This window comes from Mixophyes fleayi, chromosome 4 (genome assembly GCF_038048845.1).
Source record: "Mixophyes fleayi isolate aMixFle1 chromosome 4, aMixFle1.hap1, whole genome shotgun sequence".
Classification (NCBI taxonomy): domain Eukaryota; kingdom Metazoa; phylum Chordata; class Amphibia; order Anura; family Limnodynastidae; genus Mixophyes; species Mixophyes fleayi.
Genome location: NC_134405.1, coordinates 27,809,463 through 27,881,551, shown reverse-complemented (window position 1 = coordinate 27,881,551; position 72,089 = coordinate 27,809,463). Strand labels below are relative to the sequence as shown.

Here is a 72,089-nt window from a genome sequence, read left to right as displayed (position 1 = left end):
GGCAAACAGCAGCGTCGGGGACCGATACGAAGAGGCCACAGGAACAGAGCAGCGGGAGACCAGCAGAAGATCGGCAGCCAGAGGACCCGTTACAGAGTGGCAGCAGGAGGATCCAAAGCCCAAGGACCAGTAACGGAGCAGCAGCAGCTGGAGACCACCGGCCAGGAGGAACAGCAACTAGACTTGAAGGAGAGCCGCGGCACAGGTCTGTGACGTGGAGGCAGGAAGCATCGTCGCAGAGGTCGGGAAGGCTGCAGGCGAGTAGAGCAGAGACGGAGCGGAGGCTGGAAGCGGCGTCGTGGAGGTCAGAAAGACTGCAGGCATCATCCACGGTGAGTATAGCTGAGGCGGAGCAGGATTCAGCGGGTGCTAGAAGGCGGCAGGCATTGCAGGCGAGTGGAGAGCAGTAGGTAAGCCCGCGCCAGGAGGCCGGAGAGTGAGGCCGAAGCCACGGCCGAGAGCAGGGGGATGCATCGTGGGAGTTAGTGTTCACCAGCGATCAGCATCGGTAGAGGAGTCGGGCATCTCCAAGCAGGAATGCAGGGCCCAGAAGTTTTCCAAGCTGTATAGCAACCAATCAGATTCTAGCTTTCATTTATTTAGTGCCTTCTACAAAATGATAGCTAGAATCTGATTGGTTGCTATAGGCAACATCCCCACTTTTTCAAACCCGCAGCTTAGTAAATCTAGCCCCAGGAGAGAGAGGGAGACATTTTGCATGGGAGAGACCCTGGAGTGACGGTTGCTGCAAGAGGCATGGTAGCTGAAGTGTCAGAGCCCAAAGGAGAAATCCTCCCCGCAGAGGAGGGGTGAGCTGCAGTTGAGAGTTACACAGTGTGTGTCAGAGCTGCACTGAGAAGCTGTCTCTCTGTTAGCATCCATGTGAGTGCCCTGCAGAGAAGGGGTGAACTGCAGTGAAGTATGGAGTACTGGAGTGTAATAGACATGTGAACTATGTTATATTACATCTAGATAACATTAAGAACTGTGCAGGAGGAGTAAGGAGATATATTTGCCACCATATTCATATTGCTCATTAAGAACTGTGCTGGAAAGAGAAAATATTTCTTTATTGCTGTAACCATTATGATTATCGTGCTGGAGGAAGAGGAGTGTAAATAAAGAGTTCAGTTTATCATAGAGATGGTCTGGCGCCCAAAATATTGTGACTTTTATTGCACTGCACCATACAGTGATATCACCTGTGTCCCACTCCACAAAGAAACACCTGTGCAGGGACCCCTTGGTTATTTACACCCATGCCCATCAGCAGAACCATAATGAGGGGGGTGCGGACGGTGCTGTCGCCCAGGGCGCAAGGCCAAGGGGGCGCAGCAGCCGCCCGCTACCTGCCTCCATAGCTTCAGCCCTTAAGTTACACTTAAGGGCGGAAGAGAGAGAGAGAGAGAGACTGACTGACAAGAGTTTGGTGCTTGTGCCCATAAGTTCTGCAGTGGAACGCATGTGCGTTCCACTGACAGGAAGTTCGGCATTTGTAACGCAAGTTTGCGTTCCAAATGCGTTCCACTGCGGAACTTATGGCCACAAGCACCAAACTCTTGTCAGTCAGTTTCTCTCTCTCTCTCTCTCTCTCTCTCTCTCAGATCATTTTACGATAATAACATTAGTACATGTGTCTCTTCTGCAAAAGTAATAAAAATTATGAAAAACTTTTAGGAACAGGTTAAAAGTGATGTGGGGAAGAATTTTTTAAGTGTATATTACCTATAAAACCAGACTTTGAAAATATTTGTTGTATTTTTTTGGGGGGGGGGAGGGGGTATTTTTGGAAACTGACAGATATTCAACCCTGCATCATCACCCATCTTTCAGAAACAAACTAACGGAAAGTATGTGTGTCTTCAAGGATTTAGATTATATATAAATTCACAGAATGTTTTTTTTAAGTGAGATAGCACTGATACGTGCTTCATTCTTTGGGTTCTACCCTGAAAAATGGGTCTGATTGTGTGGGGTGAAAATTTCTACATTGACTTGTGTAGAAGAACCTCATGTGATATAACTGCAGAGTCACCTTAAGGTTTATCTTCCTACTTTCATCTTGGTGAATTGAAGCTTCGCCAACTAACTGAAATAGTGGATCTATAAATAAATGTTGGTGACCCTTTGCCCAATGAAAAGAACATTCTAATAAAGAGCAACTGCAACATAAAAAGATGAAAAATAATCACTAAATAATGACAATTGTTGTCACAATATAGTAAAGTAACTTAAACCTACACATACTGCAGCATTTGAGTTACATTGAGGCATTATACGAATAAGACAGACAATTTAGTATCACAATTCGAATTAAGTATATGTGAACCCCCCTTAAATTCATGCCCAGTACAGTTTATGTAAAATAAATATATACTTTGCCCTATACATAAAACAACTAAACTTATGAATTTATTCCGCACTGCTGTACAGAGAACTCATTTACATCACTCCCTGCCCCATTGGGGCTTACACTCTAAATTAGCTAACACACAGTTTTGCTATTCTTATTTGAGTATTAAGTGCATAAAATATTAGAATACCTTTCGCTATATATTTTTTGCATACTTTAAATGGTCATTAGGGCAGAGAGCCGGTTGTCAATTTATTGGAATCCCACCACTGTGTGTATATGTATATATATATTATATGTATATATATATATATATATATATATATATAAGATATAGATGGTAAAGGGCGGCGCCTTCAGGTGTATACAATGTATATAAACATATAAGCACAAATGTACACAAAATAGTCCAGAGGAGTTAGAACAGGACGGTGTCTGTATATGCACCGCAGGTAGCTAAAAATCACTGTAGTACAGGATAAAGATATTCTAAAGTTGATCGTGCAGAATAAATAGAAGTGGTGTGCGTACCAGATATATAAAATCAAACCGCTTATCTGTATAGTAGCTCCTTAGAAATCCCGGAGTATGATCTGCAACCAATTCTCCTTAGCGATGGATAAAATGTATGTTCTAAAACAACTGCGACACCAAACTTATCCGCTCATCTGCACCCAGGTGCCAGCTCCCCGCTCAGCTTGTCCCCCTCCGGGTCAGCCTGTCACTTAGTGGAGGCTCCAACAAGTTTGTGCGGGCCGCCCTTTACCATCTATATCTTACTATGTTATCGGACTAACCATCCGTCTTTAAGGTTGGCTGCCACACGCACGTTGTGGAGGTGTTGCTTTTTGCTTTTACTACTATATATATTTATTTATTTATTTATTTATTGTCCTATTTCATCATACACGCATATGCAATTTTGTATTTGTGTTATCTTCCATATATTGGGTAAGCGCCACCTGTAGATATCTGGTTTGTTCTCTCTACCATATATATATATATAAATAAATAAATATATATATATATATATACACAATGTATGTGTATAAGTGTGTAACTCAATATATATATATATATATACATCCAGGGCCGCCATCAGGGGTGTACGGGGGGTACTGTTGTACCGGGCCCGGGCTCACAAGGGGGCCCGGTACAACAGCGCAGCAGAGACTTACCTGGGGGCCCGCTGGTCTCCGCTACTCTGTCTTCAGCCTGGCTGTCACCGTGACAGCCAGGCACCAGGATGCAATCGCAAGGGTGGAGGATTCATTCCCCCTGCGATCATGTGATCTGGCTGTCACAGGCAGAGTAGCGGAGACCAGCGGGGCCCCAGGTAAGTATGTGTTGCTGTTGCTCATGGGGGAGGCGCTCATGGTGGGGGGGCCCGGGGGACATGGGGGGGCCCGGGGGACATGGGGGGCCCGTACTGGGCCCCATGATTTCTGAAGGCGGCCCTGTATACATCTGACAAGTGGCCACACCCACTTGTCAGATGCCACTACCCCACTTAGATGGGGGGCGCTGGTGCCCTGTCTCGCTCAGGGCACTAAAATGTCTAGTTACGGCACTGCCCATCAGCTAGCCAGGCTGGAGAAGGAGGTGCACTGTGTAACCTTTGCACCCCACACTACACACAGTCACGGGGTTACATGCGCTTCGCCCTATCAGTAATATTATATGCCAGTTACGTCTTACACCCTAACACGCACCTGAGTTCAGGGATGGGGCTCTGTTTCATGATAAACCGGCATCACATGCTCTCCTTTACAAGCACAGTTATTTTCAGATAATATCTTGGGATCAATGTTCCTCATGTAATGGAATTCAGCCTCCATCCAGTTATCAGACTGTCACTGTCATATGCCTGATGTCTCACAAATTATATACAGCAAAGTCCGCCACAAAGGGAAACATACCGGATATATGTTTGCACTCAGCCATAACTCTGAGTATTGTAAAGAGTGGGGTTCTAGAGTTTCGTCATCTCTACTGTCTCACTTAGACTTAGAAGCAAAGCAAAAAAAATAGGGGGGGGGGGACAAATTGGCTCATGGACGGACCATGCAATGCAAGGGTTGCAAATACATTTATTTGTTTTGTATGCAGGGAAAACACTGTCTGCTTTTGCATGTAGCACAAAAATAGTGAGCTTTATTTTTACACTGCAATTTAGAGTTGAGCTAGGCCACTCCCCCTCCTGACTCTAAATCTGTCCGCATATTTTACAATTGATTTCTGCAGCGCAACACATGGTATTTCCAAGGAGCAAATCCTCTCTTTTTTTTGTTTTAATCTTTACCATAAATGAAGCCGTATATGTTAAAAATATTTTATCACGGTTTGTAAAATGCTGGAAACATGTATAACGACTGGCACAAGAGTCTGAAAACTAGGACACGCCAGGTCCAGTGAATTTATCATCAAGATAATAGTCTGTTCTTTTCTCAGTATTCTGATTCCTCAACTCCTTTCAGATTCTGGAGAAAGGAAGGAGAGAAGAATCTTTATAAATAACATAATGATATAGTGACTGCATATTCTGCTCTATTTATTATTGTGTGTTGATAATATAGATTTTCTATCGCCACAACTGAACAATAAAATATCACCAGAGAAGCTGAGTGATACTCTGGGTGAATTCAATTGACCGCAAGTTGTTTTTTTTTCCCCGCAGCGTTAAAAAAATAAAAATTCTGTGCAGGTTTTTAAATGCTATAGCGACCATTCTTACTTAACGCAGCGCTAAAACTCATGCAATTCAATAAGGGGCAACTCTGCCCTTGCGGGTTAATCATCATCATCAATTTATATAGCGCCACTAATTCCGCAGTGCTGTAGAGAGAACTCACTCACATCAGCCCGTGCCCCATTGGGGCTTACAGTCTAAATTCCCTAACAAACAAACAGACAGACTAGGATCTATTTTGATAGCAGCCTATTAACCTACTAGTATGTTTTTGGAGTGTGGGAGGAAACCGGAGCACCCGGAGGAAACCCATGCAAACACAGGGAGAACATACAAACTCCTCACAGATAAGGCCATGGTCAGGAATTGAACTCATGACCCCAGTGCTGGGAGGCAGAAGTGCTAACCACTTAGTCACTGTGCTGCCCAAATTATTGGTACTTGCAAATTTTTAGGGGAGTGAAGGGGAGGGTTTAACGTGGTCATGTAAGAAAAGAAAATGGACTGGCATACATTTGCATACATTAGATTGCATTATACAACCTTTCTATTGTATAATATCTACATTACAGTACTTTCTTTTAACATATTTTTTTATTTCACTATTTTTTACTATGGAATCATCTATACCATGTGAAAACACATTAGTACACACATATTAGTACATAAAACATACATAAATATAATTAATTAGTGATTTTTTATTTTTATTTTTATGGGTTTTATTTTTTTAAAATAAAATCAACTTTTTCACATTACGCATAACTGATAAACATAGTTTTTCTTATTTTTTTCATTATTACATGATTTCAAATAGTATTCTTAGGTTTTTTATTTTTAGCACACCCCAAGAGGTGCGAGATAAAACAGCATATTGGCCTGTTTAACACGCCGCATTAAAAAACAATTGAATAGCTTTGAACACAGCGGGCTCTCACCCACCCTATACTTTCAATAGACCTTCGAATGGAGCGCGATAGGACCGTTTGATGAAAAAAAAAAACGCTGCGTTAAAAATGGAATTGAATCGTTGGTAAAGTTAACACGCTCGAAAAATGATAAAAAAAATGCGTTAAAATGAATTAACACGGTGTTAAAAAAAGACTTGCGGTCAATTGAATTCCCCCCTTTGTCTGACGATACTGGCAGCAGCGGGAAGAGGAGGAGTTTTACTTTCCATCCAGCCAGTCCTGGATGGAAAGTGATCTAGAAATCTTGGGCTTCAAAAAATATTTTTAAAAAATAATTACACAGTAATGCGCATTGAGGAAATGCTTTATTTACATAAATAAAGCATCTGCTCAGTGAATATCCTGAGATGGTGAAAGTGGGAGCTGGTATTTGTTACAAGATTTTGCCAGAAAAACCTACCAAAATGTTTCTCTGGGTCTAACCCTTTGAGAACTACTAACTCTGTTTTTGCCGGAAAATGGGCTTTTCTCCTTTTCATAAATAGCCACCACTTTTGTTTTATATAACATCCATCCTAATCCTAATATTGGTGACCAAGCATCAAGAGGACTAGTTTTTAATCACTGCTTAGCACAGAGATAGAACACTTCCTATTAATGCAATTTAACTTAACATTTTCACAGGGACAGCTGAGCGATATTCAGTTCCCTGGCGAAACTGGCTAGCAGCGTTAAGAGATGTCTTAACTGGAAGCCTGGACTTGGACATCCAGTTCTACTTTGGCTAAAAGAAAAACGGCCCAGTGGCTTTGGTAAAGAGGCAGAAGGGCTTTCCTCCCTATCATTGATAGTCACCTATATGTGATAATGAGCTGATGTACTTTTTGAGTGAAACGCGTCTACTAATGGCAAAGTAAACTCTGACTGAAGAGTACAGACTAATGCACATACACATGCTCATACAAGCGACAGGGACTGTCTGCGTTGGTGGTCAGGGGCACCCGGCCGGTGCTGTAGTAGAGTAGGCTACGTTGGGCTGGGTCACTTTATTCAGGATAATTCAATTTAATAATTTCAGAAACTCTAACATAGTATAGGGATTTGCTGTCTGTGTATTAATTGGCAAATTGTTCCCAATTCAGAACAAATTCTGCAAATAATTTACATCCAGAGGTGATCAGGCCAGTCACACTGCATGGAATGTACAGCAGCCAATCAGAGAACACTAACAAATGTCACATGTCTACAGCCTTATAAAAGGAAGATACAGACCCTCACACACTCATTCTTCCTCCATTGCACTAGGACAGATCTGTCGACACGTGGCTCTCCAGCTGTTGTGAAACTACGTGCCCCAGCATGCTTTGCCAGTAGATAGCCAGCCGATTGCTGGCAGTGTAGGATGGGACTTGTAGTTTCACAACACCTGGAGAGCCAGGTCTGCAGAAGGAGAAAATATATGTGGATGCTCTCTGTGACACTTAGTAGCCCACATCACAAAGGACCTATATATTTTTTTAGGCTTAGCCTAACTTGCTAGAAACTAAAACTGGGTGAGGCAAATCGGTATTCACAAATTTTACAATGGTTTGCATAGCTGGAGAGTGAATTTCTGTGAATTGGTACAAATAGGTTTTTTGAGGTTCCCCACGTCACCAGTCCCAATATGTACTACATAACTTCATCTTGTGACACGGTATCGTAACTTGCATCTTCCATTATCTCATTCTTTACCTATCAGTGAAATATTGAGTCCAAACTCCAGTCTCTTTCCCCCGTGACTGCAATCAGTAAGGCTTGGTCTCATCTCGTGACTGCAACCGAGGAGGTTGGGACTAGACATAAAAGGAACGTCACTCTCCTCTCTGTTCCTGCTGTAGTCTACTGAGTTATCCATCTCTTGCCACTACTCTACCTCACCATGTGTACCGGCAAGTGTGCCAAATATATTGCGGGAACCCTGTACCCCTTGGCTTTCATCTGCATTACAGCAAACACAATCCTCTTCTTCCCAGGATGGAATGTAGAGGCATCACAGAATGCGCGGCTGAAACTCACCACAGAAGTTTCAACTTTCTTAGGAATTATCGGAGGCGGGTTACTGGTGAGGGCATACCCTAAGTCTTTTATTTCAGTTTGCATTTCATTGTTTTTATTAATTTCCACAAATTAACATAGTCTAGTTCACTTTTCCCCTAAGCGGAGGGATGTGGAAATGAGAGTGTTAAAAAACCAAGCTAGTTAGTAAAACGCCATTGTGCGGGGTTACCTGGAACAGCGGATTGGATTAAGTGTATGTGCACGGTACATCTCATTGGATTAAGTGTGTAACTCATTCATTTTCAGATTGCTTGATTTGGAGGGGAGATTGCTCCTATTGCTAGGATCAATAATCATTTTAAAATCATTATACTCCGGAATGTTTTTTCAAGATGCAATTCTTCATACAGTCTCTTAATATCTCTTAATACTAGGTCCTGATTCCAGCTATTCAGATTCATGCAACGGGGAGGAAAGGCTGCTGCGGGAACCGTTGTGGGGTGAGAAACTGACACCTTTTCTTAAGTTGCTTATTAGGAATTCATAATTATATCAGGGTTAACTCTCAGCTATACGTTATGTGTCTCAGCTGATAAGGCAATGTCTCACAGTTATAAGATCTGCATCTTATCTTTTATGATGGAGTCTCTTTTTTGCTGTGTTATATTACAGTGTATCCGAGTGACAGGCTGCCACCTTTACTGTGTTATATTAAAGTGTATCCGAGTGACAGGCTACTACCTTTACTGTGTTATATTAAAGTGTATCCGAGTGACAGGCTACCACCTTTACTGTGTTATATTAAAGTGTATCCGAGTGACAGGCTACCACCTTTACTGTGTTATATTAAAGTGTATCCGAGTGACAGGCTACCACCTTTACTGTGTTATATTAAAGTGTATCCGAGTGACAGGCTACTACCTTTACTGTCTTACATTACACTGTATGGGCAGCACAGTGGCTTAGTGGTTAGCACTTCTGCCTCACAGCACTGCGTTCATGAGTTTGATTCCCTACCATGGTCTTATATGTGTGGAATTTGTGTGTTCTCCCCGATGGGTTTCTTCCGGGTTCTCCAGTTTCCTCCCAGACTCCAAAAACATACTGGTAGGTTAATTGGCTGCTATTAAATTGACCTTAGTCTCTCTTAGTGTTTGTGTGTGTTAGGGAAGCTCCAATGGGGCAGGGACTGATGTGAATGAGTTCTCTGTACAGAGTTGTGGAATTAGTGGTGCTATATAAATATATGATGATGATGAGTGTATCCGAGTGACAGGCTTTACTTATATTACAGCGCAGCCTGAGGAATGCATGAGTGGGGTAATACTCACTGCCCTGTCCAGCGCTCCTGCCCTAGGTGGCATGTGGGTGTGGGCATAAGTGATTAGAAGGCCCTCCGCACATGCTGGTGTTATTACAACATATCTAGATAATGGACACAATTGTAGTAAGGGTGCCTGGGTTCAGTAGTTCCACACATACATAGTGTAGCTTATCTCCAACACACACATACAGCTGAGACACTTCTGTGTGCAGCTCTCCCCTCTTCTGTGGGAATAAGGTCACTCACTCAGCTCCGTCACTGTCTCTGATGCACGCTTAGCAGCAACACAACCCTCCTCTGCGGAGATAGAGTCACTCACTCAGTTCTGGCACTGTCTTTGGTGCACGCTCAACTGCAACACACCCCTCATCTGCGGGGATAACGTAACTCACTCAGCTCTGGTGCACGCTCAGCTGCAGTTCACTCTCCTCTGTGGGGGTGCTATCTCCATTTACTTGGGCTCTGACACGTTCTCCCTTGTGTAGCTTCAGCCCTCGAGCTCTGATATTTTCACCAGTTGAACCTTCTGCCCCTTCAATACACACAATGTTGCCTCTTAATGAGGTAAATATTTAATCTCGATTGGGGGAACAGAGCAGCTAGGATAAGTGTGAATGTGTTACTATCTACTCACCGGGTCCCTGTTCCAGCCAAGCTCAGATTGTGCCCGTTGTCAGTGTGGGCACACGGCACTTCCGCATGTTGTCACATGGCCACTGCTAGGAGTGGTCAATTCAAATCTCCTGCATATAAAAACTCTCTCAAACACAGCAGTAGTGTCAGAGCAACAGGTTTCAATACTAGTCTGACTCCCTCTATTTGCTGCAAATTTGCATTAGACCCTTAGATGCTATTCCTGTGACATCTCCTTTGGATTTTGACTTTGTACTGTGCTGACAGCCTGTGTACCATATTTCACGCTCGTTTTGACCTTCCTTTTTGGATCTGATTCTGTACTACACTGGCCTTCTGTGGACCAGTTCCCGGCTCGTTAACCTGCACTTGGATACACCTTATCTCCTGTAGGCTCATCCGCTACTGTGTTATGCCTAGTGGAATTCCAGAGGATCGTGACCTGAAAGGTCCCGGTAACAAAACCCATCCCACCTTGTGGTGGTTAGGGGTGAAGCACTTTAGACTCAGCATCCTTGGAAGGCCAGCACCAATCAAGGTTAACACTTGGAATCCATCTTCCCATGAAGTGCCCGTTACAGAATGAAGGTAAATAAGGGCACAAGAAAATGTAAAATTTTCTCAAATCTCATACTTACAGAAGTCATGTGTGGTATGTAAATGAATGGAAACGTACGACCTGTGGAGGTAAAATCATCTTTGCAGGACATTTTGGTAAGAAGTTAGGCCAAGGTAAATAAAACTTGCTTTGAAAGGTGATTGAACAGAGGTCATAACCAACTAATTTGCATTTATACAAGAAAATGAATAATCATTTCTGCCCCTCTACAACAAAAAACATGCTTCCATTGTGCCTCCTGTTATATTAACATTGACCAGATAGCTCAAACAAAATTATTTATTTCTGCTCAATCTCGGGCAAGTTTTAGTTTCTGTTGAAACTCGGGCTAGTTTGTGTTTAATCTCCGGGAAGTTTCATTATAACATAAGTGAGATAGGTGTTTTAAAATCGAATGAAACGCCAGAGATTGGAAAGTTAAAATCGCAGGCTAATACACATGCTGATTTTGCATTTAAAATCGCTGGTTATCTCTCGCGATTTGCAGTGATTTTAAATCGCTAAAATAAAATTGCAGCTTGAAACATTTACCCCCAGGTGGCTGTTTTTTATTAACCCTTTGTCACACACACGTCACGCAGGCTCAAGTGAGTGCTGGATCTTGACAATTTGGTGGCAAGCTTGTGGGATATGTATTTAATTTTTTAAGAACTTAAGTGAGCTAGGGTTGTGTGATTCATGAAAGAGGAAATACAGACTAGTTCACCAGAGACTGAACTCAATGCTTCAAACATTATAAGATATAGTAAATAGTTTATTTTCCTTCCTTTTCTTGTTTTCTTATCATTTTGATTTGGCATTATACTGAGATGGCTGATGCATATAAATGAATGCAAAGGGAGCACTTATTGCACAATGTGAGGAGAAAAGGAATTCCGAGCATTGGCAAATGCGAGGAGCAATGGACTGAACCCCTCTTGCAGAGGGATCAGAGATAAATATAGAGATTTGTCTCATGGAAGACACAGCCAGGATTCTGAGAAAGAAGTAGTTGTGGATATTGCACCAAATACTGGACTGTTGCTTCCCGATGACTATAATATTTTGGGCAAGAAGACATGGCAACCAATCGGCAGCTTACACAGCAGTACCAGGAGAACTCCAGGCTGCAGAGAGATAAGATGCAGCAGAGCAGAAAGAGAAGAATGAGAGGCAGAAAGGAGACACCAGCTGGAGCTTGCCAAAATCCAACACCAGCCAGAAGCCAGAGAGGCTGGTTTTATCAGACCCCATTCAGAGAATGTCCCTGTTCTTGAGAAAGATGGGGATTTGGATGCTTTTCTGCAGGGATTTGAAAAGGGTGTAGTACGATGTAATGATACTGACTACCCAGACAGATATTAGAATGACATTGGAAATGCAAACACTCATACCCAGACATGAAAGAAACATCGACTGACCATTACATAGATGTTCATTTCACGACCTGATGTGTTGCTGACTGTCAGAAATGACGTCACTTGAAAACGCAACTGTCAGATGTTCTGTTTTAAAGCGGCAAAACATGGACCCGGGTTCTAATGGTAAGGTTAACCCTAATTCCTAACCCTAACCCCTAACCCTTAACCCTAACCCCTAAGCCCTAACCATAACCCCTAACCCCTAAACATAACACCTAACCCTAATACTTACATGAGATGAATGTCTGCAGGGTCCGTGCATCGGTGCTTAAAGAGGAGTTGCGTTTTGAAGTGACGTGATTTTCAACAGTCAGCAACACATCGGGTCATGAAATTTATGCATCTGCGTAATGGTAAGTCAATGTTTCTTTCATGTCGGGGTATGAGTGTTCGGATTTGCAACGTCATTCTAATCACTGTCGTGGTAGTCATTATCGTTAAGCTGCATACCACCATTTGAAAAGACCTGCTGACAGTATGGACTTCCCCAAGTCCAAATTGTCCCCTGGTAAAGCCTTGGAGGCCTTTGCAGACCTCCCCCTGAAATGGACAGAGATTACGAGGCTATCCAAAAGTGCCCAGTTGCGACATTTTAACATGACCCCTGAGGCTCACAGACAAAAGTTCAGAGAGTAAAAGCACAGTGCCTCTGATACTTATTCATGACTTGTGACCCAACTGTCTGCTTCTTTCCAACAGTGGATTGGGGGGTTAAAGTCACCACCTTTGATGATTTGAATGAGTTAATGATCCATGTGCAGTTTCTCACTTTGTGCCCAGCTGACGTTAAAGAGAATGGGTAGTGGATTATGATCCTACATCACCGGAGGAGGCAGCAAGATTTGCTGAAAAGAACATTGTCGGGCACCTGTCTTCATCTCCTTCTTGTCTATGTCCTCAGCTTAGAGTTGTGCAGTAACCAATCAGATCATCAGAGTACTCACATCAGCAGAGATGATTTTAGGGAGGCATGGACTTGACAACATGCATGTTAGTGAGAACAGAGTTGAGTGTGTCAGAGAATGTATAATATTGTGAGGAGCGGATGGAGAAAATCGGAAAACCACAGACCGAGTTTTAAATAGTGGAAGGTAGTGATCCCCCCTCCAGGACAGTGGACGTTATGTTCACAGCCGCCAGTCACAAGATGAACTCGGAGCATCTCAGACTGGCCTGGGGTGGACTGTTTTACTAAACATACAACACAAATAACCCCTACTTTTCCCCAAGTATGTCATCCCTTTATATAGATGCATCCGTCTCCAGGACTTTGTCTGGGCTGCTCCCCAGCTGTGGAACGATCTTCCACGTTCCATCAGGTTAGCATCTACTCTCAAAGGCTTCAGGCGTGCCCGTAAAACTCACTTCTTTATTAAAGTCTATCAGTCCTCCTCCTAACTCCCTTGTCCTGGCTCTCTCCCACAGTTACTACCACCCTATTTGTGCCTCCCCCTTTCCTTTAGGATGTAAGCTCTCAGGAGCAGGGCCCTCTTTCCTTGTGTGCTCCTTCTACTATTCCATCACCCTCTGTACCTCTTGACCTGCTTCCCTAGCCATGTTTCATTAAGCTTCAGCCTACTTCTCGCTGATATCTACCATCACTTTCACTCATTGTCCCAGGAATAATTTGATTTGCATTACCATGTTACCTGTGTGTGTGTGTGTATATTTTTATTCTTGTTTTGTTCTTTCTGCATCATGTTGTGTCATCTACGGCTCTGCGGACCCTTCGTGGCGCCTTATAAATTAAAGATAGTAATAATAATAATAATAATGTATGTACCTCACTGTTTACATTGCTCAGAGCTACAGCTGGGCGTACACAGCCAGAGCATACAATATATCCTGTACGTTTCCCTTTACATTGGACTTTGCTATATATCAGTTGTGTGACACCCGGCATGTGACACTGACAGTCTGATAACTGGATGGAGGCTGAATTCCATTACAGGAGAAACACTGATCTCAAGATATTATCAGAAAATAACTTTATAGTGTTGTGTAAAGGAGAGCCTGTGATGCCGCTTTATCATGAAATAGAGCCCCGGACCTGGACGTATGTCCAAAGACGTAACTGGAATGTCATATCACTGCTAGGGCAACCCGCAGCTAGGAAACTGTATAAGCAACTGTTTTAGTTAGAGGAACGAATGTTACATCTTTATCTTTCTAAACAAAGATTCCACAACAACAACAAATAAACATTTTAGAACCCAAATCCTTCTCTGTGCGACTTTCATGTATATTGAATTTAAAATAAGATACCACTATCAATATAAGGGAAACACTTTCATTACACATTACATAAAATTACCAATCTGTCAGTAGAGACATTTTAGCCAAAAAGATAATGAAAAATGATAATATATATATATATAGATGCATCCTACATGATGACAACTTCCATGTAAAATATATGTCCATTTTCTATCATTGCAATAACAAGTAAACATATGATAGCAACCTCTACACAGCTAACACAAGACAACAACCCTCTGACCAACATTGCTGTGTGACTGATCACACAGCCCACTCAGTACTTTTACCTTTGCATTCTAGCTGGTCCATTGTGCAATATGATGTAGCACATGCCCTTGTGTTTCAAGCTTCCATTGTCCCATAGATTGTAAGTTTGCGAGCAGGGTTCTCTTACCTCTCTGTCTATATGTAATACCCAGTATTGCATTATTAATGTTTGTTCCCAATTGTAAAGCGCTACGGAATTTGCTGGTGCTATATAAATAAATGTTGATGATGATGACGATGATACCACGGATTATATATGAATTAACAGCAGGCAACACTGTAAGGAAGTGTAACACTGCCACCAAGTGTCAGAGAAAAATTATTGCCTCAAGGCTGGGTAATTATGCTGGGACTTCCAAAGCAATAAATATTTCAATTATTATTATCATTTATTTATATAGCGCCACTAATTCTGCAGCGCTGCACAGAGAACTCACTTGCATCAGTCCCTGCCCCATTTGGGCTTACAGTCTAAATTCCCTAACACACATACACAGACAGACAGACACACACACACAGACACAGACTAGGGTCAATTTTGAAAGCAGCCAATTAACCTACCAGTATGTTTTTCAGAGTGTGGGAGGAAACCAAAGCACCCCGAGGAATCCCACGTAAACACAGGGAGAACATAAAAACTCCTCACAAATAAGGCCATGGTCGGGAATTGAACTCATGACCCCAGTGCTGTAAGGCAGAAGTGCTAACCACTTAGCCACCATGCTGCCCTTATGTTATGTGACAGTCAGTCTCAGTGATAGTAACTCTGTTTCGCTGTGAGCGATATAATCTCTGCTTTTGCTGTGTTGTACAGTATTACCGTGTGTCTCCTTCTACCCAGATGTTCCTCTCCATCCTCTGCGCTGCTATCGGACTGACCGGATCTCTGTTCTGCCTTGTCATGTGTGTCACTGGAATACACCGCGGACCCGTCTGTGCCTATTACGCCTCTGACTACATGAATGACACCACTTCTGCTCCTACTGGAAACACCACACTTGTTTGGGGTCGTCCGTTTGAAAGCCCACTGCCAGAATACAAGTGAGAGCAGCAGATCATTTTCTCTTTAATGGCTTCCAAGACCAGTAATGGGCAACCTGATAAAATTCAGGGGCCTCATAGGTGGCCCACTAACCTTCAAAATTACCCTTAATCTCAGAGACGAAATAATGATTGTTCTTTCCCATTGTGTAGTCCTACCGATAAATTAGTTTTGCATCATCCGGCATTCTAAAGACCAAAGTATCAACCTTTACTTTGTCTGTGTGATTCAAGAAACCCATAGATCATTCCTACCTTCACATATGTTATGATGCACAGCAGCCGTTAGCATATAAAGAAGCAGAATATTACTTTATTAAAAGGGAAATCCATATTTAAAGAAAATTAAACCCCCCCTCCGCAACTTCTCCCCTCGATAATGAATGCATAATTTGCTATTTATTGACTGGTGGAATAATAATCACATATATAAGTTGTTGCTTACCTATCAATGAGTGTGCTGGAGATTACATATGACGTCTATCTAGTGGGTTTGAAAAGATAGTAGACTGGGTTCTCATACCCCCCACTCATTCTACAATAGAACCGGCTATTGTTTTCTGGGTTTTTTCACTGTGTTTAAACATTGTTGGTTCCCGAAATAAGTTGAAATATTGCTTTTAAACCGAAAGATAGCAGAAGAATTAATACTAATGTTTGCAATTCAACTACTAAGAATTGTTGAATATGGACTGAAAAAAAATTGAGTTGTCATCTCGGCATCCATATAGTAATAACCTAATAACCTCTCTAGTAAAGCTGAGCAGAGTGTTCAATATATATAAGTTCTCATCTACAAAAGACTTAACACCTTAACAAACCTTTATCCACTCTATCCTGCAGCAATGAAAGCTACATATTCCATAAGGAGTCATGGAGTATATGTGTTGAACCCAAAGATGTGGCAGAGTTCAATATAATCCTGTTCTCCATCCTGTTGGCTGCAAGCTCATTTGAAGTCATCCTGTGCGCCATCCAGCTATTCAATGGTCTATTTGGCTGCATCTGCGGCACGTGCCAGAAAAAGGACATTGACTATAAAGATATGAAGAAAGATATCATACGTAAGACCACAATACTGTCAATAAACATTATATTACACCCAAAACTCAACAAAGGCTGCATAGGATCTATATATCTTGTGTTGAACCATCAAAATGGGAAATTCATGGTGCACTAGTACAGTACTTACTGTGACCCATAACAACCAACAAACTCTGAACTGACATTGTTCTGGCTGTTATGGGTCACAGCACCTTGTCCCTGTGCGCAGTTTACATAAATAACCCCCAAAATGTGCTGTGAAAATGAAGGGGAACAAATAAGTACACTTCTGTGATTGTGTCTGTAATCTTGTAAAGTGATCTATTGTATAGCCCAAAGGCAAATATCTTATACTAAAAATGACCCACCATATATCAGCATGTTTGATGAAATACAGTGTGTCTAGCACAATTGCTAAATACAGTGAGCCTGGTGCCTGAGTTGATCTTAACGCCAGTTAATTGCGCAAATTCGCACTGCGTATTCTCAAAACGCATACGCGCCGTTGCAGACTTGTGTTTATCTGGCACCTGGTCCTCTTTATGGCTGGCGAGGCTGAACGGTGGAGGGGAGGGTTGATCTGACGTATTCTGAGTGCAATAAGGGTGTATTCATGCAAATGTGACGTATATATGCCTACAGAACAGGTACAAACACACACTAATGAAGTTCTTATAAACGTATTAACATTTCTTAATGTTGTCTCTACAGAGTGATACATCAGCACTCCCGGCTTTGGACAGCAGTAATCTCTACTACAAAGACTGGTTGCTTTAGAATGTCTAGTGGTCCACCACCTTCTACCTTCGGAGCACAGATTAACCCCCTGAATGCCATGAAGATGGGGTGGGATGGTAAACTACTTGAAAATAAGTGAAATAATGAATTCTCTCCCCCACACCAACCAATAAATATCTAATTCAGCAGAAAGGATTCTGGGAGTTTTTCTTGAAGTGTTTATAGCATGTATATATATTTTTTTATTTATAATTATTGTGGCTGGGTCACTTATAAATAACTTATTTGTGGCTGGATCACGTAGAAATAACTTCTTGTCAATATTTTTTTTAATTAGGTGTGCAGTGCACCTCTGTATATCATTGCAAATGTACTTATCCTTTTATATTGGTATGCATTTTGCATGGAAATGTATGGACTTCTGAGACAGTATGTCATATTTGGGTTTTGCAACTGTCTAGCAACAAGTTATCTCATGTCAATTAGAACTTTTCATCGTTCAGTGACTAAAACGTCTGTTGAGCCTGAAAGACAGGAGGAGGTAATTATACGTGCTGGTAGACTCCCTATGCAAGTGATCACAGATGAATGTGAATTTTGCAAGTTAAATTGCGTTCAAAGTAAGATTATAGAAATGTTATATCCTGATGGTAAACATTCAACAGAAAACCTCAAACATAGTGGCACCGCTAGTAACAATGTATAAATGTGTTAAACCCCTCCAGGCTGATTTATGTGCAGGCTGCATGAATCAGTCTGGATTGGGTAAAGGGGCAGCAGGCTGGATTACCTCCTGCCAAGTTAGTGTCTTAAAGAGCCCTGTTTTACACTGTAATATATTATTCCATCTGTACTTCTAGATATCACTAGTACCTTAAACTAGTGAGTGTTTACCTGTCTTTTTCAGGACTTCCTGAGCTAATAAATATCACTGCTTAAGGAACCTGCTTTGACACCTACGTACCTGCAGCAAATCATGTGACCTACAGATTAGACCAATCTAATCCGTTATCCGACTGTTTTGAGGTTGGGACCCAGTACAAATGCTCTGCCCATTACCTGCAACTCTGGCCAGTGTGATAGGCCAGTGGAAACTATCCACCCTGATCTGAAGGCAAGAGGTCAGGTGTACCAGCAAGGGGGTACACTAGCAGCGAGAGTTACCCAGAAGGACAAGGTTCTAGGTGTCGCTAAGGAGCCTAGTGGTAGCAGCAGCAAAAGCCCCTCCTACTGAGGTTAGATGGCGCATTTGGGATATAGAAAAGGGTACGGTGGCAAAGCAAGCCGAGCCGGTCCCCAGCAATACAACAGACGGTGGCATAGGAGGTCCATCTTGTCACAGTTATATATATGACTGTATGAATAAACAGAAATGTTGAGGCTCTTCTCGTGCTTTAAGCAAAGATGTTGTTCTGTATTATTCACTTTTCAATGAAAAATTCACGATACACAACTACTTTAGCCTGTGTGAGATCCATTTTCAGAGTTTATGTGGAGATTGTGTATTTAGTTGGAAACATTACCCACAAATAAAACTGTACATTTTCACACACACACATTCCTGCAAAGTGAAGACACATATAACATTAATACTCATGCTAACCTAGATGAGCCAGTTAGGGATAATGTGATACCGTAGCATTGACCATGTGAAAATGAGTAAACTATGTGGAAAGTAAACTATATTATTTTTCCGCTTTGAAAAATAACACATAGTTCAGACAGTGAATCTAATATGATTATATAATTATTATTATTATTTACATTGCACCAGCATACTCCACAGCATGTTACAATGGGGGGGAAGGGGGAAGGACATAGTAATAAAACACACACAGAGACGGATTTACACCTCATGGGGCCCTAGGCAAGATATTAGTTTGGGCCCCCCCCTTCACACACACAGTGGCCCCTCACACACACATAATACACACACACTGGCCCCTCACACACACACACGATACATACACACAGTGGCTCTCACATACACATAATACACACACACTAGCAATATATTACACACCCCCACCAAACTTACCTTTTTGCATCCACGAGCTGTGCACTTTTCCCTCTCTTCACACATGGGACGGCACCTGTCATGTGGTGCACGTCCCATGTGACACAGAGCAGGCCACACAGAGGAGGGAGGAGAGCAGCCACCACACTAGCCCCTCCCCCCTCTCGCGGCACCCGACCCCCCCTCCCCCGACTCGCAGCAAACCCCCCCTGCGAGTCGGGGGAGGGGACACAATTTTTATTTTCTCTTGCCCTCCCTTCTGGGCCCCCTGAGAGCCGCTAGGCCCTAGGTTGCCTAGGGGTAAATTCGGCCCTGCTAACAAACAGTGAGATGAGAATGACCTGCTCACAAGCTTACAATCTATAGGACAATAGGAGTTTTATGCATGAGGGTAAGTGCCACATAATGCGTATTGTTCCACCTAGATAGCAATAGGGAAAAAGTTTGTTGGCTATATGATTCAGTCACACAGCAATGTTGGTTTAATGGTCAGAGAATTGTTTGAATATAGAGAGAACACATGTGAATTTTGAGTGAACTGTGTAGAGGGTTAGAGTGGTGGTAATTGGATATCATAGCCTAGGCAGTTTAAGAAGATAGGTCGGTAATTTGATAATCTTGTGTAAAGAGGTGATTTTTCTTGCTTGAAGGTTCGGAGGCACGGGGAAAGTCTTGTTGTATCAAGGAGGAAGTGTCACAGTGTGGGTGCAGCTTGAAAAAAGTCCAGGCAGAAGGAAGAAGGCGCAGATCTTGGGCAGGGCAGAGGGGAGATATTTTCAGACAAGGGAGGAGAAGTAGGTTGGTGCAATGTTGCTTATGGCCTTTTATGCTAATAGGAGAATTTTACATTGGGTTCAGTAAAATTCAGGCAACCAATGTAGGGACAGAGAGAGCGGAGCAGCAGTAGCAGTACGTTTTGCAAGGAAAATTAGTCCAACTGGTGCATATACAATAGATTGTAGGGAAAGTCTGATTGGGGGAAGACCAATAATAGTTAATGTGGGAGGTAATGAGTACATGCATTAAAGTTATTTAAGTCTCTTGTCTGAGATATAGGCGGAGTTTGGAAAATGTTTCTTAGATGTATGACACAGGATTTGGATACAGATGTGTAGGAACACAGGTGACACCTATGCAGCCAGCCTGTGGGATAGAGTTTTTTTCTGTGTTTTCCACAAATATAAGCAGCTTCCGTTGGCTGGTGAGAATATTATTAGCTGCATTTGTGAAAGATTGAGTTGGAGCTGGCGAGAGGACATCCAAGATGAAATGGCAGAAAGACAGTCAGTAATGCGGTCCAACACAGATGGTATGTCACAACTTATGCTCAGGGTACCTGTTAATGTTGACGCAACTTAAGTAGAAGGTACGGAATCTAACGTGCCCCTGGTCTTCACCAAGAACCCCCGCAAGGAAGTATGGGCTCCGCTGCAGGAGACACGCAGGTCGCGATCCTTCACTGAGTCGTATAGCGAGGTACAGAATTAGAGTAGTCAGGTAAGCCAGTCTGGTAATGTGCTGGCAACGAGGTACACAAGGGAGAATCCAGAAGAGAGGTCAAACAATGCCGAATCGGTAACTACCAGGAGAGATATTACACGGGGGAAATCCAAAAGAGTAGTCAAGCAAGTCGGGTAAATAAGGACACTGGAGATCAGAAGAGTAGTCAGACAAAGTCAAAATACACTGGGACACTGGAGAAGGAAAATACCTAATACTCTGACAGTGACGTGATGATTGGAACTATAGATTGTAAGCTTGCGAGCAGGGTTCTCTTACCTCTCTGTCTGTATGTACTACCCAGTATTGTCTTATTAATGTTTGTTCCCAATTGTAAAGCGCTATGGAATTTGCTGGCGCTAAATAAATATATGTTGATGATAATGATGTTGATGAAACTGCCTTAGATAGTACTGGAGACCAATGAGGAGGGAGGGCAGCAGTGATGTCATCTGCCACCGCCAGAGACTCAGGTTGCCTAGCAACGGGACGGGCATGTGCAGGAGACCCGGCAGTCCGACCGGAAGTATTGCTTCTGTTTGCCTGGCAACCAAACGCGACAGGGGCACAAACAGGCACTCGTCCAACCGGAGTAGCAGGACAGCGCCTGACATGGTGAGAGATCCGGAGAGGATATATAAATGAGGGCATCATCTGTATATATAGATCATACTAATTTATATTATTATTAATAAAGCCCCAAAGTATTACACAATGCTGTACATTAATGGGTTCGTCACAAACAAATAACAAACAATGACAGGAAACAGGAAGTAATGATAGCTCTGCACTAAATGTAAGATGTGTGGTGTACACTTGATACATAAGAAGTAGAATAAAAGTTGTAACTAATGGCAGGGATACATGTCCATGGATGAAGGCACTGTGCTAGTTCCTGGCTCCAAGAATCTGAATATTACAGTTACAGCACTAGTTTCTGGCTCTGAAGCAGTGGAGGAACTATCATCACTGCAGAGGGTGCAGCCGCACATAGGGCCAGAGGTGGGAGGTCCCAGAAATTCCAGCGCAACATCCCAAGGCCTCCACTCTGCTCTTCTTTAGAAATGTACATTGTCCAGGGCAGGGAGATGACAAGATGCACATCCTGGATGCAGCAGATGAAAATTGTTGCTGGTTGTCCTCAGGTGTTGTTCAATGTTCTACTATATTGTGTAACTGTGACTTTCCTTAATTTTTGGAAGATAGAATAATAAATTACAAATGCATCTGCCCCCAACAATCACATCCCTCTAGACTGGTGCTCATTCCACCAGGAGGCTTATACACAAAACAGACCACATCTGAGCAGATGTGAACTGTGGACAGATCCGTCGAAAATACAGATTTCCCAGATTGACCCAGCTAAAAAAAAAACCTTCAGCCTAAAAGGAACATACTGAGAAAACCTATAGAAAATTTGTATGGGGAAAGGTTACGCCATTTGTCACACACCTACTGCGTGAAAAATATACAACATAAGGACAACAAACACATAGAGCCTCTTGTATAAATCCGTTGCCACGATTTGCACACGTGCGCCTTGATTTCTTCCAAACTGCATGGGTTTTCAGAGCAAGATGGCGGCGAGTGCAGATGAGCAGAAGTTTGCACAGGTTGAAATAAAGAGTTGGGTGAAGTAAAGAAGTTCCTTGCAAAGTCCGCAGTAGTTGCAGTAACATAGAGTTTCAGGGTAGTGTTAAAATTAGATTTATGGGTCACAATTATTGAAATAAGGATACAGAGGGTGCATTTTAGGGGTGTTCCTTGCTGTCTTGAAGGGCACACAGGCATTTCCACTCTAAAAAAAAAAGGCTTAATATGTGCAACCGATCTGAGTTTTTGGAGATTGGTTCTCACTATACTTGTAATGGGGGTCATTTTATACCTTCCTTTTTGTAGAGAAGTGTATGTTTAGACTCACCTTGCACAATATAAAACTTAAAAAAAAACAAAAGTGCCAAAGTGTAATAAAAGACAGTCCCGATGTCTTCTCGCTCTTGAGAAGTCATCGGGACACAAATGAGGCTAAACTGAGCAGTAAGCATTTTAGGAGAAAGTGGTGGGAGGTTGGAGTTTTGATGTGGTGTTCTTTGCTCGGACCTCATGGGACTTTAGGCAAGATATCGGTTCAGGACCCCAGTCCCTCCTCTGATTTTGTCACTGCAAAAATATCTTAAAGGTCATTTAAATTTTTTAAAATGTCCTCTTAAAAATATATATAGTATATATCCACCAAACTTCACAGTTGGCATAATGCAGCCAGGCAGGTAACGTTCTCCCGGGCATCCACCAAACCCAGACTCGCCCATCTGACTGCCAAACAGAGAAGTGTGATTCGACACTCCACAGAACACGTTTCCACTGCTCCACAGTCCAGTGTCGGTGTGCTTTACACCACTCCATCTGACGCTTGGCATTGGTCTTGGTGATGTGAGACTTGCATGCAGCTGCTCGGCCATGGAAACCCATTCCATTAAGCACTCGCCGCACAGTTTTTGTGCTTACATTAATGCCAGTGGAAGTTCGGAACTCTTCAGCTATGGAATCAGTAGAGCGTTGACAACTTTTACGCATTATACGCCTTAGCAGTCGTTGAGCCCGCTCTGTGATTTTACGCGGTCTTCCGCTTCATGGCCGAGTGTCACACTTCAATGCAGAAATCACAGCTAAGGAGCCCAGAATATGGTGAAACACACAATGTTTATTGCTGGAAGGTACAAACCGGATGGTGTAGGAATGAGGGCTGCAGGGAGATACAGAAAGCAAATACCAGGAACACAGCTGATGCAGGTAAACAGGTAATATAAAGAAATCCCAGGGAACGGGTGAACCAGGAGCCCACCAGAGAACAACAGGGAACAGCACAGCAACATGGAACAGCAACAACAATAACCAGCAAGGTATGCAAGGAGTGGCAGGTATAACTAAAGAGGCACCCAGGTGCAAGGGATAATTGGTGCAACAAGTTAACCCCTGGTGATGAAAAGGAAAGCACAATAGCAGCACTTCTGGTGAACAGAGGAACTGCAGATAATACATGAAACACAAGTCCAAAGTTCAGGAGACAGGAGCTGCCAAAGCAAGCAGCATGTAATGCACAGGGCTGCAGGCAGATCCTGACACTGATTTGCTGTTGTTCCTAAACGCTTCCACTTTCTAATAACATCACTTACAGTTGACCATAGAAAATCCAGCAGGGATGAAGTTTCACAAACCGTCTTATTGCAAAAGGTGGCATCCTATCACAGTATCACGCTTGAAGTCACTAAGCACCTTCAGAACAACCCATTTTGTATCACAAATGTTTGAAAATGGAGACTGCATGGCTAGGTACTTGATTCTATACACCTCTGGCAATGGGCCTGATTGAAACACCTCAATACAATAATCAACAGGTGTGGCCAAATACTTTAGTGTATATCTCAGTCTGTGTGTACTACAAGGCTTAGCGGTTTTTGTATGATTTAACTGTATTAGGTGTACATAGGCTACTATAGCATATAAATAGTTTCTTCTCTTTTGAAAAAAAAGAGAAGAATGTTGGCCATTCACATCAGTCCCTGCCCCTTTGGGACTTACAGTCTAAGTTGTCAAACAAACCCATATAGACTAGTGTAAATTTTATCAGCAGCCAATTAGCCTACCACTATGTTTTTGGAGTGTGGAAGGAAAACCATACAAACACAGGGAGAACTTACAAACTCCACACAGATAAGGCCCTGGACAAGAATTGAAGTCATGACCCCAATGATGTGAGGCAGAAGTGCTAACCACTGAGTCACCGTGCCTACTCCTTAGGTCAGTGATGAGTAACCTTATCTTTTTCACAGGCCCTCCATCCTTTAAAAGGGCCACAAAGAGATAGAAGGGAGAGCACACTGCACTGCCTCCCCCTCTGTCATCCAACTTGATCTCCTTGCATTATGCAGATAAGGTCACATGATGCGGTGGTCGGCTTCCCCGGTCTGCCTTATTATCTGTTTTAACAAAGGACATAAGATCGGGAGCAGATGACTGGGGTGGAGCAGGTGAAGTTTCGGCGTGCTCCTGTTGCCCACCACTCTATGCTGTTGCAAAGTCCACTCTTATAGCTCCATAGTCAGGATTAGAATGTCCCCATCAATTATAAACTCGGTCTCCGAAGTGGTACTGAGCGCTGTACATTTTCTTAAACACTTAAAGCTGCTTTTTCTTATGGTTAACTTGGCTAATAAAGCTCCCTAATGAGGTGTCTGTAACACAAGCCTCTTTTACTCATTAGGCCCCTGCTGATAGACTGATAACTTTCCTGGGAGCCTCACTGTCCTCTGACAACTATGCTCATGTGTCTCAGGATTTCGGACTCCACACCAATTGCATTCAATGGAAAGTCTCCCTCTTCTTTGCAAATTTGAAGATTACTCCTCTCCTCTTTCTCAACCCAACTGTTAATACTCTCACTGAATTATCTGTCGACCCTTCAATCGCGAGACCTGGCTGTGGGTTCCGCACATACTTCACAATGTTCCGTGCAGTAGACTTGCCAGGGAATGCATTCTTCTCTTGTGTCTTCTCTTGTGATTGTCACCGCAGTGTTCCCATCATATAATCTCTGTTCCTTTTCTTCTCTGTATATATTTAGATCTTTGAGTCTTTACTGGTCAATTTTGCTATGCAGCTCATGCACTATTTTAGTAGCTCTATTATGATTGTTTTGTTCCTATTTAATTAATGTATTATTGAAAATCGGAAGCACCTTCAGTACTCGAGGTGAGGCCTTACCAGTAGCCTATATAGTGGCATTATAATCTCTGTCTTCCTGTTACTAATAACTCTTCCTATACATCTAGTAATCTACTGGGATTTCCCACTGGTGACTACACTACGTTCTTATCATCTACATCCATTCTTTGGGATCCCTCCCTCACAAAACAAGACTTTCCATTATATTCCAAACCTTCAAACGTCACACTACGTTTCCTGCCCTTTAGCCTGACCTTTATTTATTCCACTAAATTTGAGTCAAATCTAGGAATTTACAGTTTCCAATTTATTGCGGCATACTGTACCAACTGCCCACTAAAATCAAAATAAGCTGTATCCACTAATCCGCTACTTTGGTTAATGTCAAGACAGGTCACTAGCTTTGTTTGATATGATATTGAAGAAGCAAATCCATGATGTCTTGAAACTTATAATTTGTTTCATCATATTCTGCCAAAAAGAAGCTATTGTACTTAATAATGTTTATTGCAAAGTACAGAAGGTTATGAACATACGTTAAATAACTACTTTGTTCCATAGTGTAATAAGACTAGTTCAAAACAACATAAAGAGAAAGTAAGATCATCTTTATGTACAGTATATTCATACTCTGAAACACAAGAGATGAAGAGGCTTGGCTATAACAAAATTACTAGTTGAGGCCAATCCCATCGCCCACTCAAAGTAAAATCCTAGGGGGATGGGTATCAGAGCACCATAAATGGTGGTCTGACAGATGAAGTCTATGGGATGTTCAGTTTACACTTGGCCTTCACTTTGAGGGCAAGGCACAATGTTCTACACCAGAAAATGACACAATAGATGCATCCTTCATGGTAGACTATGGTGTCCATAATGTCATCAGCAAACTCACATCCAAGCCACCTCCTCGATATTAGCAGGCAAGAATAACCCTTATGGTGTGAAATGATACAAGTAATTCCCCTTCTAATCCTTACAGAGGTATGGCTACAGCTATCTTTCACTTTGATATAAGTGCCACTGGGTTATCTAGGCAATCCTTGGGAACAAGGTCAAACAATCACGGGCACAATAAGTGAACCAGAGTCCAGTGACCACAGCTTAGAATGTGGTGGAAATGTGAGCCAAGTAATCTATTCTCCAAGGACAGTGGCAGGTGGGGAGTTTGACTGGGGCGGTACACCTGTCAAACCATAACGCACGTGTCCTAAGGCGAGCTCAGGGAGGACAGAAACCTACCTTGGAGCAGAAGGGCAAAAAAAATGTTTGTGAAGAACTTGTGCGGTTATAAAATCTATATTGATCGAACAAGGTTCAAATGAGGTCCATACTAGTTAGAATTAGAGATGCTCACTGACCCCCGTGTTTTGGTTTTGTTTTTGGTTTTGGATCTGGATTACCTTCGTGTTTTGGTTTTGCAAAACCGCCCTTGCGTGTTTTGGTTTTGTTTGGTTTTGCAATTTGTTAAAAAAATTACATATATTTGTGCTAAAATAACATAATTTAGGTATTATTTTGTAGTTACATTATTATTAACCTCACTAACACTAATTTCCAGTCATTTTTTTATTTCATTTTGACCACCTCCTATGTCACAATATGATTTTCATACACTTGAAAAGAAAAATTGCTGCAGTTCTTGCCAGTGATAAGAAAAAGGCCATTGTCATGCCTGGGCATAAGACCAAAAATCCACCTCTTAAGTGTGGAATTATTTTTATGCAAATCCTGGCAAGAGTTGTCTATCCATTTGTAGCATTTTTAAAGCCACACTCAGTAGAGGTAGGGACCTTAACCATCTGGGATCCTCATCCATGTTTTGTCATTTTTCAGCGAGTTCTTGGAAAACTGTTGGGAAAATCATAAACTTAGGTTAAAAAAAATAACAACAAGCAGTCCAGCATAATCTACCTCCCTTCTCTCATCTACATCCCAGCACCTGCAATCTTTCCCCCCCCCCCCCCAACACCTTCATAATCAATATCCCCTGAACCAACAATTGCCAGTTAAACAATCCTCTGCAAGAGGAAGTAAGAATGAAACCTGTCACCCAGTCGCAAAGCGAATCACAGACGCCCTAGGTACTATGCTAGTGTTAGATCTGCGTCTAATGTCCACTATTAATACAGTTGTTTTAAGACATTTAATTGAGGTGTTCTGTCCCTGTTAGCAAATGTCATCACTATACCATTTTACTAGAAAAGCTAATTCTTTCCTGTACCGGAAAGTTCCTAAAAATGTAATTATTGGACGACAAAATGGCATTCTACCCACTGTACACTTAACCACAGATATGTGGACAAGCGGAACTGTGCAAATGAAAGATTATATGACTGTGACAGCCCACTGGGTTGGTCATTCGCCTTCCCCAGCATGGACAGCAGCAGCATGTACCCAGGTACGTCACATTTTTGAGAAGTAGGCTACTCTAAGGGGGGTATTCAATTGTTAGCGAGACGCGATAAAATTTCGCGCTCGAAAAAGAAAAAAAATTCCGCGCTCGTTTATTGCCGTTGGAGCGCTCGTTTTAAAAACAAACTCGCTCAATGCAAATGTTTTTTTGCATCCTCCGCCTCGCGCTCTACTATTGGTCCTAGCGAGTTTGAAATCTAAGGGGAGTGTTTTACGCAGGCAGCTCATTATGAAAAAATAATGCAGCCAACAGCAAACTGTCATTTGCTGATAGCTGTTGGCTGACTTGGTTGGTGACTGCTGTGGCTTGTGACTCCTGAGGCTTGTGACTCCTGACTGCTCTCCATTGCTCTAATCTTCGAAATTGGATTAGTGAGTTGACTCTACACTGCACTATACACACTATTTTGTATAAAAAATAACTTTTTTTTTTACAATACAGGCAAATACACACAAGAATATACTACAGACATAACACACTTATTTAATTGCACCCACCACACACACACATATATCTCCTTATATATATATATATATATATATATATATATATATATATATATATATATATGTATATATATATATATATATATATATATATATATATATATATATATACATTTACATACACACACATTTTTAAAAAAAAAATTTTTCTTTTTCCTGTATTTAAGCAATTGCAGTTTTGTCTTGTTTTAGGATAAAAATTGAATTAGTTTGCATTTACTTCTTTGCAGTCTACATAGATTGTATTGCACATAGTTTTGTCCCTTAAAAATTATAATATAATTTAGTTAAAATACAACTGCATATATTTTTATCTAGTGTTACATTATTTTTTTGCTGTATTTCTACAATTGTATTATTGTCCTTTTTCCCTTCAATAAATTTAATTAGTTATCATTTCGTTTTCTGTAGTTTATAGATTGTATTTAACCTAGTTTGGTCCCTTAAAAATTATATTATAATTTATTTTTAATACAACTGAATTTTTTTTTTTAGTCAAGTACTTGTGTAGTTTAATTAATTGTTATTACTAGTGTATTATAGTAGAATATTGTACTGTATCCTTAGGCAAGTGTTGTTAAATAGTCAATAGTTTTTATTTATTTTTGCAAAGAAAATTTATTAGAGTAGCCATGTCTAGGGAGCGTAGGGATTCTTCTTCTTCTTCTACACAGGGAACCCAAGAAGAAATTGTCAGCAGTGGCGAGGAATGGAGAGACCGACCTGAGGAGCGCCAAGAAGAAAGAAGGCGGCAGCAGTTTGTGAGCAGCGTGCAAGCCAGCACAAGCACCCAGCAGCAACATCTTACAGAGAGTGGATCTGATGATGAAGAAGGACCATCTGTAACACGATCCAGGCGCTTCACACTTGAGGAGAATGAAGTCCTTGTTGCTGGGGTACTGCAACATTACGAGACACTGAAGGGTGCCCAATCGCTGAAGGCGTCCTTCAAGCATAAGCAGAAGATTTGGTCCCAGATTGCCTCTGCTGTGTCCGCAGTAGGTGTTCGAGTCCGATCAGTTGCGGTTTGCATGAAACGCTTTCGGGACTGCAAGCGCACCACGAAGGCAAAGATGGCAGCCGTTGCCCGTCATTCTAGGGGAACCGGCGGTGGCAAGCCACTGCGCCTAAAATTTAAGCCTTGGGAGAAGAAGATGCGGCAAATTCTCAGTGATGATCTTGTGGAAGGAGTGGAAGGGACAGTGGACACCCTTGATCCATCCACCTTCCAGCCACGAGGTATGTATAATTGTCTATAAAAGTGACGATGTCAATTAAATTTGTATAAAATTCTAATTTTTTTTTTACAATTTTGCAGAACAAGACGCAGCAGAAAGGAGAAGACATGAAAGTGAAGCAGTACCCCGGAAGAGAAAATCCAAATCAGGAGGTAAATGGCAAATGTATAATAAAGTTGTTTTTTTTTGTAATTTTTTTTTTTTACTTGCCTTGCCAAAATCTTATATAAAGATGTACTAATAAATCTTTCTTTAATGTATTTTAGATTTCATTATTTACACTGTATTTTTGTTAAAAAAAAGTTCTTTTAAGTTTTCAGGTTGTTTTAATTAACTTTTACACCTAATCTTCAGTTTAATATCTTTTTTTAATAACTAAAAAAAAAAATCTTTTACTTTGAGCAGACCAAGGAGGTGCGAGATGAAACTGCAGATTTTACTTTTTCACACTCAGCGTTAAAAAACAATTGAATAGCTTTTCCCGCTGAGCGTTCACATCCAGCCTATACTTTAACATTGACAAACGGTTGGAGCGCGAAAACACCTTTTCGGTAAAAAAAAAAAAATCAATAGAATTGAGGGAGAAGTTTCCGCGCTCGAAAAAAAGGAAAAATAGCTAAAAAATGACTTAACGCGCTCGAACTTCAAAACTCGCTAACAATTGAATACCCCCGTGTGTATCAGCGGCTTCAGTAAGAGGCATACAGCTGACAATATGTTCCAAAAACTAAGGGATGTCATTGAAAGATGGCTAATCCTGCTTGGACTCTCCTGAGGATGTCATTACTGATTACGACCCCAATATTGGTCCAGCATTACAGCGGGGTTGAATTCCATCACATTTCCTGTTTTGCACATACTATCAACTTGGTGTTACAGAACTTTTTAAAAATGACATGCAGGAGATGCTGTTTGTGTCCAGAAACATTTAGGGTCAATTTCTGGTTTCTGCAACAGCATGTAGGAGAGAGCAGCAGCTGCAAGAAGACTAGCATTTGAGGGGAATATACTTTAGTCCAGCTAAGTAGTTACCTGTGAAGAAAGTGCAGACACGGTTAGCTTGAGTCAAGTCATTGCCTTAATAATACATTTTGAAAAGGTGCTACAGAAAATTATAGTGTGAAATAAAACAAAGTAAATGTGCCAACTATATTTTAATTGTAGATTAAATACTTAATTTTCTTCGCAAGGATCCCAGACTTATCAACATCAGGTTTGGACGTCTTCTCCTTCAGTTTCTCTGGCAACTGCTTGTTGTAAAAAATTTGCTTTCCCAAGACACCCAGTGGTGATGCAGATAAATCCGCACAACATTTTGATATTTGCTCTGCTGTAAAAGAATTGCCCAAAAATCGTGACAACTCTGTCCTAAAATTAACTAGTAATTCCATTTGGAAGGCCATTATCGGCAATTACATCATACTACACAGACTTCTATGATGGTGGGATGAATTAGTATTGTTTGAGGGAGATTCTCACTAAACCCTGCCACCTCTCCTGTTTCGGAGTGAGCTATGGTACAATAAAATGTAACTGCAGATTTAGACCAAGACTGTCAGCCCTATTATTTCTATTTCAGCAATTACAATTTGCAATGGAGCAATGGATCTCTTCTCTTTGGGTGTTACCTATATAACGCAGCACAATTTGCCTGCAAATTCTACAGACAAGCCTGCTTGTCTTCCTCTTCATCAATGACTCTTAGCAATTGAGCACTCGTCTTTGGGTGTATATTACACCCAAATATTATTAGTGCAAATTAGGAAAAATACAGTTTAATCCCTGATAGGCCCTCCACCATCCTTTGCATGTTAATAGTAGGATTGGTTGGAGTTATGGTCAAGGTCACACATTTTTTTGACAAATCCTTCAAACCAGCCCAGATGTCAAACTGTTGTGGTCTGCCACCTGCGTCATCCCTGCTTGTGTTTGGAAAGTGCAAATTGGTGCCAGAACCTCATGTGCCAGAACTGCTGCCTCTGGTGCAGGACTTACACAATCAACCGCATCATCATCAGTGCCCTCGTCGGATACCCAAATCTTCCCCACATCCTCTTCTAAAAACAAAGTGTCATCATCACTTGGTGTATCACCGGCTACACTCTGGCTGTTCAGGCACACATCAGCAGAACTGCTGAAAGGGTCCCTCTTTATGGGTACACTAACAGAATGCTCACGATTAGACATCCCACTGTTGGATGGACTCTCCACAGGGATTGGTGTCATTTGTGATTCAGAGCATACATTATCCTCTAATGCCTTACTGTTATCTTGCAGCTCGGCTTTGACCCATAACAGTAGTTTTGCACCACTTGTAGGCTCGGTAACATTTTTTGATCTGCCACTAATAGACAAAGGTGAAGGCCTCATTCTCTCTTTGCCACTGTGTGTGTAGAATGGCATGTTGGCAATTTGTTTTTTATCGGCACTTAACTTTTCCTCAGTTACACTTCTTTTGCGCTTCAACACAGTAAATTTTTTTGGGGTGTGTGTTTTTTTGACTGATTTCAAAAGACTGTGGAGTTTGACATCGCCTTTCCCAGATGACGTACTGGGAACACTACCATCAGGACTGGTGACAGAACCTGGTTGCTCATTCTGCTCATAGGTGGACTACTTTGAATCCATTCTGAGCCCATCGCACTTGTAGTGCTACAAATTGTTTTAGATACTGCTGACAGATAGTACTTTTGACAGCCAGAAATATTAATGCAAAAGAAAGGGGGACACCACAAAAGCACTTTGGAGTGCTACAAATTATTTTTTCAATCTGCTGACAGATACTACTTTTGACAGCCAGAAATATTAATGCAAATCCTCTATCCTCCTCTCTTCTCTATCGATTGTTAGCAGAATTGGAATCAGAATTGTATTGTATATCCCTGCTCTAATCAGCCTGTGACTACACCCTGCTCTCTCCCTCTGTCAAATGGCGATGGATTGCTGTGGAGGCGTGTATTTATCATTTTCAAGTATCGCGAGAACCGAGCCCCGAGATCCGACGACGTTGCGATGACGTTCGGTCACGATTTGGATTCCGAGCGGGCGGGAGAGTACTGCTCGGCTCGGTACTCGGATAGCCTAAGTTCGGGTGGGTTCGGTTCTCGGGGAACCAAGCCCGCCCATCTCTAGTTAGAATAGTTTGTTATTGATAAACTAGAAACCTTTCTTGTCGTTTCCTGATTGCTGTTGCTTTTGCATTGATAATGTACAGTTAATGAGGGAGTGAACGAGAGATATGGAATGCTGTTTAGATACAGCTCAAAGTCATGACGTCGGAAACATACATACATACTATATTATACTATATCAGAGGGAGACTTTCTCTGATTCTATAGCTATTGTAGAGCTAGAAGTTCCAGCATCCCCTGATAGACTTTACGTTACTGTATTTATATGTATATATTGGGAATGTTTTTATTAAGTTTGCTTCTGTATATTAGCTACACTATTGGGAATTCCTGGTCCAAACTTCACTTTGTTTTATGGTTGTGACTCAAAGGCAATAAAGAAGGAGCAGTCGGTGACATAGATATCCCACTAATCCTACGTACATTCTTGCTGTCTCCAACACTCTCTGTCCACCCTCTCGGGTCTTGCTTCTCCGTTTCTTTCATATTGTAGTCTGTGCTCCCCTCCCAAACGCCATGTGTACAGGAGATTGCGCTAAGTTTATTGGGGCGTCCTTGTACCCCTTCTGTGTCCTAAACATTGTTTGCAATATTATCCTTCTGTTCCCCGGCTGGAGTACGGATGCTGTGAACAACTCAGGCGAGAGACTCACCCCTGAAGTCCTATATCTAGGGGGATTAATCGGAAGTGGAATTCTGGTAAGTGAAGGAGAATGAGAAAGAAAGAAAAACCTCTCTCCTCTAGGAGAAAGTGCAAGGAGGAGAGGAGTAGAGAGGGATTAATTGAACACTTCCTTCTATCCTTAGCCTATCCTTAGTTTCTTCAATGTTTTCATTTACATGAAATTAGAGAACGACTTGATTTTCAGATTAGATAAGTGTATACTGTTTGTGGCTGCTCTTATTTACAGAAAGGGAAGGAAAAGGGGACTGTACAAGGACAAACTTCAACGTGCTTTTTATTATTCCAGAGCACAAAGCTTTAACCAACCTATAGATGTTTTTGCACATAATAAGGGCAGAGGACACCCATTTATGTTTTAAAAATTCCTATTTTCCAATAGATACAATGATTATGATGATTGTATACATGAAAGTTGCTTATAACCTATTTGCTGGTGAATTTAGCCGACCTGTTCACTTTGATAAGATAGTAGTCTGGGCTTCCACATCCCCCTTCCTCCTCACTGTAATAGAATAACACGACACACTGAAATAACTGCAGTGATGCCAGGCGATTGGCCCCAACATGATCCACATGTCTGATAATAATATGTATTAATTTATTGTAAAATGTTGGTAGCTATGCGAGTGAGTTCTCTGTACAGTGCTGCGGAATTAGTGACGCTACATAAATAGTTGTTTATGATGATGATAGTGAACTATGCGTGAGTGAGTGTTCGGCATAGTGCACAAACCGCACTCAGTGCAACGCACTCAGGACATGTTCCACAACTGCCTCTGAAGGCTGAAAGACACCTAGATTTGAGGTTCTTCTTACAGAACTGGTTCATTTCAGGTTCAGTTAGAAGAATATACTCTTAAATACTCTGTCTGATATGGTGAGTGGATACAGGAAGAGTCCTGGTTTATTGACACCTTCTTCTCTACTTGCAGGTCCTGATTCCAGCCATTTGCATTCAATACACAGGGCGACGTGGGAGCTGCAACAACCGCTGTGGGGTGAGATAATAGCACTATAACATATTGGGGTGTTAAGAGACTTTAGAAGGAAAGAAATCGTCCTGTTGGCTACTAGTTCTCAAAACTACTCAGTAGTTGTAGTGACAAAGCAGAAACAATGTGTTCAACCCAGCAGGACCGCATCCGTTTTGGTCCATGTGTTTAGATCGATTTTGACATTTTCAATCTACATCCGTAACCCAGAAACCTTTTATTTATTGCACAGTCTACCCAAGAGAATTTTACTTCCTTTTGGGATCATATTGTGATAAATGAGGACCCTGTGGCCTATTCAGTTCCCTCTTTTGTGAATAATGCCTCACATGTGACAAAATTCTCCACCTATAGCTCTAGCAGGAGTGACATGAGCCTTTCAGTCCCTATAAAGCCTGGGGTTATTGTCCACTGAAACAGAGAGACCTACGAGCTCCTTTTCACGCATGAAGCATTATGCTCTGAAAACATGGCATGGAATAGCCATCAGGGGTGGGCTGGGCATTTCCATAGTAGACTATCTTTGTTGTCTTTAGCCAGAACAGACTCAGGCATCGGCGAACTGAGCTGCTGCCCAGATTAGGAGGGTTAGGTAGCTCCTCACACAAGGCCAGACCCTTTATTGTAAGAGCTGCACCACAGCAGCTGAATAGCACAAGTGGAGGACAACGAAGGATGGCAATGAGGGCAGCGAGATGTATGAAAGTGGAAATGAGAGGGCACATAGAGGGTGCCATTTTATTAAACTTAATCACTGCGCATATATATATATATATATATATATATATATATATATATGTATATTCTTTTATAGTTACATTACAATAAACAGATAAATGACATAGTCCTCCTGTCTAGAGACCGGCCACTGTTTGGCATCGGTAGCACAATAGAGGTTTTCATACATAATACTCCTCCCACATCCTTAGCTTGATTGACAGGTGACACTCCCACCTGGTCCTTAGAGAAAGAGGTCTCTTCTGTTTCATCTGTCTCACTGCAGACACACCCAATCAGCTGTATAAGAAAACATATCCACCTCCATCATGCAAGTTATATCACACTCTATACTTTTACTTTGTCATCCACCTGTTTATCTTTGAACTAGGTACACTGCTGTATATTTGTGTAATGTCTTCAGCATTGTAATCTCTGCAGACTGTCAGCGAAATAGCTAAATCCTGTCTTAGAGGCCTGTGACAAACCACTCCCTTTGTCACTATACATTTAGCAGCTCAAAAAAATCAACAAAACGTAAACAAAAGCCCTAGTCTGTCCAGCTCCTAATTAATACAATAGGACCACCCTCTCTAAATTGATGGACCTAACGTCCCCCACACACATAATAACAGCACTTACTGGTAACAAATTGCAATGTCTCTCAGTAGGCATCTGATCTGCTTCCCAGGTGGTGAGAGACTGAGGGAACTGCCAAGTAGCTTTTTACCAGCACCACACACAGGTGCAACTTCTGAATACCAGCAGAGTGTCTGGTATGTTGGAAGCCCTGAAATGAGCCTGATGAATGAAGCCCCTCCTACTCTCTCCATTCATAATCCCAGGGACCCTTATACCAACTTTTCTAATAGTCAAGACAATCTTTGGGAAGCTCTTTCCAAACACAAACAATCTCCCTGGGATCTTAAAGCACATATGTATCTCCCATTTATTACTTTCCCAGTGCTTCTGTCCCAATATGTATTAAATGTTATGATTTCTTCTGAACCACATCTATAAATCCCATTTTGCCAGATTATCCTCAATTGACCTGTAGGTAAGTTGCATCTATGTTGCATGTTTAAAAAGAGAATGCAACATGAGCGTAGTCAGACTGTATTCAAATGAAAGTGTATCTCAATAGTGCTGATGTCAGTAGACACAGAGAATAGACTGCAGTATAGGTACATGTAAGGACTATAAAAGGTCACATCAGAACGCATAAAACTTTTATTTGACCATAAAATAAAAACAACTGTTAACAGTATAATCATTTATATAAACATTTATTTTCAAATATACTTTTTTTTTAAAAAAATGTTTCAATATTAATTACATAAACAAAGTAGATTTCAATGTGCACGAGATACAAAACATTTTTATAGTAAATCTTATTTGCATACAGTTGTTCTGTGAGAACTAGTATACTTTCTAATTTAAAGACTATGCCGTGTCAGTCATCACTATCAGTCGGTATTTATACCTGCTCTGTAGTGGGTGCAAATGAAACAAGCTTTCTTAGGACAAACACACGACTGGGCAGCACGGTGGCTCAGTGGTTAGCACTTCTGCCTCACAGCAGTGAGTTTGATTCCAGACCTTGGCCATATCTGTATGGAGTTCCTCCGGGTGCTCCGGTTTCCTCCCACATTCCAAAAACATACTAGTAGGTTAATTGGTTGCTATTAAAAAATTGACCCTAGTCTCTCTGTCAGTCTGTGTGTGTGTGTATGTTAGGGAATTTAGACTGTAAGCTCCAATGGGGCAGGGACTGATGTGAGTGAGTTATCTGTACAGCGCTGAGAAATTAGTAGCGCTATATAAATAAATGATGATGATGACTTAAATCAGCATAAGAATGCCCTTACTTTACCTGGTCTATGTTAGTCGGCCATTTCCCTGTTCTGTCTCTGAAGTTGTAGACAGTCGTGTTAGTTGCATGCAAATATGAATTGCATGCAAGTAGCGTCCATTGGCATAGTGTCCATTTCTGCGCAGGAGCAGAGCTATATCTCGCTATGCCAATGGACGAACATCCGAACATGAGTAAGACCCGTAGTGTCTCAACAACGTCCACTGCCTCTAGATTGTAAGCTCACGCAAGCGGGACTCTCTCCGCACCCTGTCTCACGTCTACACCTAGTTGTGTCAACCTCACATGTGCTTGTTCTGTTTCTGTATATGATTTGTTTTTTGCATGCCTTGTTATACTGACTGTATAGTGCTGTGAAGTGTTGTGGCATCTAACAAATAAACTATGATGATGATGTGCTAATAAGAAAAATTAGATTATTTTTTTTTGCAGGATGTGATAAATCCAATCTTTGTATAGCTAAAGCCATTAATTATCAATCCCTCACTTTAGGGGTCAGTGGTCCTCCCAGATTAACAGCTTCCTCTTGTCTCTTTGGCGATCTGACACTCTCTAATGATTCGAGTCAACGTACCATGAAAACAGTCAAAAATAGATTCCTTACATACTCATATGAGCTGCTTAATTTACACATCAACAAACAGAACAGAACAACTCAACTTTTTGGGGACTTTCCCCCCTTTTCATCCTCATTCATCAGGTTTCCTTGGATACACCATGCAAAATTTCAGATGGATCCAAAATTCAGCGAAAGGTCACACAGAACGCTTTCTGTTGGCAATTCCAAAATGTGGAGCTCCTTGTTACGTATCATGTAGACAATTGCCCACATCTAAGCACATGGAGATGTATTGTACCCAGCTTATGTTGTAGCTTGCCAATGACTTTTTATGTATCTTTTGTAGACTAGGTTATTCCATGCTGCATCCTATGCATTTTGTGGTTAGTAAAATACATACATGGTCAATAAATGAAATAAGGTAATGTTCTCCTTTTTCCCCAGATGTTAGTCTCTATCGTCCTTGCTGCAGTGGCTGTGTGTGGCGCACTCTATGGATTTGTAACCTCAATGCTGGGTCTAATCCAAGGCCCTGTGTGCTATTACCGGTTCATCAACGGTATACAGCGGTGGACATCCCCCTTCAAACTGGATAAAGAATTTATAGAGTGAGTTTCCATTTATAAATGTTCCTCTGCTATCTCAATAAACTTACAGAAGTACAAACCAAAAATTAGGTAGGCCATTGTAGCATTACATAGAAGCTATTAGATATGAACCTGAAGGTAAAATATATGGATCAGTGTTGCCATGACATCTGGGGAGTAACTAGAAGTAACCGGGCCCCATTGGAATTATTTGCAAAGGCGGTAAGCCTGGAGATCCGCATCTGATCACCTCTCACCCGCTCTGGTCTTCTGTTTATATACGGGGTCTGGGGCGTGCATAGTTGAGCCCTATATGGGCTTTCAGTTCCATCACGGTAATAATGAAAACCAAAATGGAGCACTACTGCACAATCTACGGCACCCACACATGCTCATAAGACCCCTCATTGCCGGGTCACACCTCAATCCTAGGTCCCCATAGAAGTCGCATAGACTGCCCCGGCAGCAGTTCTGTTCTAGCCTTACATTCCACTGCAGTTCTGTTTAAAAGTAGTGTATTACCTACCCACGCCATTATAAACATCTGTAATTCTTCCACCATTCCCCACTAAGACGGTTCACTGTCTATTTTAGTCCCAATTTGGTTACACGTACACGTAGCAATTGTCAGTAGCCTGCCAGTGGAAGGACCAAACTCTGAACCACCTGACAGAGGACTTTTTCTAGCCCGGCATGTTGGATGATGTCCCAACCTTGTTCTGTGACATTTGCCAGTGACTTGTTAAGCCTAGTATTCGTACTCCACTCAGGTTTTTTCTTAATATTTGGGTAAAGTTTTCAGCACATTGCTGTGGATATAGTAGATCCATTGTCTGTGCAAAGTAGATTGGGGTAGAGGCACATACTCATCATGGTGGACTCTGCCCAGTATCCTGATGCTGGGACTCGGCCCATGATCGCTGCAGAGAAGCTTTGTCTCTAGCTGTGCTTTGAGCTCCCAGAGTTATAGTGTTAATTGTACTGTGCTGTTTCACCTTGTACTGTGCTATTGCTTGTCCTTGTACAGACATTGAACTGTTATCATAGGGGACTATGATAACAGTTCAATGGGACTTTGAAGCAGATTCTATAGGTATTCGTAACATCAGAGTGAAGAGATTGGGAGCACTACCTGCCATATCTCCTGTTTGCTTGTTGAGAGGTGTCACAGAAGTCTATTAGCTTCTTGCCCTTCGAGTTACTGTAGGGTTGCACTGTCCTGGGACCCTTCAAACTGTTCATGGGAGGAAAAGCTTGCAACCCAGGAATTTGCCTCCACATCGCTGGACCCCGCGAAAGACAATACAGTTTTGCCTAGATTACCACCAGTTGAATTGTGTAATATTGTCTGCTTATTAATGCTTTGTGCTTCTGATAGTGCCTCATGGGTTCTAATGCACCTGCTTCCTTGAAGTCCCATGAGGCAAATCATTACACTAAAGGTCTGGGGGATTCAACAGCGTCTGCAGGAAGATTACTGCTGACTTCAAATTAGAGGAGGCACCAGATCAGAGGTCCTGGAAGTTAGCTTGGATGAGAGATTTAAAGATTAAGGTCATGATTTAGAGTAGGGTGCTAGTCCATTGGCACTACATAAAAATGAAATTTTGTTTGTAAGATTTGTCCAACTGCACAAGAGCACAACTGGTTGGGTTGCACGTATCTTGCACTTGCAATCCTCGGTTCCTTTAGAGGCCGGTTGAGGCCATTTATGTGTAAGATCAATACAGTAGAGGCGTTCAGACGCAAGTCCCTTAGAGATATGTTGACTAGACAACAGTAATTTAAATGATTTGCGGTGGACGTGTCCTTTATAATGTGGTGAAAAAAGTTTGTAAAGCACAAAACCCCCATTCAGGATCGCTTCAGTCAGGCCACAAAGGTAGGCCCTTGCACTTAAATTTGATTGACCGTAGTGATTAATAATTTTGCTACAGAAGGCTTCAACTGAGGGAATGTTAACAGAACTCACATAGTTTCCTTCTAATAAGGGTGTATTTTGTCTTCAGCTTTCAGTCTGAGGTGAGTTATGAAGAGTTATGAAGAGAGCACACATCACTTTTAAATGAACAAAAGAGACACCCACAAGGCCTGAAAATTGTTAATTGCCATAATGTCCACCCTGATTAATGTCAATGTAGACTCATTTATCCTGTTACTTTATTTCTGAGTTATGAAAACATTGTAAGGGGGAAGGACCATTATACCCCAAAGTTTTGAGATATGACCCATAGAGGGAACATATATGATAGTTAAAAATTGTTTATCCAGCCACAACCTCTGAATATGTGAAATAAGGATCACTGTGCATTATGTGGCAAAATAAAACATGGAAAACCCTGTAGGTGGACATATAAATATATCTCGCCTCCTCTCCCCACAGCCTGGAAAGGAGCTACCTTTTCCATAAAGAGGTCTGGTCTCGCTGTACCTTGCCAGAGGGTGTGGTGGAATTCAACATCATCCTCTTCTCAACCATCATGGTGGCAAGCGCTATTGAAATGGTCCTATGCCTTTTTCAAATGATTAATGGTCTTTTCGGCGTCTTCTGCGGGACCTGCCAAAAGAGATTCCACTAAAGGGTGCATGTGAGTATGTAATAATAAGCAGAGTGCTGTATACCAAAGCGCTCCAGAATTTGCTGGCGCTATATAAATAAACGTTGATGATGATGATACCATTATGGCTATATTAAAAGAGCCCTAAATATAAGCCTAAATGCAACATGCAAAGTTATCTGACATTATATGTACACTTCTTACCTAGCTCACTGAAAGCTATTATATAACCACAACTCACCATAACCTCTTTAACCTGTCTCTCTCCACTGGCATTTCCATCCTCTTTTAAACATGCGCTCATCTCACTAATTCTAAAGAAACTATCCCCCTATCCTGCCTCTCCAACTATTGCTGAATTTCTGTCCTCCACTTTGCCTCCAAACTACTTGAGTGACTTGTGTACAACCACCTGTCTCACTTTCTCTCCTCTCATTCCATTCTTGACTTTCTGCCATCAGGCTTCCGCTCCCAACATTCCACTGAAACTGCTCTCACAAAAGTAATCAATCATCTACTTCCGGCAAGATCTAAAGGTCATTTCTCCATACTCATCTGCCTTGATCTCTTTGCTGCTTTGGACACTGTTGAGCGCCCTCTTCTCCTACACATCCTTCACTCCATTGGCTTTTGTGACACAGCTTTTTCCTGATTCACTTTCTGGCTATCAAACCGCTCCTTTAGTGGCTCTACCTATGGTATATCCTCCTTTCCGTTCCCAATATCTGTTGGGGTCCCACAATGCTCTGTTCTGGCCCTTCACTTTTCGCACTGTGCGAAAAGTAAATACCAGTTAGGGAACTAATTTCTTCTTTCGGCTTCTCCACTAGCACCTCTATGATGATGACACCCAAATCTATATCTCTTACCCTGACCTCTCCCCTTCTGTATTATCTCATGTAACTAACTTTATCTCTGTCTCTGCATGGATGTCCCAACACTACCTAACAAGCCCAAAACAGAACTTATCATCCTCTCTCCTCCCAAAGTCGACTGCTTCCCTCATATCTCATTAACCATGAAAAACACCAAGAATTTCTCAGTTTTCCAAGCCCACTGCTTTAGTGTCACACTTCTTTCCACCCTCTGCTTTATTCCTCACATCCAGACACTCTCTGAGTCCTGTTAACTCCACCTAAGAAACATTGCCGGAAAACGCCCTTTTCTTAACCAATATGCTATCAAAATTCTTATCCATTCTCTCATCATCTCCCGTTTTCACAATTGCAACCTTCTGCTATCTAGCATTTCTGACACCCATATATCCGCACTTCAATTCATTCTAAATGCTGCTGCAAGACTGATCTTCATCTCTCACCGCTCCACATTTGCTGCTCCACTTTGCAAATCCCTACACTGGCTCCCTGTGTCCTCCAGAATCCAATTCAAATTACTCACCCTTAGCTACAAAGCCCTCAGCAACACTACCCCTGCATACATCTCAAATCTCATATCAAAATACTCTCCCTCCCACCCTCTTAGATCTACTTCTGACCTGCGTCCCTGTCTCGTCTTTGGTAACCACCTCTCACTCCCGCCTACAAGACTTCTCACATGCTGCTCCCCACTTATGGAATTCTCTACCACGCTCAGTCAGACTTTTCCACAGCCTTCAAATCTTTGAAAATCCATCTCTTTTTTAGAGGTGACCTGATCCTCGATAACACTATTCACACTCTCAACTATCTCAATCTCCATTCTGAAACACATTTACTCCTCTTATTTCAGCTGTGCCCTCTTCCATGTAGAATGTAAGCTCCCTAATGAGCAGGGTCCTTTATACTCTTTGTTTTCATGTCTGCATTTATTTTGTATACCTTTTATGTCCTATTTTATGTAATTACTGTTTTCCCTACTGTACGGCGCTGTAGAGCACTATGTCACCTAACAAATCTATAATAATAATAATAATAATAGCCTATTTTGTACTAAATTTGGAAGGTATGTCCAGTGTTATCTGCCATCTCAGGATGTGAAAGGCGACAAGCATTGTCCTTCATTTAGCTAACTGACAGAATGTGTTATGTGTATAAGCCTTCATCAGACCCTTCTGCTGAGTGCCTGGATCTTTTATGAATACGTTTGGGAATTTTAGGTCTGATTCATTAAGAAAAGTTAAGCAAAAAATTGAGTAAGTTTTCTTACTCAAATGTTCTGGACAAAACCATGTTACAATGCAAGGGGTGCAAATTAGTTTATTATTTTGCACATAATGAAAATACTGTCTGTTTATTCAAGTAGCACACAAGTACTTGATAGCTTATTTGTATAATAACATTTAAAGTAGATCTAGGACATGCCCTACCCAAACTATAAATCTGCCATCACATTTTAAATTTACCTCCCCTCTCCAATGTGACATGGTTTTGCCTTACTTCCTTACTTTTTCTTAACTTTCCTTAATGGATCATGCCCTTTATCTCTATCTCATGAATTTAATGTTTAGTGGTCCAGTATCCCTGCTGAAAATAGTGCGAACCTTTGCACAGTGTTAATCCAAGGAAGAGTGCATTGTACAAAGAGGCGACCACTCTGACAGATCAAGTAAATCCCTTTATTCAATTAAAAATGGTAAATTGCACTTACAATTTGTGTCAGTCAAAGCACTTTCAAATTTCCCGGCCAACCTCCCCAATGATTTACTTAGATTATATTTTTCAACATGACAATCTATAATCACTGTTATGTACACCAGTGTGGCAGCGGTGGGCATGGGTCCTGGCGATTTCTTGTAAGTGGCGCTGCTGTCATTGTCGGTCTATGTCTGGAATTTAAAGTTGGTGGGTTTTTACATTCGTGGACTTTAAAATGCAGGTGATTACATAGAGCTTCACACACCATCGGGTCTGTACCAGAACCCGACCTAGAGAACAGAGCTCATGTACCACAAAGCTTCACACACCATTGGGTCAGCAGCAGAACACGACCTAGAGATGGGGAGAGCACCTCCCCCACCACCGGAAAAGCATCTACAGAGCTTAAAGTGCTATAAATAAAATGACCACAAGGTGTCTCTAGTTCCTTTAAGAGTAGAGGGGAATTTGTAAAACCTTTTCCAGTAGATATTCGCCTCCTTCTCCATTTGACAAAAATTTCAATGAATTTGAAATTTTGCAAGTTTTGTCAGCAACAATTCATCTTTTAGTCCAACCACAACTGCACAATGCAGCTGAATAAATTAATCACTGTTATCTCTATTCATAGACAATAAATGCAGCGAAATATGAATGCCACGAAAACAACCTATTCCGCCACTAAACTCGATTCATGCAAAATGTCACCTCTGTGTCTGAGCCTACTCTGTCATAGATGCCTGTAGAAATATAGCCTGCTATGCACACAGTGACCACTGGATGTCACTAAGATGCATCACGCATTATATCACATTGGCAGAATCCCAGTGCATTTTGTGCAGCCCAAACTAATACCCAAGGGAATATACTCAACCACACTGAATGTCACATGCAAGGTCATAAAGTTTAAAAAAAATAAATAAAGAAAGGCTGAAGCATACCTCCCAAAAATAAAATAACTTACAGGGGTAATATTACATGTGACATAAATATATATATGCAAATATTACATAAACCATTATAATGCAATTGAAACTCATTTTCATTGCCTTATTTTTTTTCTTCCCAGAAATACAAATGCTGCATCTGCCTGCTGACCTGTCCCCCGACAACGCCTCTCTCGGACCTATATAAATTATTTCTGTTTGTCTCCTAAAGTGATTTGAACAAAGAACAAATCCTCGCATGTGGTCTCCTTTGTGTATATACAGCAATCCAATTGTTTATGTAGCAATTGTGAATAAAAGCAAGATAACATCAAAAGCTTCACAGCTGCAGTTTGTTTAAAGTACTATTTGATATTAATATATCTCCAAGGCTCAATAATATGCATCAGTAGCCCCATTTACATTGGTGAGTGGTGTAGGTGCTTCTCACAGTTGCACCTACCACTTGCTCTGGGTTCACTTGGGCTATCTCAGCCCTCTCTTCTTTCACTATCCATGTGGGGTGTTAGTACTATTATTATTATTATTATTATTACAGATTCTGTAGCGCCGGATACAGAAGCAAGTAACAAATAGATGAGGTAATACATATAAGTAGCACAGATGACTGTGAGTAATGCTATGGGGACTGCAGCAAAATACATGACAGGACAAACAAGGGAATCAGACAATAGACAGACATAGGACAATAGGTCAATAGGACAATAGGTAGAGAGGACCCTACCCATGAGAGCTTACATTCTAGAGGGAGGGGTGGTGAGAGACAGTAGGACCAACTGGGAAAAGATGGAGATGGCAGATGAGGAAGAGGAGGTAATGGATAGAATGGTTAGGAGGTCGTAGGATAGGTGAGCTTGAAAAGGTGAGTTTTGAGTGAGCGTTTGAAGGAATAAATGTTGGGGGAGAGTCGAGGGAGACAGGGTAGGGAGTTCCAAAGATTAGGGGCAGTACGGCAGAAGTTTTGGAGGCGAGCATGGGAGGAGGTAATGAGAGGTGAGTTGGGGCGAAGGTCAGAGGTAGAGCAGAGTCGGCAGGGGAGGTATGTACCTCGAGACAAGGTCAGAGATGTAAGGGGGAGAAGTGTTGGTAAGGGCTTTGTAAGTTACGGTAAGGAGCTTGAATTGAATTCTGAAACGGATAGGGAGTCAATGAAGAGATTTGCGGAGAAGTGGAAGAGGTGCGGTGGGAGAGAAAGATGAGCCTAGCCGCAGCATTCTGTATGGATTGAAGGTCAGAAGTGCGAGAGCGAGGAAGGCCAGTGAGAAGGAGGTTGCAATAGAGAAGATGAGAAATGATGAGTGAATGGACCAGGATTTTGGTTGCTTACTGAGAGAGGAAGGGACAGATTTTCGTGATGTTACGGAGGAGGAAATTTTAGATTTCTTGAGAAACTGGATATGAGGGGTAAAACTGAGGGCTGACTCCAAGACAGCGGGTTTGGGTGACAGGAGAAAGAGAGATGTCGTCAACCAAGAGGAAGATATTGGGAGAAATAGCAACATTGGCAGGAGGAAAGATGTTGAGCTCGGATTTGGAGATGTTGAGTTTCAGGAAGCGCTGTGACATCCAGGTAGTTACAGCAGAGAGACAGCTAGATAACTGGGTTAGGACAGCGAGAGAGAGGTCAGGGAAGGAAAGATAGATTTGCATGTCATAAGCATAGAAGTGGTATTGGAGGCCAAATGATTGAATGAGTTCACCGACAGAGGTGGTGTAGAGAGAGAAGAGCAGAGGGTCAAGGAAAAAGCATTGTGGGGGCTCCAATAAAAAGGGGATGAAGGGGAGGAAGAGTCAGAAGCAGACACACTAAAAGAGCGGCTAGAGAGATAGAAGGCAAACCAGGAGAGAGCTGTTTCGCAAAGACCTAGGGAGTGAAGTGTGGTGAGAAGAGAATGATCGACGGTGTCAAAACCAGCAGTGCGGTCGAGGAGTACGAGAAGGGAGAAGTGACCTTTGGGGTATGAAGTGTTAATAACCAGTTCAATGGACTATAACACAGGTGTAATGGTGCAGTACAAACACCAGACCATCTCACACTGAAATCACACACTTTTACTTACTCCTCCAAAACTTCACTTAGTCACTGGTAATAAATGATATAGACGATGGTTCACAGGCTTGCATCAGAGCAGACACTCACTCACCTTCGGTATTGTCCCTCGGCCTTTCAACCTCTCTTTGTCACCAGGTGGAGAACACAATTTACTGGTACTGTCACTCTACTTGGGCATCCTGTCTCTGCTCTTTCATATGGCAAGTCAACCTGACAGGATCGGACATGGCCCCTGCACCCATATTGCCCTCTAGTACTTTTGGTCTCCATTCCACTCCACAAAACACTGACTAAGACCCTGAGTCTCCCTGTCTCCCTCTAGGAATGAAGGCTAGGCTCTTTATAGTTCAACACACCCACACCCATGGTGAAGGTATTTAGTTTCCACTTGACTACAGGCAAGGTCAAGGCTATCTTGAATAACTAGAACTTGGATAGGGCAATTGACTAAGGTCCTGGAGATCAGTGCTCAAGAAGAATGATACAGTCAACTCTAAAAAAATCAAGTAGTCAAAATTGTAGTCATGATAACACCTGATGCCCAGGAAAGCGCTGGTCACCGAAACATCACCAAAACCATCTGGGGTGGCACTATAAATTATCAAACCATGGGGCTTGTGTCTTCTAAAAATTGGTCCTATGAAGGGGGAGCTACACCTGAAATACCTGGAATGTTTATACCTAACTAATTATGTCCACCATGATTTTTCACTTCTCTGCAGCAGGTTTCCATGTTAGGAGAGAGGTGTTCCTATAACACAGCAGGCAGAGATGACTGACAGCTTGTCGGACTTGCTTGTCCTAAATGCACTGTTTGAAATGGTTTTCTCTGCCCCCCCCCCCCTATCAGATCTATTTGTTCTAAATATGTGGGAGGGGATACAACTATCTGTATTGGATAAGGAGGTAACCCATTAATTTTAAGATCTTCAGTGGAATGAACGGTACCACTGTGCAATGTGTTTTACCTTAATGGTTTATATCTGGAAATTTCAATGTTTTTTTTTGTAATCCTTTAATTTGTGATTCATTTGGTAGGTGAGGTCAAGGTCATAGTCATGCTCGGACGCAAATTGCATGCAACACCTGCATACAATGAGGTGCCCTTGACGCTGAGATGCAGGCTTAAACATTTTGATCAAACTATAAACCAATACCTGATGCTTTCATTTTGCTAGATATACACAGATACATAGTGTTAAGGATTAGCGCTGACAACAACTGTCTTTCTGTTTTGTATACATATAGGGGGCCTGATTTATTAAGGAAAGTAAAGCAAAAAAAGGAGTAACTTTTCACCTTGGCAAAACCATGTTGCATTGGAGGGAGGATGTACATTTAAAATGTGACAGCAGATTTATAGTTGGGGTAGGGCATGTCCTAGCTCAGCTTTAAATTTCAGTGTACAAATAAAGCTATCAAGTATTTGTGTGCTACATGAAAAAACAGTCAGTATTTAAATTATGTGCAAAATAATAAACTAATTTGCACCCCCTGCATTGTAACATGGTTTTGTCCAGGAGAAAGCCTACTCATTTCTTTGCCTTTCTTTCCTTAATGAATCAGGCCCAGAGTGTTTATATTGCCAAGCAGCTGGTACCATATACAGTATAATATGGGATTAACAAAGCTCAGTCTTATTTCTTCTCTGGTTTTGTCTCAAAATTTTGTCTTATGTTGTCATAGCAGCTGTCCATCAAGCTTATTTAAGGCACATTTGGGTGTGGCCCACAAAGCAGCCCTTGCTAGAAGTAATCTCCTATACTTTGGAGGTGAGCGCATCTGATTTTAACTGTATTTTAATGGCGTTGAAGCGTATAGGTCAGTGTAGGACCTGCATATAATGAGGTGCCCTTGATGCTGGGATGAAGGCTTAAATGTGTTGATTAAAATATGAACCAATACCTCCTATTTTCATTTTGCTAGACATGTATTGTTAAGGACAAGCAATGATCACAATTGTCTTTTTATTTTTTATACATATAGAATGTTTATATTGCCATGCTGCTAGTACCATATATAATATCGGATTAACTGAGCGCGGACGTATTTCTTCTCTAGTTTTGTCTCAAAATATTGCTGTATGTTGTCCTAGCAGCTGCCCATTATGCCTATTTAAGGCTCATTTGGGTGTGGCACACAAGCCAGCCCTTACTAGAGCCCTTAAGCCACTAAACCTGGAAGGTGAGTGCATCTGATTTTAACTGCATTTTAATGGTGTTTAAAGCATATAGGGCAGTTTGGGATTTAAAAAAAAAAAAAAAAAAAAAAAAGGTGAGGTGCTTGGACAATCCTATTTAAACATCTTCAGAGTTTTTGGTGTCAGTGTTTACAGAATCCTGTGAATTGAAGATCTGCTGATACACAGTGTGAATTGATACAACCATCTGGTAGGAAGTACTTGCACAATTATGAATCATTTTTAGTGTTGTGATGTATTTTTTTTAATGTGAGTGTATCTGATAATGAAAACCCCTTTATATTTTAAAACCATATCATGCTAGAAAGACTTCATTTTTTTTTTTTCTTCTAATGCACTACTTTTGAGGAGTAAATCGATAGAAAAAGTGATAAATTTATAAAGAACATTATAAAGGCTAACCCGCAAGAAAATGTTCTCTCTAAGTTTATTCACAAGGGGGCATGTGTGATTCATCATACAAAACTCCACACCAATTCATCACGTTTTTTGGACTATTTTATTTGAGCACATCAAGGCAATATCTTAAAAATTACAAGCTTTTATGTTGGGTTTTTTTTGTTGTTCTTTTTTCTGTATTGTATTTTGTAAGAAGTACTTGTTTGTTTGTTCATAAATTTAAATATATTTTATTTTTATATATGCATTTGAGCCCCTAGTTATTTTTCATGTTGTGTATATGCAAGTCACATTTTGAAAAAAAAAAGAGTGAAACTTGTGCATAGTTCTGACCGTATTCAAATCCAAATGGATCTCAAGATATATTTTGATTTTAACCTGGGTGTAAAACGGCTTCGCCGTTATTTGCTGTATGTAGATACACACAACTGACTGCGGTCACCTTAGTAAGCATCAAACTTGGCTTAAACGTTACTTGCTGTATGTAGATACACACAACTGACTGTGGTCACATCAGTAAGCATCAAAAAAATATTTGCACCATAAAGTAAATGAACAACCTTTAACAGTATAAAATATGGCTTTAAAAAATATATAATATTTTGCATTAAATACATAAATCAAGATGCATTCTCGTTTAAATTGCATTGGCACGTTGCAAAAGGCTTTGCATACATGGGAAGTTGATGTAAGAGGGGCATCAGTCAAAACCACTGTCCGTTTGAACCAGGCTACCAGCGGTAGGAAAGCAGATCTCAGTAGTGGACTATTGACGCCTTCAGAGGAAATGCTGGATGAACTGTATTTTATTTTAACTAAGTGATCCCCAAATCAAACTACATTTATTTATTTTTTAGTTTTTGGCGCATTTGAATGCCTATATCTGAAGCCATCTTAGTCTTTATCTCTATACGCTCTCCAGTTATCTCTACATCTCTCCCCACCCTCCTTCTCTGCTTTCCTGGCCTGTCACACATACATAGGGGGAAGTGTGATGCTGCTGATTAAGTGGCTTCTGACTTTCTGTTTAAGTTGCACAGAGAAAGACTGACTACATTGTGACCGACTGGAGGTGAGTAGACTTCACTGTCTTGAAAGTTCCACTTTGCTCGAACCTCTATGTCATACGTGAGTCTGCTTGTAAAGGAACTCTGGCAGGTGTGACGCACTTATTTTATGCTGTCTGCTATGCAAATTGCACACACACAACTAACAATGGTGGGACCCGTGTACATGCTATGGATTTAGAAGTCACACACAGAGCTAGTTTATTACATTATGAATGGGGCTGTACCTCCCCAGTATTTGTATGTTGAGGTGACTCTAATCCTATAGGTTTTTATTTGTCTAATGGATGATTGTCTAAAAAAAAAAAAGTTCATGTTTCCTACTTTCCCTAGTTACAATGCTCTAAAGGTTGCTTGCAGAGTTTATTGTTCAGTACAGTTCCTATTATTTGACTTCTCTTCCACACAATCCCTTTAATCTTCTCCCAGAGCTCTCCTGTCAATCTAAATCTGGTGATTTAGACCTCTCACAATCAGGGCCAGTGCAACCATCGAGAAAACTAAGGTGGTCACCGAGAGGGTGCCTAAAACTATAAATGATCACATCACTCAATTAGGGGGCTATTTAAGGACATGCACCGATAACAGTGATTTTATCACAGCAGTAAAAGCCCTGTCAATTTATAATTAAAATCTCCCCAAGGCAGCTGAGCGCTACTCAGCCCGGAGTGGTAGGGGTTAACCTACTGGACCGCCGGGCCTGTGCATGCGTGACATGGCTAGCTGACTCCCATACGCACAGTGGAACAGACAAAAACTAAAAAAAATTAATTATATATCTAACACCTCAATTTCCAACCTGTTTCCACTTTTAGACAGTCGTCTTTACTACTTTTATCTTTTCAGGTTTTTTTCTCCTAAATTGCTGCCTGATTTGTCCTCATTTATTCACGATAGTGAGGGGACGTCAGGACGTCTCAATGTAAGTAGGTGTGCGAGACCCAATCTCCGGACCTCAAAGTTGGCACAGAAGTTTTTTGGCTGGAAGAAGAAGAAAATGCTCTGCCCCCTCCTGCAATGCCAGAAAACCCCCCATTAAATACACCTTCTACACACCCTTATCTCATTTCAATTATTCCATCCCACAATATACATTCTTCAGTATCAAGTATGTGTACTTATGTGTCCTACCCGCTCTTGGCAAGGAACACCCTCAATTCATACAACGCCTACCATCAGCCAGTGTAACCTTTCTCACCTCCACAGAGGCCGCCACCTTGGCCCAGTAATCCATGCGCATCCCGCGTAAAACTAGGTGCGGACCAAAGCATTTGCAGTAACGTTTGTGGTTCATAAATGGGCCTTAGTGTATCTATTATCCCTCAATCAGAGAGAAGCTGCTAATCTTTGAGACCTATTCTATAATCACTGTGCACAGTCCTCACACAAATTGTATATTACCCCCAGCAGGTGCCGGGCTCTGTATTGTGGGTGATCTCGGAGGTAACATGGACGATGGTGAAAGTGACAGTCCCTACACCCCATTGCTCAGGGCAGTCCAGGAGCCATTCTTACCAAAGACCTTGTTAAGTAAGTCTAATAAGTTTATCCAGTGCTGGGTAGCAGGAACATTGGGTTTATCTGCAGCTCTATCAGGTCCTTATTTTAGTCCAGCCCAACCTCATCCCCCAGTCATACCACCCTAGGCTTGTAAATTACAGTGACCCCCTTCAAACCTCTGTGTTCCTCTCTCTCTCTCCTCAGTTGCAGTGAAGTCGTTTCTTGTTTGCATGAATATCGCCAGTATTGCTATTGGTGAGTCTCACATCTATGTTCTCACCTATCCATCCCCATTCCCATTCTCTTTTACTTCTTCTGAGTGTGGACCTGATTTATAGTGACTGATGCAATCTTGGTGGCATATTAGTCCGCTTTGGAATTAAAACGCAACGTGGGTAGGCACAAGATCACTGTTTCTAATTAACATCTGATCAGGAATGTTCACCTGTGGATTGAAACCAGTGGCAAATAATGTCCAGTGTTGAGGGCTATCTGTATATGGTCATAGTTCAGTGATGACTAACCTGTGACACTCCAGGTGTTGTGAAACTACAAGCCCCAGCATGCTTTGCCAGTAGAGAACTAGCTGATAGCTGGTAGAGCATGCTGGGACTTGTAGTTTTACAACACCTGGAGTGTCACAGGTTAGCCATCACTGTCATAGTTCAACTGCACTAGCCAAGAACCCTTGGTAACTAGTCATTCAGATCTTACTTGTACAATATTCGTAAAGAAAGTATCCACTGCACCAGGCAATCACTCACCCAGTATATTATATATAATATATAATTGAATTGTAAATTTGAAACAATTACTTGGGTGGTGCTCCCCTACCATGCATAACTCATAGAGAATAACAAAAAGAAAATAAAGAAAGCATGGATTGTAAATAGGGGCACTCTTGGAGTAATATTTAAAAATAAATACTTTATTGAATATATATTAAAATGATCCCTAAATGGCCAATAAGCCACCAGTAATGAAAAATTTAAAAGCAAAAGTGCAAAATGTGTGATTAAAATTGGCAATTGCTGCTGCCTCGCCTCGCTATGTTAGGTATATATTAATGGCTAACGTTCATCTAAAAAAACATTTTAAGATAAAATTTGAATCCCTTTCAGATTGTAGTGTCTGAAGGGTGTATATCCAAATCACATTGATGCGATTTACAAATTCCAATACAATACCATGCACTTGTTCTGTGACCATGCCCCTACCTTGCCCAACGCAATGACTTTTATTTGAAAAGTGTAAGGGCCCAGGTCAGTCTGTCTGCAGCAAAGAGTTTATTACGCAGGCATTTTGAAATAGAAATGTAAAAATTTGTATCACAAGTGAGGTATTGCCCAAAGAAAAATCGTTGACAGGACAGCCGATGATGAAAGACATTGCCCTGAATTGACAATGTTGCAAGCACAGTCATGAGCCACTGCTTCTAAGAAAATACAAATGTTTACATCATTTATTTGCTTGAATCGCAGAGACCTGAGATTACAGCTCTTTCTGCAGATCATTTCTTTAGTAAGAAGACCCAGAGACTGATCAGATGATAAGAGGGCAGGAACTAGTGAATATGTGTTTGAGGCTAAAGATAAGTTATCTGTGAGAACAAATGGCTCATGTACAGGTTTGTTTGAAGGGTTTGGTCTCTGAGCTGTAAAAGTAACAGTTCTGATAAAACTCTATTACGAAATCTCTGAAACTTGTAATTAATTTGATAGCAAAATTCTGTAGGATCATTGTTGATTATAAATACATATTGTGAAATAGACCATTTTTTGTAATAAATGTCGAGATGGCTACTGTCAAAGCTTAACAGGATGTTATGATCTGTGGGCTGTGGCTTCCCTAATTAACGTACTATGGTATAGCGGGGTATGAAACTCACAGAAATTATGTTCTTTCGTCCAACTTTCATGCGCCTCAAAGTGTCCTACAGGATAAAAGCTTTTCTCAATCACGACATTGGTATTAGAGCCGGAGTGGGATTGAACTCTGCTCTCCAGCTACTTTGCCCTCCTCCTCGAGGACCCTTCCCCCCCCCCCCCCCCCCGTCCCCTCTGGGGGTCTCCCTGTCTTCCGCGCCCTCCTTCTTGGGCTCCGTTGTTTGCCGATCCTCCCTCCCCCTTTCCCCGCCCTCTCTAGCTGTGCATTGAGCTTACTGAGTTACTGTGCTTACTGTTTACTGTACTGTGCTGTCTCACCTTGTATTGTAATTCGTTTTGTCCCTGTACGGCGCCACGGACACCTTGTGGCGCCCTATAAATAAAAATTAATAATAATAATAATAATAATAATAATAATAATTGAAGATCAGTTGCAGCATGAATAGCACACCGGTCAGAATTAGTGGATATTATATCACAATTACTTTGTGTTATGTGCGTACCGTCGCTAACCAATAACGATTGTCGAACCTCGATTTGTGTTTCCAACGCACAAAGATTTATTCGCAATAAGTGGAAAAAATATGCTCAAGCGAAGTAATAGTAAATACAGCCGTTACTTATCGCAGGCGCTCTGGATCCAGTGCAGTCATTCAATCCTGAAGTCTGGGGACAAGATGTCTGCACTCTGGATCACAAGCTGCTGCTTATATACACAATCAAATACAGTAATACAATGAAGATGGTATGGCTTGCATCTATTGGTCCGGGTCTCAGGAATGTCCAAGGGGTCGTCAATCATTGGCTGGTTCATCCTAAGGAATCCAAAGGAGGGGGTCCTCTCTGCAGGGGGTATGCTCTGCTCTTCCCGCCAGAATTCCTTAGTCTTAAGTAGTTCATAATTCTCTATCATTCATAACTTGCGTATGCACTCTGCGATTCCCTCGCAGAGTGAACCAAACAGTAGGATATGTAACAATGTTCATTATGATACCACTCATGATGTTATTCCTTTAACCCGTTCTGTGTATTTCACTAATATGCATGTAACTCTGATATAACATATAAATACTACTATATTTCGACATAACTGACTATGTGTTGCAACTACCAATAATGTGTACTATTTTATAAGTATGCGTGTTTGTGCGAATGTATGGTAAAAGATCAATTACTGTTGCTGCCACGTGTAGTGGATGCGTACGCCCTTTCACGCCGTAGCGTGCCCTTGTACGTCGATGCGTACCGTATGCATCTTTTCAGACAAAGACAACCAAGTTTGCTAGACTTTAATTGAAATGACTTTATCCAATTTGCTGACTTCGACAGTTCCACCCTTTGATAGTGTAATAAACTATCACCCAATCACCGTTTCAAGTTCAGGATTATACAATACTTCTTCACAGACCATGATCTCGGTATCTGGTACCACCCTTTCCGTCTCTTTCTTAGTGTTACTCCCATGAGACCGTTTTCCACACTTCAACACAGTAGGAACACATTTGACAACTAAACCAATTGCTAAGATGACACCCAGTATAAGGAGAAGGAGCTTACCTACACTGGCAACCATTTCCTGTACGCACTCCCCCAGACCGGAGAACCATTTTGCTGGGTTCAACCATGAGAACCAACCCGCCACCTTTTCCCCGACCTCATATAACGAAGAATTATGGCTCTTTCGAAATTCCCATTTCAGCTGCAAAATTTCATCCATCTTCCGGTCTATAACCTCTTTAGGGTCTTCCGTATTATTAGTAATGTACGTGCAACATTTGACACCGAACTGGGTGGCCAGTGTCACACAGTACCCACCAGTAATAGAGGTTAGATAATTTAGTACCAGTCTACGTTGCACCAACTCCTTCTTGTACGCTTGTAGCTCCCTTCCAGTATACCTGAAAGTGTCATCATACATCTCGGTGATATTATCTATTAATTTAGCTAGGTCTTGGATATATTTAAAGTTTAATGTTCCCCGAGCGGTCCTGGTGAGATCTAGAGCAACCATAATTTGGAAACCAGCAGTTTCACTAATCAATTTTGTAGCTATGGGTTCCTCACCAGGAATCATATTTCTCTTGCCACGGTGTTCATACTGTGTGTGTATGTATGGTGGTGATGTAGTCTTGTGAATATCTACCATTTCTTCATGAGTAATAGTCATGATTTCAGGAACCAGTTTAGCTAAGAAACACAAGCCCTTGGAACTCGGAGTCACCCAGGAATAAGCTTTCCTCCCACAAACAAAATACACATCATCAGGGAGAACATAAGGAACAGTATGCCCATGAATTATATCACACAGAGTTTTGATAAAACTACCCATGCCTAGTGTCTCCATCTGCTCTAGACACGTGTCGGCATTAATGACATTTTCACATTTATCTGTAGAGACTTTTCCAATAGATACCTTCTTATGTTTGGTTATACGCCCTAACTTGTGACTTCCATCAGCATTCCTGCCTAGTAGTGACCTTGTGAGTCTCCCTCTAAAATGAGTGTGGCGAGCCATTGTCTGATCTGATAGGTCAGCCTCCCAATTCTCCAGGCGCTTTGCATGAGATATGTTTAGGCACAGCAACGATCTGCCTATGGAGTATTGTCGAAGCGTCAGACTAGGGGACCTAGTGTTATTGTACCTCCCTTCTATGGGCCTCCTACCCCTTAATTCGAGTACTTCGGATATGTTTAGCGGGAATGGCACTAGTCCTATGTTATGCTGCCCTTGAGGCACGTGAGAGCACACCCAACACTCAGTTTGGTTTAGCACCTTACCCACCAGGGAGTGATAATCCTCCAAAGGATGCCCGCCTATATTCAGAGTACTGGGGGACTGGCATCGTTGGATGCATCTCTCGTCAACTAGGGAGTTGCAGAACTTGCAGATACAATACTCATCAGACAATAGCCCCTCACACTGCCACCGAGTTCCTGAGCTAGCAGACCTTTTCATAACCCCTGGACCAAGTTTGATAATGGGCTGCTCAGGATATCCTATTAACTTTTCTTCGGCCTCTATTTCATCCGTATCACTCCCAGAACTCTCCTCCGTCCTCCATCCTCCTTCACAAAAATAGAATGTCCTAGAAAAAGTAAAAACAAGGAAAATCCTGGAACAAAAGAAAAACAAAAACCGCCACTCCATCGCTGGAAAGATAGTTCTGAGGCAACGTCTCTGGTTCAGGTGTCTCAACTGCAGGCTTTAGGTCTCCCGGAACAGGCTCACAAGTGACAGCTCTATGTCGTCGGTCTGAGTCTTGTCTTGCACTTTCTCCGGATTATGGACTCTCCTGCAGTGGGTGGAATGGACCCAAGTGTCTCTCTCTGCAACCTTCAGTGATGTAGTACTGGTCAGCAGCACTTGGTACGGGCCTTCCCAACGGTCTGTTAAACAACCTGAACGTAAGAAATTGCGGATCATAACATAGTCTCCAGGTTCAACATCATGACAGTTCGTCTCTGGCATACCAGGTGACAGCATTTTTAGTTTTTGTTGTTGTTGTTTCAGCTGTCTACTCATTCTTATAAGATATTGTACAGTCACTTCATTATTACACTTTAAGTCGTCTTGTGGACTCACGATCAAATGAGGTTGTCGTCCGAACAGTATCTCAAAGGGGGACAGATTAAGAGGAGGTCTAGGAGTGGTTCGAATGCTGTGGAGGACCAACGGCAAAGCCTCAGGCCATGCCAACCCAGTTTCAGCCATTATCTTACCTAGTTTGTTCTTGATAGTACCGTTTACTCTCTCCACCTTACCACTGGCTTGTGGTCGGTAAGGGGTGTGAAGTCTGCTACTGATTCCCATGAGTTTACACATATTTTGGAAGACATCACCAGTAAAATGGGTACCCCTATCACTTTCAATGATTCTAGGGATACCGAACCTACACACAAAGTCTTGTACAATTTTCTTTGCAGTGAACACAGCAGTATTAGTGGCTGCCGGATATGCTTCTACCCAACCTGAAAACACATCAATACACACTAACACATATTTTAGATTCCTGCACGGTGGTAATTGGATATAGTCAATTTGTATTACCTGAAAAGGTCCGTCTGTAGGAGGGATGTGGGATGGCTCAGTTGGAATAGTTTTCCCAACATTTTTCCTCAAACAAGTAAGACATGACATTGCTTTCTTACCAGCTTGAGAGGAAAATCCGGGAGCACACCAGTATGCTCTCACCAGTTTGCGCATACCTTCTTTACCCAGGTGAGTCAGGCCGTGTGCTGCTTCAGCCAGGCTTGGATAGTATGTTCGGGGAGCTACAGGCTTACCTTGTCCATCCCTCCAGAGTCCTGAGGACTCTTGACCACATCCCTTCGCCTTCCAGACCGCCTTTTCCTTCAGGGAACACAAATCTTGCATTTCAATTAGTTTCTGCATGTCTAGTGTCTGAAAAACCATCATAGTCTCGGTCAATACAGTCCTAGGTTGCCCTGCTGCCCATTTAGCAGCTTCGTCTGCCCTGTTGTTGCCCAGTGACACTGGGTCTTCTTCAAAGGTATGGGCTTTGCACTTTATGACGGCTACTGTTCTGGGTAACTGTATCGCTGTCAGAAGTCCTTTTATGTGTTGTGAATGTGCTACTGGTGTACCTGCTGCTGTCGTAAAGTTTCTAAGACGCCAAAGGGCCCCAAAATCGTGCACTACCCCGAAGGCCTACCTAGAGTCAGTATATATATTGGCTGATTTACCCTCTGCCAATTCACATGCTCTCCTTAGTGCTACTAGTTCCACCACCTGGGCTGAGAGAGGTGGGCCAAGGGGTTCAGCTTCTACCACATCCTGATCGTCTACAACAGCGTAACCAGTACATAGCTCTCCTGTCTCTGTCTGTCTATGGCAACTTCCGTCTGTATAAAACGTAAAATCTACATTTTCTAAGGGGGTGTCACGTATGTCGGGCCTTGCAGTAAAGGTCTGATTCAGGTGTTCCATACAGTCATGCGTGTCAGTATTCTTGCCTAACTCATCATCAACCAGGGTCTCCTCACCTCCCACCCTTTGTGTCTCTAGAGACACATACGGAAGGTATGTAGCTGGATTTAGGGTGCTACATCGTTTGATGGTGATGTTTGAGGGTGCCATCAGGGCTAGTTCCCATTTTGTGAATCTAGCTGAAGAAACATGTCTGGTTTGGGCTGAATTTAACAGAGCTGATACAGCATGGGGTGTATAGATGGTTGAATTATGTGCTAATACTACATCCTCGCTCTTACTTACTAGAAGGGCCGTTGCTGCTACACTTCTGAGACATGTTGGGAGTGATCTTCCCACATTGTCTAATTGTGCACTGTAGTATGCTACCGGTCTGCTAGCGTCACCATGTTTCTGTGCGAGGACACCTGCTGCACAACCATCAGCTTCTGTACAAAATAGCTCAAAAGGCTTTTCATAATCAGGTATTCCCAATGCAGGTGCTCTTGTCAGACTATCTTTAAGATTAAAGAACGCTTGCTCTGACTCTTCTGTGTGTACAACACGTTCTGGTTTTGAGGAAGAGACTAGCTCCTGCAATGGTAATGCCAGAATAGAAAAACCTGGGATCCAGGACCTACAGTATCCACACATCCCCAAGAAAGTACGAATCTGCTTCTGGCTCTGTGGCAGGGTCATGTGTTGTATGGCCTCAATTCTGTCGGTTGTCAGGTGTCTTAGCCCCTTAGTGAGGCAGTGTCCTAAGTATTTGACCTTAGTCTGACATGGCTGTAATTTATCCTTTGCCACCTTGTGCCCTGTTTGTGAAAGATGAAGCAACAACAATTTAGTATCATGTAAACATGACATAAAAGAATCAGAGCACAACAACAAATCGTCCACATATTGAATTAGAACAGACCCATTGTGGGGTTGAAAGGATTGCAAACAGTCATGTAAGGCTTGGGAGAAAATACTGGGGCTGTCAATGAACCCCTGGGGTAGTCTGGTCCATGTGTATTGCACTCCCCTGTAGGAGAATGCAAAAAGGTATTGGCAGTCAGGGTGAAGAGGGACTGAAAAGAAAGCAGAACATAGATCAATGACAGTAAAATGGCTGGCAGACGGTGGAATCTGCATGAGGATGACAGCTGGATTCGGCACTACGGGGAATTGGCTCTCAACAACTTTGTTAATTCCCCTTAAGTCCTGGACTAATCTATAGCCCATCCCCCCCATTCTTCTTCTCCGGGAAAATGGGACTATTTGCTGTACTGGCTGTACGGATTAAAATCCCTTGTTGTATTAGCCTCTCAATAACAGGATATACGCCTAGTTCCACCTCCGGTTTTAATGGATACTGTGGGATTTTTGGAGCGATCCTACCACTTTTTAGATTGACCATGACAGGGGCTACATTTGCCATCAGTCCAGTGTCCTGTCCATCTCTGGTCCATAGGGAACCTGGTATTTCCAGCAACATCCCCTTTACTTGAGATGGACTTTGTTCTTTAACAGGAGAGTGTAACATTAACCTTTGAGGGGTGTCCAATATGTCCTGTACCTCATGTGCAACCTTCTCGGGTATATCTAGGAACACACCATCTGAAGTACAGTATATGACACATCCCATTTTACATAACCAGTCTCTCCCTAGCAAGTTAGTAGGAGCCGCTGCAGCTAAGAGGAACGAATGCTTAGTATGCAGAGGGCCGATAGTAACTTCAGCGGGTTTAGTTAGAGGATAATGTAACACTTTTCTCGTCACCCCCATAGCTGGAATGGTTTTACTGGTCACCTGTAGATTGAAAGGAGAGGTTATCACAGATCGGGCCGCCCCTGTATCTACAAGAAAAGTTTGTTTCCTACCAGCTATGTCAACTATCATTGTTGGTTCTTCACTCTAACTCTCAGTTAACCTCACTGGCTGTAGACTACAGGTATGACCTGACCCCTAGCGCTGACTATTGATTTCCCGCGCAGCATTTGCTGCAGTAATATGCGCGGGTAGATGTGAGTCTTCTAGTCTATGTGAATCCTTCCTTGGAGGATATCTATGTGACCCACCCCTATGTGTATTGAGTCTTTCTTTATTACAATCTCTCCTGTAATGTCCTTCCTCGTTACAGTTGAAACACCTGATCACTTTAGGTTTCCTGTTATATGGGTTGTATGCTGGTGGTTGTGTATGCACCCCTTCTAGAGCCTGTATACTTACCGTCATTAACCTATCACTTTTCTCTTTCCTTTTTCTAAAAAGGTTCTTGTCATGCTCCACAGCAGACTCCCTAAGAGAGTCTACCGTGACGCCTCTCCAATTAGGTAATGTGGTTTGTACTCTCGTCTTTAAATTTTCGCTAAGGCCGTCCATCAGTACTCCTACAGCTACCTCTCTGTGATGTGGATCCTCACTTATGTTGGATATCCCAGTAAATCGTGCGATCGCTGTTATAGCTCTAGAAAAGTAATCTGAGGCAGTTTCACTATCCTTTTGTTTAATGGTGAAAATCTTACTCCAATTTACTACTACTGGAAAACAGATGGCTAAATGTTTGACAATTTGTTCTATATTCCGTTGGTTAATCTCATCAGTCAAGGTGTCATCTTCCTCCAACAAACAATCTTCAATAAATTTTTGTATGTTAGTATTGGGAGGAAGACACGCCCTCAACACTACCCGCCAATCCTTACTGGTTGGTTCGTGAGCATTCCCTAAGTCTTTAACAAATTTCTGACATTTAGTTAACTCCTTTCTAGGGTCTGGGAATTCAGTCATAATGGAACGTAATTCTGATCTAGTCCAGGGACAATGCATTGTAACATTTCTTAAAGGAACTACACCATCCTTATCCGGTTTCCCATTGGGAACCGATATTGTGCGGACCGGGAACACACCCTCTGGTACACTAACTTCAGGGGACACTACAGGATTTACAGGCCCTAGATTTAGAACACTTTCACTCCTAGTGATCACGCTACTCTCACCTATCTCAGCCATTTTCTCATACTTGCGCTGAGCCTCTAGTACATTAACAGCATGGGCAATGGCTGAAATCACAGTGGGTTCATCTTCATTTTCAGATACACTTGATTGAAACTGGCTTAAAACAGGGTACAACTTAGTAATTTTTCTATTTTAGTTTTAACAACGGCTGTACTTACCCCTCCCGCCACATAAGGTGGCAGGGGCGCGCTTGCGCTGAGTTCGCCACGCTTCTCAATGGTTACATCTGCCTCGCGTGCGCTTTTCGCCACGCCTACTTCCGGTTTGCATTCGCTACTCTGCCACGTGTTACCTTCCATTTGCCACAATTTTAAACAATCATTATGTCTATTTCTCTTTTTCGTTGACTTGATCAACCATACTTTATCTTTTACAGTATTTAGTACCTCTGCAATAAAACTCCCTGTTGTTGGGAAAGGCCTATCACAAGCTTTGGTCATCCCGACCCACATGTCACAATACACAGTTGCATATGCACCATATTTCTTACACATGAGAAACCTAGCTGAACCAATAGGGCCTTCCTTAGGCAGTACACTGACCATCTCTAGCGTATGCTTAGCACCCATGTTGAACAATATACCTTCTACCCGGAACACAGACACACCGCAGTGCTCTGTTCCTTCCACCTAATAATTTCAACTCTGTTGCTATACTCACCGCTAGAGATCTATAATGCTCGGTGAACGTATTTCCTTTAGCCGCGTTCACTCGCTTTTCTCGCACCAGGCGAGGATCCCTAATACAGAAATATCACTGTGGGCCCCAAGGGCTATCAGCTCCTCGATACCCTGGCTTAACCACAAAAATCTGCTGAGTTTATTATCGCTGGGAGCGCAAAGTCGATACAATCAACCTGCCTTTCCAGTATAATTCCTCCTAGCTGCTTCACCAATTCGCACTAACGGTGCGATCGGATCGCACTGCCTTCCAATACTAATTATTAGCAAACCTTGCGATCTATTGGTAGCGCTTTGCGAAAAACACGTTTTCGCATTCGGTATACCTGCCCTGCATACCGTCCTTCAGTTGGGCAATCCGCCTCGTCAGACAGCAACTGAGCACAATCCACAATAAAACAGTGTATCTACGTTACAACATCACACACTATTCACCTTTTCTGCGCAGAAAATCAAAAGTTCCCAACAATAGTAATAATGTCTCAGAGGCTTTCACAAGTGATTATACTATGCATGTACAATAACTATCAAAACGATTTTTTAACCACGTGGCAAGTTTACCAGAAGTTCGCGTACGCACAGCAGGAAGTACACATATGCTATGCAATGCAGTTAAAACGCACAATGACAGTAAAAAGAAACCGTTTTCTCTTTTGTCCCTAGGTTCTAGTTAGCGTGCCCTAGATAATGCAAAACGGACATTCGGTTTCGCAACACTGAGTAAAATTCAGGTTTTTAACACCATGCGTTCTTACCCGTTTATGACGCGTCTCCACCCTTTGTTGAGGAACCGAAATCCGTTGGTCTTGCATATCATCGGCAACGAAACCTCCAAAGCTCACGAGCCCCCAAATAGTTATGTGCGTTTTGTCGCTAACCAATAACGATTGTCGAACCTCGATTTGTGTTTCCAAAGCACAAAGATTTATTCGCAAATAAGTAGAATAATATGCTCAAGCGAAGTAATAGTAAATACAGCCGTTACTTATCGCAGGCGCTCTGGATCCAGTGCAGTCATTCAATCCTGGAGTCTGGGGACAAGAAGTCTGCACTCTGGATCACAAGCTGCTGCTTATATACACAATCACATACAGTAATACAATGAAGATGGAATAGCTTGCATCTATTGGTCCAGGTCTCAGGAAGGTCCAAGGGGTCGTCATCATTGGCCAGTTCATACAAAGGAATCCAAAGGAGGGGGTCATCTCTGCAGGGGGTATGCTCTGCTCTTCCCGCCAAGATTCCTTAGTCTTAAGTAGATCATAATTCCCTATCATTCATAACTTGTGTATGCACTCTGCGATTCCCTCGCAGAGTGAACCAAACAGTAGGATATGTAACGAGGTTCATTATGATACCACTCATGATGTTATTCCTTCAATCCATTCCGTGTATTTCACTAATATGCATGTAACTCTGATATAACATATAAATACTACTATTTCGACATAACTGACTGTGTTGCAACTACCATTAATGTGTACTATTTTATAAGTATGCGTGTCTGTGCGAATGTATGGTAAAAGACCGATTACTGTTGCTGCCACGTGTAGTGGATGCGCACGCCCTTTCACGCCGTAGCGTGCCCTTGTACGCCGTAGCGTACCGTACGCATCTTTTCAGACAAAGACAACCAAGTTTGCTAGACTTTAATTGAAATGACTTTATCCAATTTACTGACTTCGACAAAATGTACTGTAAGCCACCAGTTATATAACTGAATGTCCGGTCTTCCCCCTATAGCAGCCCCTATTTCTCATAGCATTATATATGCTCCCTGGTATTCAGTTCCCCCAGGTCTTAGTGCAATACCTATAGGTTTATATTTATGAACAAAAGATATACTGAAGTCTAGTACCCTGAATCAATACAGAGACAATACCAGATGACAAATGGTAACTGAATAGAAAAGGCAGACTAGTCATGTACAATCCAAACCAGTAGCATGCAGCAAACAGAATAGTAAGAGTCACAGACCATGGTCAGGGCAGGCAGTAGACAAGAATGGGTCAATAAACAAGCAGGGTCAAAAATCCAACAGACAACAAAACAGACGCACAGTACAGTGCTTAAGCAAATTAACACTATAAAAGGCAGTGAGAATGTGCTGCTGACAGCCTTATAAAGCCACCAGGAACCAATCCCAATTCATCAATCAGACCAACCTTCACAGTGCTGATCACTGATGCTAAGTATCGGGTCTCGACATCAGTTAACAACAAGCCGAGATGTATTAGACTGCTTCAATCTGTCAGTTTCTATCCCGATCTCTGTACATATTCCTGACGATATACCCCAATTCCCATACATTCCATCACTGTACCTCCCTAACTGTAGCCCATTTCCTATTCACTCCATCACTGTACCCGTATTTATATCCATTTCATCAATGTACCGCATTCCTTTCCACTCCTCCTCTGTACCCCAGCGCCTATCTATCCCATCTCTGTACGCACTTTCCTATCCAGACTTTGCTGTGACTCAGTTGTCCTTCTGCAACTAATGAGATTTCCTACACCCTGATTGTGTCTTTTGTCATTCACAGGAGCGATCTACATAAATGATTGTCCCGGACAGTATCTGATTCCATACTATCTTATTATTTCGGGGGTGGCATGTCTGCTACAACTCTCCCTAACCTGTCTCCCATGTGGGGATGGCATGGAGCCCCCATCTGTCAGTCTTGTGAATGTCTGCGCACAGTCAGTGATGCTCATGTTCCTTTTTGCCTTCTTCATAGCAGGTGAATATCAGCAGGAGGCCGATAATATGGGGAGTCCCGGGGTAGGAGGGATGGGGGTTTTTCTGACCTATAGAAAACAGGAGAGCACTAGGTTAGAGACTGGAGGAGGTAGGCAGGAAGTGCAGACAGTGAGCAGAGAATGACAGGACAGAGAGCGCAGGCAGTTCCAGAGTTCAGGCAGGTACCTGTCAGAAGCAGAAGACAGTGCAGTCACACACAGAGAGCAACACAGTTAGTCACTGGGCAGCGAACAGGCAGTTACAGAGCAAAGTGTAGGCTGTGCCATGGCAGAGAATCAGAGGGCTGAGAGTGAAGACAGTTCCAGAGGAAGAAAGCAGAGTTAATTACAGGACAGATAGTCACAAGGCACAGAGCGTAGGCAGCTACAGGACGGATGGTCACAAGGCACAGAGCGTAGGCAGCCACAGGATGGATGGTCAAAAGGCACAGAGCGTAGGCAGCCACAGGACGGATGGTCACAAGGCACAGAGAGTAGGCAGCCACAGGACGGATGGTCACAAGGCACAGAGAGTAGGCAGCCACAGGACAGATGGTCCCAAGGCATAGAGAGTAGGCAGCCACAGGACAGATGGTCCCAAGACATAGAGAGTAGGCAGCCACGGGACAGATGGTCACAAGGCACAGAGCGTAGGCAGCCACAGGACAGATGGTCCCAAGACATAGAGAGTAGGCAGCCACGGAACAGATGGTCACAAGGCACAGAGCGTAGGCAGCCACGGGACAGATGGTCACAAGGCATAGAGAGTAGGCAGCCACGGGACAGATGGTCACAGGGCATAGAGAGTAGGCAGCCACGGGACGGATGGTCACAGGGCACAGAGCGTAGGCAGCCACGGGACGGATAGTCACAAGGCACAGAGAGTAGGCAGCCACGGGATGGATAGTCACAAGGCACAGAGAGTAGGCAGCCACGGGACGGATGGTCCCAAGGCATAGAGTAGGCAGCCACGGGACGGATGGTCCCTTGGCATAGAGAGTAGGCAGCCACGGGACGGATGGTCCCTTGGCATAGAGAGTAGGCAGCCACGGGACGGATGGTCCCTTGGCATAGAGAGTAGGCAGCCACGGGACGGATGGTCCCTTGGCATAGAGAGTAGGCAGCCACGGGACGGATGGTCCCTTGGCATAGAGAGTAGGCAGCCACGGGACGGATGGTCCCTTGGCATAGAGAGTAGGCAGCCACGGGACGGATGGTCCCTTGGCATAGAGAGTAGGCAGCCACGGGACGGATGGTCCCTTGGCATAGAGAGTAGGCAGCCACGGGACGGATGGTCACAAGGCATAGAGAGTAGGCAGTCACGGGACGGATAGTCACAAGGCATAGAGAGTAGGCAGCCACAGGGCTGAGAGTGAAGGCAGTTCCAGGGAAAGAGAGCAGAGTTATATACAGGACAGAGAATTACAGGCAGAGAGGGGAGTGCAGTAAAATGAGCTGAGCAGAGTCCTATTTCTCTCCTCTGCAGGTAATGTCTGGATATACTCTCTGAACCATGAACCCTGGGATTCTCCTTCAGGCCCAAAGAGATGTAACCGGGTCCTCTACCTTTATGCCTTCTGGATCATAACCCTGTGTCACCTGTGCCTAGCAGTCCTGGTATTTACCTACTTGTGTCTGCTGCTCTGTCTCTGTATTCTGAAAAGGTCAATGTTCTGGCGTTCCCGCTTTGGTCCTAACTAAAAGCCTGAGCCTGGCTTATCCTGGACTCCTGTAGACATTCTGAGAATTGAAGCCCTATTTCTTGCTGAGCAGAATCTGCACTGTTCTACATTTGAAATACATTCACAATGGTATAAAACAGCATTCATATTTACATGGATGGAGAAAAAAGCAAAAAATCATTCATTTCGGAAAAACTTCTTGATTATCCAGAGGATGGCAAACAACTCCATGTGACGCAGTTGTAAGTTTAACCTCCCAGGGGGGAAAAATCTTACTGACGCAATAAATAACATAGAAAAAAAATCAAGATTAACTCCGTGAACCAATCACCTCGTTATTAAGGAAAAAAATCCACAGTTTAAGTGCTCTTACTGTAAAGAACTCCTTCCTAAGCTGATAGTGGAATCATCTTTCCTTTTCTTTGGTGACCCCTATTTTATCTGCATTGATTTAATAACCAATGACAGATCCCCCATCTGGAAAGATTAACCTAGAAGCCTGGATTCAGGCAGGGGCCTAACATTAAATCACCATTTATTCATTTTATTTGGGGGGGGGGGGTGGGATAAGTGCTGGTACAGACGCAGTGTAGCCCTGTTTGGTTTTAGATCAATTGAAAGCAAAAATGGGTCTGCACAGCCCTTGTGCTGGCCCCGTACTCAGAAAACCATAGTGGGGATCAACGTAGAAGATAGACCATTATCTCCGGCCCCTCTCAGACCGCTAGTGGCACGGTGAGGCTAGACCTTGCTGGTTAGGATAGGCATTTGCGCAAGAATTCGTGACAATCGTCAACCCTGGAAGTGTGGTTGCCAAATCCTCAGTTTGCTGCCAGCCATTTATGAAAATACAACTGTGCAAGGTTGCATTACAATTGTAAAATATAATTATTAACATTTATTTACGTACTCTGCAGCACTGAATAATTGGGAACAAATGCTGTAATAACACAACACTGGGTAATACAAACAGACAGAGTGGTAAGAGGACCCTGCTTGCACTCTTTACAATCTATAGCAGTGTTGGCTAACCAGTGACACTCCAGGTGTTGTGAAACTACAAGTCCCAGCATACCCTTTCAGCAATATGCTGCTATATAGTGGCAGAGCATGCTGGGACTTGTAGTTTCACAACACCTGGAGTGTCCCAGGTTAGCCAACACTGATCTATAGCCATGCCTCCCAACTGCCCTGATTTAGGAAGAACATCCCTACAGTTGGCAACTTTGCCTCGACTCCTGGGCGCTACGTGTGCCACATCCAGGTACAACCCTAAGGCATTATTACTCCTATTTTCAGAGTAAAAAAATGACAGGAAGAGGGGGTGTTGTAAGGAGAGGCACCCGATTTAACTCATAATGCAGAAGCAATTCTAATAATGGAATCTAAATAGAAAACAAGTATTTATGTTACCAGGACGACATAACTGAGTGTCAGATGAAACCTTAGGCACAAATCTGGGAGTAGATTTATAAAATACTGACGAGAAAAGGATGGGATTTAGCAAGAGAGCTGAATAAGGATTTTTTTTTTACTTTGTACCTGAAATACTCACTAAATCTACAATACTTTATATAATATAAAGGGGCAATTTAAATGATTCCAAAGCATTCCAGAAGAGTAGATATTTCCCATCGCATCTGTCCTCGCATGAAAGTAAGGGAAACTATTTTCTATGATTTTCAGCATGTGACGATAGTGGATGACAGCACATGCCAAAATGTTTAAGCTGTGAGAATTGCTAAAGGTGTCTAATGAAATTAGATTTCATATACTTCATTTATTTTATTCAGTACATGGAGATTCATTTTAAAATAGGGATGTTTAATTAAATAAGCCCTTTTTAAAGAGTATAGTTGTGAGGCACGAAAGGCCACCTAGTGGTTTAAAGTGGAAATTAAACTAGAACTCGGTGAGATTAGCGCAGTACTAATTGGCATAGACAAGTTTTAGAATATTCTGTCTATTCAAAGAAAAAAAATTATATCCAGTTTCTCTCATGATGTCCTGTAAATAATTACCTACCGAAACTGTATTGTATTATGATTTAAATAAAAAACTTTTTACTGTCAAGTTTTGTGTCAAGAATGGGAGAAGTTGAGTTTGTTCATTTATGCTTAGTTGTAGTAATTTCAGCTCTGTCTCGTGTGCATAGAATAAAAATGCTTCCCCCATGACCCAAACCTTAGCTCAAATAATTTGACTTCTATTAAGACCATATAAGTTTCACATACTGTATATATTTATGAATGATATCTGGTCTTTTAAATGTATTTTATGGATTCCTTAGACCATACTTGCCTACTTTAGGCAAGTTGTATCCGGGAGAGGGGTGTATCTAGAGGGCGGGGCGCGGCCAAACGCATCACTTTGGTTCCGCCCTGTGACAAATATTCCATTTTGTCGCGGGGCCAAAATGATGCGATTTGCGTCATTTTAGCCCCGCAATTGCGGGAGACTTGCCAGCTCTCCCAGGAGTCCGTGAGACCGACCCAAATTTCGGGAGTCTCTCGGACATTCCGGGACAGTTGGCAAGTATGCCTCAGATGCTTTGCTTTTCCAAGACTGATTACTGCATATTTTATCTGGTGTCTTAATGAGCGAAAATTATATGTATCGGGAATTGATCATCCTCAATAAAAATGTAAGCCCTCAAAACACATTTTTCATCAGATTAAAAGACATTCACAAAAGTAACTGAAGGGTTTTGATCTCTGAAAGAGTTTTTGTGGCAGAATCTTCACATATAATGACGGCAGATCATACGAGTTTAAGCCATGTCTCCAAGGTGTTTCTGTCAAATTTATGGTAATATTTTTGTAAATATGACTTACGATTAAATTTTTTAAACGCTGAGCTTCTCGTACTTGCACAATTGGCCAATATATGTTTACAAGATACCATTATAAAATCCAGGGTTTTTCTGTAAAATTGAAGATTGTTTCAGTGTGGATTAGCAGCAATTACAGATCTTTCAAACTTATTTAGTCAGGGAGAGCTACAGATCCAGCCCCCGCATTCAATTTTAATTTGGGAAGGGGCTGCAGTAAATCTTAGAACAAAAGATAAGAAATAACTCTAATTTCAGAGGCACACTATCTATTACCAGTATTATACCACAATAATTCACAACAGACTCATATCAACTGTTCTATTATTGTTAAAATTTACTTATTAGTGAATAATAAAAAATCATTTTACCAATAATAGAAAATTCAAGATGAGTCTGTTGTGAATTCTTGTGTTATAATATTGGTAATAGATAGTGTGCCTCTGAAATTATTTTTTATATTTGTTCTAGGAGAGCACTCCTTGACAATTCATATGTTTGGGATATTTTACCAGTAGGAAGTCAAATAAAATTCTATAAAAGATAATTCTAGTGCGGATGTTTTCCTATATGCTTCTGTAAAGTTGTCAGCAATTTCTGCTTAGAAGACTGTGGGGACAATTTATTACGGCCATTTTTGAGGAATACACGTAAATCTAGGTATCCTTCAAATTTATTAATAGATAGCTGCTGCTTTACATTTATTTTTTTAAATACATAGCAGTACCCATAGATAAGGATGGGGACTGCTCTGTACTGGTATTTAAGAAGTAACGTACACCTACGGTAATGCACGCCAGCTCAGGCTGGCGTACATTACCGTATGTGTAAATATTCAGCGTCTGCTGTATGGGGAGAGCATTGCAATAGTGGGATCTTTGGATCCGTCACCGCTTCTTACTGGTCTCCCCTCCGGTCACTATAGCAAAGGTGGTCACTTTGCGATAGTCCCCATAGAAAAGATAGGAGAGGGGTCTTCACAGGAACAGCAATCTTTCCATCCTTATCTTTGTGATAAGGATTGAAAGGGTTTGTGTTAAAATTGCTGTCATTAATAAAAAGAATGCTGTGATATCGCCAAATATTGTACCAGACCATTATCACAATATGTACGACCCCAGTACTATGAAGCCAAATAATAATGATGATAGAAAACCTGTAAGAGAATTATTGGGCTTTGTGGAAAATGCAGTCAGGAAGATGATAGTTATCATCTCCTCTTTTTTCCTATCTCCTCTCCCAGAAGTGAGAAGGGGAAAATAAGGGAAGTATGGTCCTGCCAAGCCCCTCTCTTACACACCATCTCTCCTCGCTGTCACACCTGTAGGGACCCTGCGGATCTGCGCTGAGGAGGATTTATTCATCAGAGACAACCAGTGGCACATAGTTGGGGGTATTCCTGATAACCATCCTATAGGTAACTTTTTCCATCATCATCATCATCATCATTTATTTATATAGCGCCAGCAGATTCCGTAGCGCTTTACAATTGCTCATAACAACCTATCAGATTGTAGCTCTTACATTTCATATGCAATGGATAACACCAACCTTTCTATACAAATAGCTGTGCATAGTGTTGAAAGACGTTCCCAATGAATTAATGAGGAGCCTGTGGACTTCAGGTTGCCAAATCAAGACTACATCCCCTCTCCTCGGTGGAACCTTCTAACCCAGAGGTATTACACTTGCCAAACTGAGGCCGGGAGACGTTTTCACGCCTCAGGCAGTCAGCTAACATTGCGCCAACACGTCACATGCTCTGTCACAAGCAATTTGATGACACACATGGCATCATGTGGCATGCATACCACATAGAGCACTGTTGCAAGGTCAGATTCACACTTGCCCACATATTAAATCTCTCCAGGAGTGGTCATGTGACAGGGGACAGGAGCGTTTGTGGCGACATCATTGCATCACAGAAGCCCAGCCCCTGCTAGGAAATTCCAAACCACAGCATTTCATAGCATGAGACGGGGCTTAATGATGCAAAATTGCCTCATTAAGCCCCGCCTCCATCACCTCCGGGAGGATGACTACTCTTCTGGGAGAGTAGGCAAGTGTAAAGTAGTTAACAGTATGTGGGATAGGGGAGATAGAGACATTATGACTGGTAGTGAATTATTCCCTACCTGTAACGATAATCGCTGTACCCCCACGACTGAGTGCTTCAAACAGGGCCGTAACTAGGGCTGTCCGATAGGGGCGACCGCTGAAGGGGGGCGCAGTTTAGGAATATTTTAGGTAAATTTGGTTAAAAATGAGGGCTAGAGAGGTGGCATTTGTCTTTCTCGCCCCAGGCGCTAGAATTTCAATTTTCGGCTCTGGTGGCAAATTACTTTGCAAGTGCAATATTGTGCCAGAATCAGTAGGTCAGCAGTTAACACCTATTGATTTTCTCACCAATACAGCAAAAATTACATAATCCTGATACACTTCGGAGTTCCGAAGCTACTGCAATACATTTTCAGGGTGGACATCGCCTCTAACCTCCTTGAATAACAAGTCTTTTCAAATCGCCCTTTGTGCGTGCATCTGCTCCCCAACAAAAACAAAACAAAAATGTAAAATAATCTTTATCCTCCAGTGCAGGATAAATGACCAACTGCACAGTACTACTTCCTGCATACAGCAAGCTTTCTCAGATACTATATTGCTGATTTTTCCCACGTATTTTCCTACTGTAATATGACTAGGGTTAAATAAATTAAAATGTCTTTAACTCATGTTGATTGAGCTCAGTTTATAACAGTTGAGAAAAGTCATGCTCCATTATGA

At 42.1% G+C, this 72,089-nt stretch overlaps 3 protein-coding genes across 3 annotated transcripts; all 3 read left to right on the top strand.

The window, feature by feature from the left end:
• Positions 1-7,834: 7,834 nt before the first annotated feature.
• Positions 7,835-17,480, top strand: LOC142149724 (transmembrane 4 L6 family member 5-like). Its single transcript, XM_075205030.1, has 5 exons — positions 7,835-8,057; positions 8,428-8,493; positions 15,337-15,536; positions 16,380-16,600; positions 17,292-17,480. The coding sequence occupies exons 1-5, from the start codon at positions 7,875-7,877 to the stop codon at positions 17,294-17,296; spliced, it is 675 nt and encodes a 224-aa protein (XP_075061131.1). The 5' UTR covers positions 7,835-7,874; the 3' UTR covers positions 17,297-17,480.
• Positions 17,481-33,364: 15,884 nt separating this feature from the next.
• Positions 33,365-40,843, top strand: LOC142149723 (transmembrane 4 L6 family member 5-like). The gene is made up of 4 exons (XM_075205028.1): positions 33,365-33,547; positions 34,466-34,531; positions 38,119-38,282; positions 40,645-40,843. The coding sequence occupies exons 1-4, from the start codon at positions 33,365-33,367 to the stop codon at positions 40,838-40,840; spliced, it is 609 nt and encodes a 202-aa protein (XP_075061129.1). The 3' UTR covers positions 40,841-40,843.
• A 7,693-nt stretch (positions 40,844-48,536) lies between these two features.
• Positions 48,537-67,540, top strand: LOC142151147 (transmembrane protein 272-like). The gene is made up of 5 exons (XM_075206506.1): positions 48,537-48,576; positions 51,469-51,588; positions 51,763-51,813; positions 64,601-64,798; positions 66,283-67,540. The coding sequence occupies exons 2-5, from the start codon at positions 51,507-51,509 to the stop codon at positions 66,495-66,497; spliced, it is 546 nt and encodes a 181-aa protein (XP_075062607.1). The 5' UTR covers positions 48,537-48,576; positions 51,469-51,506; the 3' UTR covers positions 66,498-67,540.
• Positions 67,541-72,089: the final 4,549 nt, after the last annotated feature.

Bases quoted from the DNA above. Each gene is read 5' to 3' on its own strand.
- LOC142149724 (XM_075205030.1), top strand. From the start codon at position 7,875: ATGTGTACCGGCAAGTGTGCCAAATATATTGCGGGAACCCTGTACCCC. The intron at 8,494-15,336 runs GTGAGAAACTGA...CCTTCTACCCAG, and splicing joins GCTGCGGGAACCGTTGTGGG to ATGTTCCTCTCCATCCTCTG. The intron at 15,537-16,379 runs GTGAGAGCAGCA...TCTATCCTGCAG, and splicing joins AGCCCACTGCCAGAATACAA to CAATGAAAGCTACATATTCC.
- LOC142149723 (XM_075205028.1), top strand. From the start codon at position 33,365: ATGTGTACAGGAGATTGCGCTAAGTTTATTGGGGCGTCCTTGTACCCC. The intron at 33,548-34,465 runs GTAAGTGAAGGA...CTCTACTTGCAG, and splicing joins TAATCGGAAGTGGAATTCTG to GTCCTGATTCCAGCCATTTG. The intron at 34,532-38,118 runs GTGAGATAATAG...CTTTTTCCCCAG, and splicing joins GCTGCAACAACCGCTGTGGG to ATGTTAGTCTCTATCGTCCT.
- LOC142151147 (XM_075206506.1), top strand. From the start codon at position 51,507: ATGGACGATGGTGAAAGTGACAGTCCCTACACCCCATTGCTCAGGGCA. The intron at 51,589-51,762 runs GTAAGTCTAATA...CTCTCTCCTCAG, and splicing joins CTTACCAAAGACCTTGTTAA to TTGCAGTGAAGTCGTTTCTT. The intron at 51,814-64,600 runs GTGAGTCTCACA...TGTCATTCACAG, and splicing joins TATCGCCAGTATTGCTATTG to GAGCGATCTACATAAATGAT.